Source organism: Hevea brasiliensis, chromosome 13 (assembly GCF_030052815.1).
Source record: "Hevea brasiliensis isolate MT/VB/25A 57/8 chromosome 13, ASM3005281v1, whole genome shotgun sequence".
NCBI lineage: Eukaryota > Viridiplantae > Streptophyta > Magnoliopsida > Malpighiales > Euphorbiaceae > Hevea > Hevea brasiliensis.
Genome location: NC_079505.1, coordinates 12,261,829 through 12,322,776, shown reverse-complemented (window position 1 = coordinate 12,322,776; position 60,948 = coordinate 12,261,829). Strand labels below are relative to the sequence as shown.

At 32.4% G+C, this 60,948-nt stretch overlaps 1 non-coding gene and 2 pseudogenes across 1 annotated transcript; all 3 read right to left on the bottom strand.

The window, feature by feature from the left end:
• Positions 1 to 4,616: 4,616 nt before the first annotated feature.
• Positions 4,617 to 26,512, bottom strand: LOC110652964 (protein TIFY 6B-like; annotated as a pseudogene).
• On the bottom strand, positions 10,853 to 10,959 carry LOC131172319 (small nucleolar RNA R71). Its single transcript, XR_009142801.1, has one exon. It is a non-coding gene; the product is annotated as a small nucleolar RNA R71 (small nucleolar RNA).
• A 32,742-nt stretch (positions 26,513 to 59,254) lies between the features above and the next one.
• The window catches only part of LOC131171827 (putative receptor protein kinase ZmPK1), a 2,572-nt pseudogene continuing 878 nt past the window's right edge, over positions 59,255 to 60,948 (bottom strand).

Here is a 60,948-nt window from a genome sequence, read left to right as displayed (position 1 = left end):
TCGGATTACATTAAAGGTCAGAATTACATCATTTGGGCGATCTCTAGAGATCGGCGGTACATCCTACCTAGTAAAGACCTATGTCAAAGCCTAGTCTCGTGGCTGAATCAAAAGATGTGTTTGATCAGGAAACCAGCCATCGATATCGGACAGATGTACAGCTCAGATGGGGTGATTATGACTCTCATAGTGATAGGAGAGGTCATCGTCAATGTTATCGCTCAGAACTGAGCCGCTGTCGGGACACCCGATGTGGTGAGGAGCCAAGTGAACTTCGAAGGGCAGTCACCAATGATAAGAGGGAAATTAGCAGTCTTCTCGCCCGAAATCGGTTCGCCAATTATATCGGTCGACCAACTCGAGATCGACATGATCGATATTCTCGATCTGGATCGGTAAATTAGTCCGGTTCTCTCACTGTCATCAGAGGTGGTCATCATGATTTTCTGATCACCGGGGTCGTAAATTTTCAGTCGATGAACAAAGTGAACAGTCGGAAAAAGATTAAAAGCAGCTACCACGGCCGGGATTGTTGCCGGAGCAGCTAGAACAGGAGAAGCGGAAAGAGGAGAAAATGAAATGCGGAAGGAGGCCCCGTTGAAAGGCATATATATAGAGAGGGTCTGAGCATTTATTACTAGCGGAAATCGAAGCGGATGCCTCGGTAACCGAAGGAATAAATGCTTTGACTGAATCAGCCCGGATAGAGGAGAAGATTCTGGAATGGGAGAGATCGGGAGAGGGGCCCGGCATGAGAGATCGGAAAAGGATCGTATTAGAAAGATCGGAAGGAATGGGAGATCGGAAAGCAAAGAGAGGATAAGACAACTTCCAATAACTATCATCATAATCAGAGCCGAGGTAGTTAAAGCGTTGCAGGAGAGATCAAATCTCCACCGCACGCCTCATTTGCAGAACCGCCCACATTGCTGACAGGTGCCAGGATATGTCATGACAGTCCTGTACATCTCGATCTCCACCGTTGATCTTACTTGTAAGGACAAGCCCAGAGCCCTTGGATCAAAGAGAAGACGACAAGACCGGCGCCTTTTATTCCCGGCCCTCAGATCTCCCTTGATAAGAAGATTTTGAGCCGTTGGATTAGAAAAGAGAAAAGACAAATATTCTGAATAGGATCTCAGCCATTCATTTTGATTCTCTTCAATTCTCAAGTATCAGATCATGTCCTTTAAAATCCAAACCTTCCATTTCCCTCAAAGAAAATCCTGACCCTTCATTGGGAACACCCGTTCCCTATAAATACCTGCATGAAAACTGTTGAAGGGGACGAACAAAAAAAAGGGTGGTGATTATAGTGGAAAGGCTCTGAAACTTGATTCAGTTTTGCTACTCTGCTATTTTTAAGCTTTCAAAATAGAAAAACTTCAGAAATCAGTTTTCTAAAGTATTTCCATTGAAGGAGTGTTGGATACTGAAACTCTTCATTTTCAGTTTGTTCATTACTCTGTGATACCATCCCTCAGTTTCAGTTTTGTCTTCATCATCTCTATATCCACTTTTTATTTTTCAAGCTCAGTCTCATTCCAATCCGGTTACTGTTACTTCAGTCCGACTGCATTCTAACTTGGTATTCGTTATTCCAAGGCAAGCATTAGTCCCCAGGCTATTAGCATGCAGCTTTATAATATTCGTGACCCCATAGTTAGCTCAACAGGTTCAATCCCCTACAGGTATGTGTTTAGACCGTTGCTTCATCAAGTGCTCGCTTTTTATTTTCCTTGTTTTCGTGCTCGTAATTCTCGTTAAATTTATGTTATGTTAAAGAGCCCCGCGTAGATAGTTATTCTCTTGAGTTTACCTTCATTTCATCAGTTCATGTTATTTATTTGTTCTTAGCCTTATTATCTTTCAAATATATGTGTTCTGGTTACTTGTAACGTATAGGTAGTTTAATAAAGGTTGATAGTCGTATCTTAATACGAGAGTTTCTTTAAAATAATAAAAGTTTGGATAATAAATCGGAGGAAAAGTCATGGAGTCGAACCATTAAACAAGCTCAGGAGTTAGCCTGGCATGGTGGGGGATCGAGGTAAGATCGGATCCCAGACCAGTAGGCGAAAGAGATCGGACATCGCCTGCCAAAAGTACTGGTAAGGCGATCACAAAAGAGATCGAAAAAGATTCAGTCTAGCATCCCTTCCTTAGTTATAAGGTACCAATGGGCTAAGAGAAAGCCTCGTTCGGGTCCCGGTGTCTTCGGATGCCAGAACCCTTAGTCTAAGGTTCTTATGATATGTAATTGTAATTAAATTTTAAGAGGTCGGGGGAGAGTCCTTACCTGATCCTCATTCAAACAAAAACAGGAGATCGGAGGAGAGTTCTTATCTGATTCTCAATCAAAAAAATCTTAATAAATGCTTAAAGAGATCGGAGGAGAGTTCTTATCCGATTCTCAATCAAAAATCTTAATAAATGCTTAAAGAGATCGGAGGAGAGTTCTTATCCGATTCTCAATCAAAATTTCAATAAATATGCGGAGATCGGAGGAGAGTTCTTATCCGAAATCCTTCATTAAAACTCTGAAATTAAATTTAAAGAGATCGGAGGAGAGTTCTTATCCGATTCTCAATCAAAATTTTAATAAATACGTGGAGATCGGAGGAGAGTTAGGAGAGTTCTTATCTGAGATCTTTCATTAAAACTCTAGAATTACAAACTCAAAGAGATCGGAGGAGAGTTCTTATCTAATTCTCAATCAAAATTTTAATAAATATGTGGAGATCGGAGGAGAGTTCTTATCCGAGATTCCTTACTCAAACTTTAAACAGATCACCCCTAGAGATCGGGAGAGATTTCCACCCGGACTCTCTCAAATTCAAACAACACGATACGCAAAGTAATCCCTTAAACCAAAACGCTGCGCAACACCCACTCACTAAGGGTCGTCTCATGTACTTGTGTATTTGGGTAACCCGAAACAGTAAAAAATTAAATATTCCCTTTTATCAAAAGGAGTAACATCTTCATTCTAACCCCCCCTAACTTTCGATTTTAATTTATGAAGAGCATAATTTTAAATCTGTTTACTCTCATAGAGGGATGAGGCGGGGTGCCTAACACCTTCCCCGCTCGTATATGGACCCCGAACTTAGAATCTTTGTTTTCGAAGTGGTTTCTATTAATTTATCCTTTTTTACAAATTGTTTCCTTTAATTTCCCTCAAAATTAAAGTGGCGACTCTTCACTCTTTCCCACTTTGGTGAGTGTTCGTCCAGGGGACCGCAAAATACCTTGCGACAATAAGTAGTACAACCCTGTTACTGTAAACATCATAAACAAGAATCTCATTGCCTCTAGTCAACCAATGCAACAATCCATTGTAGACTATAGCATTGGTTAGCGGAGTGGACCAATAAATGGGTTTTGGAGATGACAATACGGAATCTGTCCATTGTCCAATCTCAGATGAAAATACCTCCACTCCAAACTCACACTTGGCTGCCATGCGGACAGGAATACGAACCCCCTTGTACTTGAGGTTCGAATCAATAGTGGGCACATCCCTTATTATCTATTTGGTAGTAAGGATTGCATACAAAGCCAACGGGAACCAAATAATAGCGGCGAGGGTCTGGAGGGAGTGTAGACCACTGCTTGGTGATAGGATTGCAGATGTAGTATATGACCTGATCAAATATACCTGTGGTGCACAAGAGTAAGCGGTTGCACTAACCCACAACCATGTGATCTTTAGGGAGGAAACTGAGAGAGAATTCGAAACCAGGATATTGAGGGGGAATCAAGAGCATCTGCTGCTTATAGAGTTTGAGAATAATCTCGCTTGGGTGGAGATCATGTTGGTTGTGGCCATGGAAGCGACAAAGGAAATAAGGGATTGGAAGTAGAGAGCACCAACGCTTGCATATTACGCTGCACGGCAGATTTGCAAGGAATCCGATGCAGGATTTCTAGCAATATCTCATCGCTCAGAATGTCATTGATACTGGTTCTTTCGCCACCCATGATTACGGACAAACGATCCTGGAGATTATGATATATCCTAGTGAGTATATATATATACGGTGAAGTCCAAATTCAAGTAGGATTAGAATCCATAATTGAATTAGGATTAGGAAAAAAAATAAATTTAAAAAAAGGGAAGCAACTGAATTGAAATAGGAATATAATTGGCCGAATTTATCTTGCACATTAGATTGCTACAAGTAGAGATTATTATTATTATTATTATGGGTAATTTATAATTAAGTTCTTGAGATACAGTAAAGCCCAAAAATTAATCTTTAATATGTTTTTGCATAACAAGTTGGTCCTTAATGTTTAAATAAGTTTATGCAATTATTTAAATATAAAATAAATAATTACTTGAATATAAAATTTAGATGTAAAGATTGTTTTGCTAATGAACTATTTTATTAATAAAATAAAATTTTAGGGACTAAATTATTTTGAATTGAAAAGCAATTAAAGGTAACTTAGACGTCAAGGACTAATTTATTAACTAAATTAAACTTTGAGGATCAAATTCTTACTAAAAAACATATCAAAGACTAATATGTGGATTTCAAGAAATTACTAAGCTCAAAACATAACATCAGCCAGAAAGATGAAGGGATTCCCCTGCACAGCACAGTAAATTCTTCCATGAAAACAGTTCCATTATGAATGTGGTAGTCTATGAATAGAAATAAAGGGAAAAATGCATCATGTGAAAAATTATATTTTTTACAACATATTTTAAGTTAAAATTCAAAAAATTGGTACTGATAGTAAGAACAATATATCTAAGACATTGAGGAAACCTAACAGTTTTAAGTAAAAAGAATTGAGCTTACAATTAAAGAACAAAAATACACGTTGATGAAGATCTCTCTTCCTTTATAATTGTAGAGTGCATGGTATTGGGTTTGAATCTTCTGTGTCCTTGACTGCTCATTGATGGCCGGGAGAAGATAGAGAATTGATGGATAAACTCACAACATCACATTCAGTGGCACTGCAATCTAGGGATTTCTTGCTTACGTTGTGTGGCTATGTATTCAACACTCTGAATGCGTACAGAAAAATTTAAGATCATTAACTTGAGTTGGAACCAATTGAAGAACAAACAAATAAACAAGTTCATCATTTAACTATAATCAACTCCTCAAGCGCCAAAATATCTGTGGCATCTGCCTCTTTTCTTGTTCCCTTTTTTTCTTTATCTTTTCCCCCTTATAGTTCTCCTAACAAGCTCAAGATAGGCACTCTCCAAACGCCACACCTACAGTGAACTCAGGCCTTTCCTTTATTCAAGGAGAGATAGTCTTTTGACAAAATTATCTGATCTTGGTAGATGGAGATCAGGAATAGACATTTCCAACATTTACCAGAACAAAAAGATTCTTCAACAATTTATGTAAAACTGAATCCACCACTAAGCATTTGGTAACATTTATTAAGATTTTTTTTTTTTCCAGCTTTTAGGATTCAATGAAGGATTCCAGCATGTATAATCACTATTCAATGCAACAGTGTTATCTTTTTGATGTGTACAAAGGACTATGAAGCACATATCCATCGGAATGTCACCATGCTAGTTAAGAAGAAACTCAGTTCACACACAATTGAAACTACATATTATGCCATGACAGCAGAATTTCATGTCCTAAAGCAATCGAAATCCTAAAAGCATAAACTTAACTTTCAATGTCATACATACACATATTGCAAATAAATTAAAAAGCCCAATCCATAAAAGTCAAGGATGGTTCTATATAAAATTCAAATTATTTCCACCAAATTAAAAGACTACAACATACCTTTCCTTGCGCTTCTCCAGAAACAGAGCCAATGATACTTTACGAGCCTGAGGTACGGCCCCTGCGAACCAACCATCATTTTGCTACAATGACATTATATATGCATACTAGATCAACTCAATAATTATTCAGAAAAAGAAAACTTTATAATTTTAGAAGTCACATATAAGCTTAGACTTAGAGACATACCTGCTGAAATCAGAATTGCAGAACCTGGTGCTACTGAACTAACTGTCTTTGAGGTTGCAATTTGGTTATTTGCGGATGCTAAAGCTCCTACTGATTTCACTGTTGTCAATTCATTGGTGCTACTGGGTTACTGAAGGCCATGTCTAGCCAACAGCATAATGGCCTGAGCCTATGCAGAAGAGTAAACAATTAATAAAAAGAGCACATCACTTCTAAATAAGAGCTCATGGCACATCACTTTGAGTTTGAGGGGGGTGGGCTTGGTTAGCATGATTTTAGGAAAATCTGTCTTTGCATAATTATAGGAGATTTGTGTAGCATAATTACAGTAATTAGTATAATTATAGAAAAATTTGTATTATAGGAGATTTGTGTAGCATAATTACAGTAATTAGTATAATTATAGAAAAATTTGTCTTTGCATAATTATAGGAGATTTGTGTAGCATAATTACAGTAATTATTATTCTTGTCAGAATTAGCTCATATTCTCGTATATAAATAGATGTAGTATCTCTGTAAATAAGACATATACAAATACACAATCCTTTCCATCATTACTTGTATTTTTTCTGCTAACAATTATTATTATTATTATTATTATTACTACTGGTAATTTAAATCCCTGAAATATAGTAAAAATTAGTCTTTGGTCCTTGATGTTTAAATAAGTTTATTTAATTATTTAAATACGAAATAAGTAATTCCTTATATATAAAATTTAGATGTAAGGATTATTTTGCTAATAAACAAAATTTTAGGGACTATTTTGTTAATAAAATAAAATTTTAGAGATTATTTTATTTTGAATTGAAAAGCAATCGAGGGTAACTTAGACGTCAAGGACTAATTTATATAACTAAATTAAACTTTGAGGATCAAGTTCTTACTAAAAAAAACATATCAAAGACTAATATGTGGATTTCTAGAAATTACTAAGTTCAAAACATAACATCAGCCAGAAAGATGAAAGAACTCCCCTGCACAGCATAGTAAATTCTACCATGAAAACAGTTCCATTATGAATGTGGTAGTCTATGAAGAGAAATAAAGGGAAAAATGCATCATGTGAAAAATTATACTTTTAACAACATATTTTAAGTTAAAATTCAAAAAATTGGTACTGATAGTAAGAACAATATATCTAAGACATTGATGAAACCTAACAGTTTTAAGTAAAAAGAGTTAAGCTTACAATTAAAGAACGAAAAATAGACGCTGATGAAGATCTCTCTTCCATTATAATTTGAGAGTGCATAGTGTTAGATTTGAATCTTCTCAGTCCTTGACTGCTCACTGATGGCCGGGAGAAGATAGAGAATTGATGGATAAACTCACACCATCACATTCAGAGTCATGCATGTTAGCATAATTATAGCAATTAACATAATTATAGCAATTAGCATAATTACAGTAATTAATATGATTATAGGAGATTTATAGCATAATTATAGCAATTATTATTCTTGTCTAAATTAGCTCATATTTCTAAATTAGTTCATATTCTCATGTATAAATAGATGTAATATCTCTGTAAATGAGACAGACAAAGACACAGACAAATACATAGACAAATACACAATCCTTTTCTTCATTACTTGTATTCTTTCTTCTAACATGGTATCAGAGCCGTAAAGCTTTATTTATAATTTCTGGGGTCTCTCTTCTCTCTCTACAACATGTTCTGGTTCATTCTTTTATTTCTGTTATTATACCAAAGTACCGTTTCCAAATCCTGATCCAGGTGATTGTGATGTGCTCAATATTAGTCCAACTACTCTTCGTCGTTCTACCCGTCGGTTAATCGCCTCGTTGAATCGCACGATTGTTGATCCAAAGACTGCTGCATCCGCTCCTAGCACTATTCTTCGTAGTTCTACCCGCCCGCTTTAATCGCTCGTTGAATCTGCACGATTGTTGATCCAAGAATCGCGCTGCATCTACTCCTAGCACTACTCTTTGTAGTTCTACCCGCCCGCTTTAATCGCCTCGTTGAATCGCACGATTGTTGATCCAGATGCTGCCGCATCCGCTCCTAGCACTACTCTTCGTAGTTCTACCCGCCCGTTTACTGTCTCTGTTGAATCGCACCGCTTGTTGATCCAGCACTGCGCCATATCTGTTCCTAGCACTACTCTTTGTCGTTCTACCCGTTCAGTTTGATTCCTGTCTCCTCTATCAGCCAAACCGCTGATATATTCACCAAAACGCATCATCCCACTCGCTTTCAGGATCTCTTAAGCAAACTCAAGTTGGCACATGCGCTACCACCTTGAGTTTGAGGGGGGGTGTTAGCATAATTATAGCAATTAACATAATTATAGCAATTAGCATAATTACAGTAATTAATATGATTATAGGAGATTTATAGCATAATTATAGCAATTATTATTCTTGTCTAAATTAGCTCATATTTCTAAATTAGTTCATATTCTCATGTATAAATAGATGTAATATCTCTGTAAATGAGACAGACAAAGACACAGACAAATACATAGACAAATACACAATCCTTTCCTTCATTACTTGTATTCTTTCTTCTAACAATGCAATCTAGGGATTTCTTGCTTACGTTGTATGGCATATTCATCACTCTGAATTCACACAGAAAAATTTAAGCTTAGTAACTTGTTACACTCATTTCATATAGGCATTTTAGGATAGTTTTGCATCTATTTTGCCCTTATATTTTAGTAGATTTTATGTTTTTAGCTTTATTTTAGCTTATTTGTTAACTTTAGATACTTTATATTTGATTTTAGTAATTTTGTTGTTTTTGATAGGATTTTGTGGCAAATCGAAGATCAATGAGTGCAATAGGAAATAATTTGAAGAGATTTGAAGTTCTTTAAGCATAGAGGAAAGTTGAAGAAATCAAGCCTTGAAAGAGCAAACTAGCCGAAATTTGCTTGAGACTTTGCTTAAGGTCATGCTTAGGGTAAAGCGGCAGTGCTTAAGGTGCAGCACAAGTCAAGCATGAGTAGAAAAGTCTATTTTACTCTAAGTCTGCCGAGATTTGCTGAAGGTCTGCTTAACCTGCGGCAAGGCGACTGTGTGAAAATTGCTAAAAAGTCGCTCAGGTTAGCCGAACCCTAAGCGTAATGCCCAACGTGAATAGTGTCACGACTTGGATAATTTTACACCTCATTTCCTATCCACTCCTTGTCTTTTATTTTACTTTTAGGGCAACTTTGAGGGACCATATAAATTCATCATTTTCCTTATTTTTGCCATAAGAGGAAGGGGAGGAAAAACAAAAAGGAAGGAAAAATTGAATAGAAAGAGAGAGAGAAGACGCCATTCTCTCTAGGAAGAGGAGCTGCTGCACGAGTTTGGAGCTCCAGAAACCAGAGACCTTGGTTCTTCCGCCTGGGTTTTCCCATTTCAGTCCTTTTATCATGTTTTTCTATATTCTTCCATCAATATTTCTTGTAAATACCATTATGAGTGAGTAATTTCTTTAGATTTCAGAGTTGGGAAGTATGTCTTAGATTAATTTGTGGATTTGGATTGGGTATTTCCTTATTTTACATAAATATGAGTTTTGATTCTTTCCTTGTGTGCTTGATTTACTTGCCTAATGTTGGTACCCATTGGGTATTGTGTTAATCTTTGATTGAAGGACCGAAAGGTGAAAGTCATTAATAGTTAATCAAGGATTGGAACTTAAAATCACCTAGATTTAGAAATAAACTAGGACTTTAAGAGGAATTAATTATTGGTTATAAAACTTAATGGGTTTTAAAATAATCAAATACATACGAAAGTAGGTTTGGTTATTTTAGAATACGCTTTGATTTGCTTGAAAAAGATATCAAAGGGATTTAGAATCAATTTCCTTCAAACTCTATTTTCTTTTAAAAATTGGAATGCCCAAGACAAATCCCAATTAATTTATGCATAAACCCCAACTCGAATCACTTTTACCATAATTAGACTTTTGCTTAAATTACCCATTGTTAATTTTAGTTTAATTGCGAGCTAGAATTAGAATTTATTTGTTTGCTCTTTACCCATTTCAATTGGATTAATCAATTTACCTTGCTCATTTACATTTACCATTTATTCATTAATCATTAGCCCAAATAATCGCTTCATTCATAGTTTAGTAATCAAACAGCAAATCCTCGTGGGAACGATACTTGATTCATCACTTTATTACTTGAGACGACCCGTATACTTGCGGATTCGCCCCATCAAGTTTTTGGAGCCATTTTTGTTTAATATTGAACAATTGTTTGTTTGGTTAATTTGGGCATTTTATTTTATTTCTTTTTACCATTTTACTTTGAGAATTTGTTTATTTTTGTTTTTCAGGTGCTTTATTTTATGAGAAGGATAAAAAGTGAAGAAATCAATCTATTCTTTGACCCAGAAATAGAGAAGACAGCAAAAGCTTTAAGAGCAGAATCTAAGAGGAGAAAAGCTGAAATTAAAGCTCAGCAACAACAAGAAAGAGCACAAGAGCAAGAGCAATTACAAGAAGAAATGGCTGACAACAACAATAACAACAATAACAATCGCTCTGTGAAGGATCATGCCTATCCTAACATTGGAGATTTCATGCCAAGTATCACAAGACCAAGGGTAGAAGCTAATAATTTTGAACTGAAGCCTGCACTCTGTCAAATGGTACAACAAGCACAATTTGGAGGAAATCCAAGTGAAAGTCCACATGTGCATCTGGCACACTTTCTTGAGATCAGTGATATGTTGAAGATAAATGGAGTTTCTGATGATGCAATTCGACTCAGATTATTTCCTTTTTCTCTGAAGGACCGAGTTAGAGAGTGGTTACATTCTTTGCCACCGGGTTCTATCACAACATGGGATGAACTTTCTCAAGCATTTTTGGCTCAATATTTTCCACCAAGCAAGACAGCTAAGCTAAGAAATGAGCTGACTTCTTTTAAACCTAGAGATGATGAGAGCTTGTATGAAGCATGGGAGAGGTACAAGGATTTGCAAAGGAGATGTCCACATCATGGGATTCCTAAGTGGATGCTTGTTCAACACTTTTACAATGGAGTTTCACCAGCTATTAGGAGTACAATTGATGCATCTTCTGGAGGTGACCTTATGGAGAAATCTGAAGATGAAGCTTTTTCCGCTCTTGATAAAATTGCTTATAACAACTACCAATGGAGTTGTGAGAGGAATGAGATCAAGAAACCAGCTGGTATGTTTGAGCTTGATGCCATGAATATGATTAATGCTAAGTTTGATGCTTTGACAAGGAAGATGGACAAGTTAAGTATGAAAGTAGATTCTTCAAGGAGGTTCTAGTAATTCACTAGAAATTGAGTGCAAATGTCAATTGTGCAAAGAGATTTTTCTGCACTTAATCAAGATTTTTCAAGTGAGCAAGTGGATTATGTGGGGAACTACAATCAAAGATCAGGTGGTAACCCATTTTCTGCAACTTATGATCCAGCATGGAGAAACCACCCAAATTTCTCTTGGGGAGGTAGACAAGGGCAAAATCAGAATTTTCAGCAACCTTCTGGATATCAACAAAATCAGAACTTTCAGCAGAATAGAGGTCCTCCTCCTGGAATTTCTAAACCTCAAAATGCACCTGCTCCACCTCTACCACAACAAGCACAACTAGACAAGACAGCTAGATTGGAATCTATGATTGAAACTCTACTTGTGAGCCATCAAAGTCAACAAGAAATGATTTCTCAATTATCATCTAAAGTGGATCAAATGGCAACACACAACAAGATGTTAGAGAATCAAATAGCTCAACAAGCTAGCTCTTCAAGTAACAAAGCATTTGGGAAGCTTCCTAGCCAACCAGAAAATTCAAGGGAGCATTGCAAGGCTATTACATTGAGAAGTGGAAAAATATTGAAGAATGGAGATAAAAAGATTGAAGAGGAAGTTGAAGAAAAGAAAAGCAGAGAAGGAGATGAACAAACTGAAGTTGAAGTTAGAATTGAAACTGAGAAAGAAAATTCAATTGAAGAAAAAGGAAGTAAGGAGAGGGAGAGCAAAGAGGAAGAACCTAAATATGTTGCACCTAAAGCCTACATGCCACCTTTACCATTCCCACAAAGGTTTCAGAAAGCAAAATTGGATAAACAATTTGGGAAGTTTTTGGAGGTATTGAAGTCTTTGCATGTGACTATTCCTTTCACTGATGCTTTAGCACAAATGCCTTCTTATGCCAAATTTTTGAAGGAGATTTTATCTAACAAGAAGAAATTGGAGGAATTTGAGACTGTAGCTCTCACGGAAGAAAGCAGTGCTATTTTGCAAAATAAGCTTCCACCCAAACTGAAAGATCCTGGGAGTTTCTCCATACCATGTCACATTGGGGATATCAGTATAGATAAGGCTTTATGCGATCTTGGAGCCAGTGTTAGTCTGATGCCATTGTCTATCTATGAGAAAGTGAAGATTGGAGAAATGAAGCCTACTACCATATCACTACAGTTAGCAGATAGATCTATTAAATTTCCAATTGGAATAGTTGAGAATGTTCCTCTGAAAGTTGGGAAATTTTTCATACCAGTGGATTTTGTGGTATTGGAGATGGAGGAGGATGTACACATTCCTATTATTCTTGGTAGACCTTTCCTTGCTACTCTTTGGAGCGTGATTGATGTAAAAAATGGGAGGCTTACATTAGAAGTTGGGGAAGAGAAAGTTGAATTTAATTTGTTTCAAGCAATGAAAAAGAAAGATGATTCAAACTCATGCTTGAGAGTTGATGTGATAGATGAAGAGGTTAGAGAAGTGCTTAAAAAGCAACATCCTAAAGATCCCTTAGAAGCTTGTTTGGTTCATAACATCAAAAAAGGGGATGAAATTGAAGAAGCTGCAGAATATGCTACAATTTTGGAAGGAAATCCACCATTGCCTATGGTTGATATTGAAAAAATTGGGGACTTGAAGCAAGAAACAACTTCATCATCAAAGCTTGAGAAAAGTGAAGCACCTAAGGTAGAGTTGAAACCTCTTCCAACAAATCTCAGGTATGCTTTTCTAGGGCAAAATTCTACATATCCTGTGATTGTTAATGCTAAATTGACTGATTGTGAGGTTGAAAAATTATTGAGAGTTCTTAGGAAGCATAGAAGGATAATTGGTTATACCATTGATGATATTAAAGGAATACATCCTTCTGTGTGCATGCATAGAATTTTGTTGGAAAATGACCATAAAGCCTCTCGAGAATCACAAAGGAGATTGAATCCAAACATGAAAGAGGTTGTGAAAAAGGAGATCTTGAAATTGCTTGATGCAGGTATCATTTACCCTGTTTCTGACAGTAATTGGGTAAGTCCAGTTCATGTTGTACCTAAGAAAGGGGGCATCACAGTGGTGAAAAATGAAAATGATGAACTAATACCTATAAGAATCAGAATCGGATGGAGAATGTGTATAGACTATAGGAAATTGAATAAGGCAACTAGAAAGGACCATTTTCCATTACCATTTATAGATCAAATGCTTGAGAGACTAGCTCATCATTCTTATTTTTGCTATTTGGATGGCTATTCGTGGTTCTTTCGATCCCTATTCACCCAGATGATCAGGATAAAACTACCTTCACATGTCCTTATGGTACCTTTGCATATCGAAGGATGCCATTTGGACTATGTAATGCCCCTGCTACATTTCAACGATGTATGATGTCCATATTTTCTGACATGATTGAGGAAATTATGGAAGTGTTCATGGATGATTTTTCTGTGTATGGTAAATCTTTTGATGAATGCTTATCTAACTTGTCTAAGGTTTTGCAGAGATGTGAAGAGTTCAATTTAGTTTTGAATTGGGAAAAGTGCCACTTTATGGTACAAGAAGGAATTGTTTTGGGACATCTTGTGTCAAACAGGGGTATTGAGGTGGATAAATCAAAGATAGAAATTATTGAGGAGTTTCTTGGGGCATGCTGGATTTTATAGGAGATTCATCAAGGATTTCTCTAAGATTTCTAAACCTCTTACCAATTTATTGAGTAAAGATGTGGAATTTAATTTTGATACTAATTGTATGAATGCTTTTTGCAGGATAAAGGAAGCTTTGATATCTGCTCCTATTATGCAGCCACCCGATTGGTCATTACCTTTTGAGTTAATGTGCGATGCTAGTGATTATGCTATTGGGGCTGTTTTGGGACAAAGGAGAGATAAGAAGGTGTATGCAATATATTATGCAAGTAGGACCTTAGATGATGCTCAAATAAATTACTCTACTACAGAGAAAGAGTTTTTGGCAGTAGTATTTGCAGTAGATAAATTCAGGTCCTATCTTGTGGGATCTAAGGTCATAGTATACACAGATCATGCAGCTATCAAGTATCTCCTTCAGAAAAAAGAGGCTAAACCTAGATTGATAAGGTGGGTGCTACTCCTTCAAGAGTTTGACTTGGAAATTAAAGATAAGAAAGGAGTAGAAAATGTGGTAGCAGATCATCTATCTAGATTGAGGCAAGAACAAGGAGACAATCTGGGAAAAGAACCCCCAATAGATGATTATTTTCCTGATGAGCAACTGTTAGTAATCATGAATGCAAAAACACCTTGGTATGCAGATTTTGTGAACTATCTAGTGTGTGGAATCCTTCCACCTGATTTAACATGGCAGCAAAAGAAGAAATTTCTTTTTGATGTGAAGGATTATGATTGGGAGGAACCATTTTTGTTCAAGAGATGTGGAGATGGGCTGATTAGAAGATGTTTAGCTGATGAGGAGATAGGGAATGTTATCAAAGATTGCCATTCTTCACTTTATGGGGGTCATATGAGTGTGACAAAGACTGAGAAAAGTTCTTCAAGCAGGGTTCTTTTGGCCACACATGTTTAAGGATGTGAGGAAGTTTGTAAATGCATGTGATAGGTGTCAAAGGATGGGTAATATCTCAAAGAGAGATGAAATGCCCCTCCAAAATATATTGGAAGTGGAACTATTTGATGTGCGGGGCATTGATTTCATGGGACCTTTTCCATCGTCCTTGGGACACAAATACATTTTAGTTGGAGTAGATTATGTAAGCAAATGGGTTGAAGCTATACCATCTCCAACTAATGAAGTTAGAGTTGTGATTAAATTCCTTAAAAAGTTCATTTTTACAAGATTTGGAACTCCACGTGCCATTATAAGTGATGGAGGTTCTCATTTTTGCAACCATCAATTTGAAAGATTATTGCAAAAATATGGTGTGAAGCATAAGGTTGCAACACCCTACCATCAACAAACTAGTGGTCAAGTGGAGATCTCCAATAGAGAGCTGAAAAGAATTCTTGAGAAAACAGTGAATTGTTCGAGGAAAAATTGGTCACTAAAGTTAGATGATGCTCTTTGGGCCTATAGAACAGCTTTTAAAACTCCTATCGGAACTACCCCATTTAGATTGGTTTATGGGAAGGCTTGTCATTTACCTTTGGAGTTGGAGCATAGAGCATATTGGGCCATAAGGACACTGAACTTTGACTTAAAAACTGCAGGAGAAAAAAGAATGCTGCAACTAAATGAACTTGAGGAGCTTAGATTGGATGCTTATGAAAATGCCAAGCTTTACAAGGAAAGAACTAAGAGATGGCATGATAAGCATATTAGGAGGAAAGAATTTCAAGAAGGTGATGTTGTTCTCCTATATAACTCTAGGTTAAGGTTATTTCCAGGAAAATTGAAGTCAAGATGGTCAGGGCCCTACACTGTTATAAAAGTATACCCCTATGGAGTCATGAGATAGGCAATGAGACCTCATGGACTTTCAAAGTTAATGGGCAGAGATTAAAACATTATATTGTTGGAGAACCCACGCAAAAGTTTGTAGAGGTTTCATGGCTTGGTTCTCCAGTCAGGGATACTTAGGAGAATTGGAGTGGAAGGTCAAGCTTAAGACCTTAAACAAGCACTTCTTGGGAGGCAACCCAAGCGTATCCTTTTATAGTTAATTAATTTCCATTTAATTTCATTTTAGTTTTCACCCCCATTAATCTCAAAAGTGACATTTGTTTATCTTTTGTAGGTCATTCATGAAGATGGGGCAAGTTTACACTTGTGGCAAAAACAAAGAATTGAAGAGAAGCAAGTATAAGCAAAATTCTGCACTTTATGCAGTGCCTGTGAACAGTAACACCTTTAAACTTGTGCTAAATTGCTGATATTGCAATCTACTTGATAGCACATGTTTGATTTTGTGTTTTGTGTAAATTCTGTGAAATGCAACTTGAATGAGGATCAATTTTGATATTTAGGACTGATGAGAGCTTTATTGAAGTGCAAAAATAATGTTTGTTAAGTTTCACCTTTTAGTGTATATATAATTTTGTAGTCTGATAGGAATTTGCATGCTTTTGTTTGGAATTGCTGCTAATTTTTGAATTCTGCAGATTTTGGTTACTGTATATGCTACTGTTCATGCTGTTAAAAAGGTCAATTTCTACATCTTTTCTGCAATTCTTGGTTGATTGGAACTTGTCCAAAATGCTGCTGAAAATGTGCTTTTGGTATAAGTAAAGAAAGGAGACCATTTCATTAAATGTGTACAAAGGTAGTCAAAATAGATGCCTAAATTGAAAAAAAAAAAAAATGCTTGCATGAGGTAAATGAAAATATATGGTGTTTGATGAGTGCTAAGAGATGATGAACTTAAATCCCTCAATTTTATGGTGTTTGTGTGTATTTGGTAATTGCTGAGGGTCATGATAGCATTCCATAGCTTTTGGACTGTTTTTGGTAAGCAAAACCACAATTTTTCTCAAAACCTGCCGAAACTTGCTGATGACATTGCTTGTCAAGCAGAGTCTTAAGCAAATTCTGCTGAACCTTATGCCTAACCCTAAGCATGGCCCAGAATACCACATGTCTACCCCACATTTTAAAAGGCCCAGCACTTCCGCCAATTTTCCAAAAGCTTCGCCCACACTCCCGATAAACCTCATCGACTCCTTTCTCACGCCATTTCTTCCGGCAATTTTTACAGGAAGCCGAAAGGTTTCTTCCTTTCCATTAAAATGGTAAGAACTAAAATGTGGTCTTCCCACAAACCCAAACTCAGTGGACTTCGACATTCTGTCAAACCAAAAATGGGTATTCCATCCTCATTACCCACAAACCCTAACCCCAGCCCCAGTCCGCCATTACCTCAGTCACCGCCACCACAAACGCCGCCATTACCTCAATCGCCACCACCTCAGTCACCGCCACCACTCCCAAGCCAAATACCACCTCTCATTCCGCCAACTCCCCTCTCGCCGCAATCCGAGCCACAAAATGAAACACCAATTCCCGACTCCCATTCCCCAGAACCAGCGCCTGAATCTGTGCCTACTCAAACGAAAACCCAAGGCAAAACAAAAAAGGCTGCAAGTAAACCTAAGAAAACCCCTGTCGGAAAACGGAAACGAGCACCCTCTATTCCTTTCGACCTGAATTCTCCACCTCAGCCGTCCTCTGAACCAGTTAGCAAAAGAACCAGGTCTTCCTCACAAACTCCAGCACCAGTGACCCAAACATCAATAACTCAGTCTCCCTTACACTCTCCAGCACCTGCGTCATCTGCAGATATTATAGAGGAGGTAATTTCTCCATTACCTTGGGCTTTTAGGGATATGGATATGAAAAAGGTCTATGAGAAATTAGTTTCTAAAACTATTTTGGCAAACAAGTATATGGATGAGCAGATTTTGAAAGAATTAGGCATTTATGACTCTGTATTTGCCTATTTGAATGCTGTTAGCTGGACTGACTTTGCTAAAATTAGGGAACCAGTGTACAAGGATCTAACCCTCGAATTTTTGAGTTCCCTAAGGTTGAGTTTCAAACCAACAGTGCCTGAACATAAAGATATGATATATTTTCGATGTGCTGGAATTGATAGGGAATTAGACATGGCTGCTATGAATGCAATTTTTGGTTTTCAGGATTCAGGATATAAAAACATGGAGTGGCAGCAAACTGTTTATGACCCTGTTCAATTCTGGAAGGATATTGCACCTTTTGGAGGTTATTATAGACAGAGGACTGCAAAAGCCTCTAGGATAGTTGACCATGTATTGAAATACCTCCATAGGTTCATTACTTACACTGTTTTAGGAAGGGGACACAGTAACAGTATTGTGGGTGCTGGGGATTTGTTTCTCTTGTGGTGCATGAAGGAGAGAAAACAAGTAAGCACAGCCCATTTCATAGCTACTCATTGGCACCAAATTGTCACAAAGCATACTAAAGGTAGTATTGTTTTTGGGGGGTATATAACTGCTATAGCAAACTCATTTAGCTTTGATGCTAGTCTATATAAATTGCTGCCAGTTTCTGGGGAATCATATATAGACAGCACAATGTTGCTGCATATGGATGTTTGTGAGAAAGTAGGCCATACCTATACTCTGTTACAGCAGCATCCTGATACCACTGGTACTGCAGACCCCACCACTTTTGCACCAGCAGAACCACAACCAACCTCTACCCCACAGTTTTCAGCAGACATTTTATCCATCTTAAGATCCTTGGAATCCAGAATAACAAATTTCACTGTCCAACCATCTGTTCCCTCACCTGACACCACAGAAATTCTTGCTACCTTGAAGAGCTTAGAAATCAAAATTGAAACCATGGGTCAGGAGCAGGTTAACCAAAAGAAGAAGCTAGAAAAGAAACTTAAAAAGAGACTTTTATCTCTTAAAAAGAAACAGAAGCAACATCAACTTCAAATGCTGGAGCTTTACAACAAACTGGCCCAATCCTACAACAATTTATATCATTGGGGCCAAGCCATGTTTCAAGAAATGAAAGACTTAACAGAAAACTTGGAAACTGCTTCTGAAGCTTCGGATCACAATGAACCTACTGCAGAACATGAAGCACACCCTGGTTTAGCAGCAAAGCCTTGACAGCAAAGCTTGATCAGTAGCAATAGTTCTAATTTCTGTTTTAGGTTTATTTTTGTAATATGTTTATTTTAATTTTCAAACTTTGGTCATGGTTGTAATACTTTGGTAATTAGTTTTTATGCTTATACCTGCACTTCCTTATTTTAGTTTACTCTATTTTATTTTCTGCTATGAACATAGTTACTCTGTGAATTTTTTTTTTGGTTTAATTTTTGATTTAACTGTTACATTTTATTTCTTTACACTTTTTCATATTCTTGCACATTATTTTTGCACTTTATCTTTTCTTCAATCCTAATTTTGTTGACATTGATGAGTTGCACAAATTTTCTTTGAGCCACACCTGTTCCACATCAGTTGGAGGTAACAGCTTACCCTTACACCATTTAAGCTTATGGTATGTTGCCAATGCTTATGCTTTCGCTTTACCCTACGCAGCAGGTTAAGCAACATCTTAAGCAGTGTAAATTCATACATTTGGGATACTTTTTCACATTTTTCTCTCTAAAGCTTCATTGTTAATATCAGTTTGAGCTAATTTTGAAATACTTGAGCTTATATTGATTTAATCCCCAATTGTATATATTTCATTAATTGATTAGTTCACACAATTTTGCCCATCTTTGCATTCATTTTAGACATTGAGGACAATGTTTCATTTGAGTTTGGGGGTGAGGGCAAAATTTCTGCAAAATTTTTAAAATTTTCATTCATTCATTTATTGCATTTCATTCATCCATATATAGATAATTCATACACTTATACATATACCACACACATGTCTATACCCATACACATACATTTGCATATAGTTTTCATATAGATTACACTTAATTTTAATTTGATTTATGCATTCATTTTAGGATCATGCATATCATAAAAATAAATTTTTACCTTATCCTTAGAGGATTGAGAGTTGCTTTGAAGAGCAATTAAGCTTACTTTTAGAAGGGTTTGATGGATTGAAAGTTCTAAATAGGTGCAAAGTTATTAGATTCTTGCTTTAGTTTATATCTTCTTAGCCAAGGGCCACCCAATCAATTGCGTTGACTTTGAGTGCCTAGAGAAAAACTCTAGGGTGAGAAGTAGCTAATTGATGTCTCACCAATCCTAGAACAATCTTTCTAAACCTTTCAAGGCGAAATCATAGCATGCACTTGAAAAAGAAATGATCTAGGCATTCTTTGAATTTTAAACCCATATTTTAGCCTTAGCCAACCTCACTTCAAAATTTCCCTTTGAAACCAATTTGAGCCTACATTTATCTCTCTTACTCCTTTCACTACAAGAAATTAAAAAAATAGCAACAAAAATTACCGACCAAATATACTGAAATTTCGTAGGTAATCAGTGATTACCGACGAATTACCGACGAAATTTTTTCGTCCACAAATACTAGCGTAGGTAATTTTTGCCGACGAAAAAAATGTTGTCGCTAAATTTACCGACAAATTATTTAGTAGGTAAATTTAAATTTTGATGTAGGTAATTTCGTAGGAGATTTTGCTCTTATAAATTACCGACAATTTACCGACAAAATTTTTTGTTGGTAATTACCGACGAAAACAAATTTTCGTAGCTAATTTTTATTTAATATTTTTTAATTTAATCATTAATTTTTAATTTAATTTAATTTTTATTTTTTTTTAATTTAAATTAACTTTTAAATTTAATTTAATTTAAAATGTAATTTAAATTTTAATTTAATTTAATTTAATTTAAAATTTTCAAATTAATTTTTTAATTTTTAAATTAAATATTAATTATTAATTATTTTAATTTATAATTTTTTAAGATTTAATTGACTTAAAAAAAATTACTAGTGGAGCCCAACATAGACCCCATATATGTGACTATGCCACAATTGCTCTATGTTGGAGGGTAGTTCTCCTTTTATAGACAAACTCACTACCCTCAAATCTATTCTCAAACGATGTGGGAATTTCACATTTTTTGTGATTTACCGACGAATTACCGACTAAATATATTTCGTAGGTATTTTTTTAAAATTTTATTTTCAATTTCTCCTTAATATTACCTACGAAAATCGTTTCGTTGGTAATTACCGACGAAAACAATTCGTAGCTAAAATTTTTTAAGTTTTTTAGAATTTTTTCCCTATTTTCTCCTTAATATTACCTACGAAAAGTATTTCGTTGGTAATTACCGACTAAATACTTTTCGTAGGTAAAATTTTTTTAGTTTTTTAGAATTTTTTTTCTCTATTTTCTCCTAAATATTACCTACGAAAAGCTTTTCGTTGGTAATTACCGATTAAAATTTTTTCGTAGGTAAAATTTTTTTAGTTTTTTAGAATTTTTTCCCTATTTTCTCCTTAATATTACCAACGAAAAGTATTTCGTTGTTAATTACCGACTAAATACTTTTCGTAGGTAAAATTTTTTTAGTTTTTTAGAATTTTTTTTCTCTATTTTCTCCTAAATATTACCTACGAAAAGCTTTTCGTTGGTAATTACCGACTAAAATTTTTTCGTAGGTAAATTTTTTTTAGTTTTTTAGATTTTTTTTTTCCTATTTTCTCCTTAATATTACCTATGAAAAGCTTTTCGTTGGTAATTACCGACGAAAAATTTTTCGTAGGTATTTTTTTTAGTTTTTAAGAAATTTTCTTCTCTATTTTGTCTTACTATTACCTACGAAAAATTTTTCGTTGGTAATTACCGATGACAAATTTTTCGTAGGTATTTTTTTAAAAAAATTTATTTTCTATTTTCTCCTTAATATTACCTACGAAAAGCGTTTCGTTGGTAATTACCGACGAAAAAAATTCGTAGCTAAAATTTTTTCAAGCTTTTTAGATTTTTTCTTCTCTATTTTCTCCTTAATATTACCTACGAAAAGCATTTCGTTGGTAATTACCGACGAAAAATTTTTTGTAAGTATTTTTTTTAGAAATTTTTTTCTCTATTTTTTTCTTAATATTACCTACGAAAAACTTTTCGTTGGTAATTACCGACGAAAAATTTTTCGTAGGTATTTTTTTTAAAATTTTATTTTCTTTTTTTTTCTTACTATTACCTACGAAAAGCATTTCGTTGGTAATTACCAACGAAACATTTGGTCGTTATTTTTATTATTTGGTCGCTACTTTTGCCGCTAATGTTAGGCACCACTTTTACCTACGAAATTACATCGTCGATAAAGTTTTAGTCGGTAATTAGTCGGTAATTTCGTCGGTAAAAATTAATTTAAATTTTATTTCTCTTTTCATCGGTAAAGCGTCGGTAATTCGTCGGTAAATTACCCACGAAATTTTGTAGTCGGTAATTTTCATAGTTATTTTTAACTTTTCTTGTAGTGTTTGGAGCCCATATCAATGCCTAGCCACAAACCCAAACACTTACCTACCCTCTATGAGATAATCCTTTGAGTGATAGATACAATTAAAAAAAATAATAATAATAATTAGTTGGGAGAAGTGACTAAAAAAAAGGGGCTAGCAAATTCAATTATGGTATGTAAAGTAATTCACCACCCAAGTACACAAAGAAATGAGTTTGGGGGTGAATTGAAAGGGACAATTGTAATTCAAAGTCAATATTATTTATATAGTCCCTCTAAAAGCTTCAAAATTATATGCTAGCATTGGTGAATAGTTGTAAAGTTCCTTCTCCCAAATGATTCAAAAAAAAAAAAAAAAATTTGTGTGTCTTAATCTTTTAATAATCTGATTATTCTCATATTTTGTTACCCTTATCCCTTTCTTGTTAGCCACATTATCACCCCCTTAGCCCCATTACGACCCTTGAAAGTCCTTTTGATCTTTTGATGGTGTTTTGCTACATTAGTGGAGATTGGAATAGGAGAATTGCCTATGGGATTGGGATATCATTAAATCCATCCATTTACTTTCATCATTATTTGAGACACTTTAGTTTATGGATTACCCTATAGTCTATTTAGGCATGATTATTCTTTGTGATTGATTGGTTTGGGCTTGATGATATGGATAATTGACCCAAGGCTAAGCGGTGATAACTTTGGTAAGGATTGAATTCTTTGCACCTTGAAAGTGGGTATATGGTTTGTTGGTGGCTAAAAGTAAGCTTGAGAGTTTGGATAAGTAATTTTCATAAATTTAAGATAAGGTACCCCAAATTGCATTAATTGTTTTTAATTTGCTTGAGGACAAGCAAAGATTTGAGTTTGGGGGAATTTGTTACACTCATTTCATATAGGCATTTTAGGATAGTTTTGCATCCATTTTGCCCTTATATTTTAGTAGATTTTATGTTTTTAGCTTTATTTTAGCTTATTTGTTAACTTTAGATACTTTATATTTGATTTTAGTAATTTTGTTGTTTTTGATAGGATTTTGTGGCAAATCGAAGATCAATGAGTGCAATAGGAAATAATTTGAAGAGATTTGAAGTTCTTTAAGCATGGAGGAAAGTTGAAGAAATCAAGCCTTGAAAGAGCAAACTAGCCGAAATTTGCTTGAGACTTTGCTTAAGGTCATGCTTAGGGTAAAGCGGCAGTGCTTAAGGTGCAGCACAAGTCAAGCATGAGCAGAAAAGTCTATTTTACTCTAAGTCTGCCGAGATTTGCTGAAGGTCTGCTTGACCTTAAGCAGGCAGTGCGACCAGAAGCTGAAAATTGCTAAAAAGCTGCTCAGGGTTAGGCCGAACCCTAAGCAGAATGCCCAGAACGTGAATAGTGCTGCTGACTTGGATAATTTTACACCTCATTTCCTATCCACTCCTTGTCTTTTATTTTACTTTTAGGGCAACTTTGAGGGACCATATAAATTCATCATTTTCCTTATTTTTGCCATAAGAGGAAGGGGAGGAAAAACAAAAAGGAAGGAAAAATTGAATAGAAAGAGAGAGAGAAGACGCCATTCTCTCTAGGAAGAGGAGTCACGACGAGTTTGGAGCTCCAGAAACCAGAGACCTTGGTTCTTCTGCCTGGGTTTTCCCATTTCAGTCCTTTTATCATGTTTTTCTATATTCTTCCATCAATATTTCTTGTAAATACCATTATGAGTGAGTAATTTCTTTAGATTTCAGAGTTGGGAAGTATGTCTTAGATTAATTTGTGGATTTGGATTGGGTATTTCCTTATTTTACATAAATATGAGTTTTGATTCATTCCTTGTGTGCTTGATTTACTTGCCTAATGTTGGTACCCATTGGGTATTGTGTTAATCTTTGATTGAAGGACCGAAAGGTGAAAGTCATTGATAGTTAATCAAGGATTGGAACTTAAAATCACCTAGATTTAGAAATAAACTAGGACTTTAAGAGGAATTAATTATTGGTTACAAAACTTAATGGGTTTTAAAATAATCAAATACATACGAAAGTAGGTTTGGTTATTTTAGAATACGCTTTGATTTGCTTGAAAAAGATATCAAAGGGATTTAGAATCAATTTCCTTCAAACTCTATTTTCTTTTAAAAATTGGAATGCCCAAGACAAATCCCAATTAATTTATGCATAAACCCCCAACTCTGGAATCACTTTTACCATAATTAGACTTTTGCTTAAATTACCCATTGTTAATTTTAGTTTAATTGCGAGCTAGAATTAGAATTTATTTGTTTGCTCTTTACCCATTTCAATTGGATTAATCAATTTACCTTGCTCATTTACATTTACCATTTATTCATTAATCATTAGCCCAAATAATCGCTTCATTCATAGTTTAGTAATCAAACAGCAAATCCTCGTGGGAACGATACTTGATTCATCACTTTATTACTTGAGACGACCCGTATACTTGCGGATTCGCCACATCATAACTTGAGTTGGAACCAATTGAAGAACAAACAAATAAAAAAGTTCATCATTTAACTATAATCAGCTCCTCAAACGCCAAAATAATCAATTTACCACCATATCTCCCAACCCCACAACTACAGTGAACTCAGGCCTTTCCTTTATACAGGGAGAGATAGTCTTTTGACAAAAGTATCTGATCTCAGTAGATGGAGATCAGGAATAGACATTTTCAACACTTACCAGAACAAAAAGATTCTTTAACAATTTGTGTAAAACTGAATCCACCACCAGGCATTTGGCAACATTCATTAAGTTTTTTATCTAGCTTTTAGGACTCAATGAAGGATAACGAACTTGATCGGTCAACCTTCAAGCCCAGCATGCATATTCACTATTCAGTGCAAGCATGTTATCTTTTTGATGTGTACAAAGGACTATGAAGCGCATATCCATCAAAGAAGATGGAATGTCAGCATGCTAGTTAAGAAGAAACTCAGTTCACAGACAATTGAAACTACATATTATGCCATGGCAGCCGAATTTCATTGTCCTACAGCAATCGAAATCCTAAAGGCATAAACTTAACTTTCAATGTCATGCATCCACATATTGCAAATAAGTTAAAAGCACAATCCATAACAGTCAAGGTTGGTTCTATATAGAATTCAAATTATTTCCATCAAATTAAAAGACTACAACGTACCTTTCCTTGCGCTTCTCCAGAAACCAAGCCAATGATGCTTTACGAGCCTGAGGTACAGCACCTGCAAGCCAACCATCATTTTGTTACAATGACAATATATATGCACACTAGATCAACTCAATAATTATTCAAAAAAGCAAACTTTATAATTTTAGACACACCTGCTGGAATCAGAATTTCAGAACCAGGTGCTACTGAACTAACTGTGTTTGATGTTTCAATTTGGTTATTTGCGGATGCTGAAGCTCCTGCTGATTTCACTGTTGTCAATTCATTGGTGCTGCTAGAGGTCACATAAATGGGGCTTGGAAGGCCTGAGCATGGAGATGCAGTATGGATTTTGTTCCCAACAAAACCATCACTAGCAGAAGGCCTGGATTTTGTTCCCAACAAAACCATCACCAGCAGAAGGCCTAGATATTGGTGTCTGCACTTGAATTGGGGAGACTGCCTTATTCTGGGTTACCGAAGACCCATGTCTAGCCAACAGCATAATGGCCTGAGCCTATGCAGAAGAGTAAACAATTAATAAAAAGAGCACATCACTTCTAAACAAAAGGTTCAGAAAGCAAAGCACAGAGAAATGATACCTTATCAGGAGAAATTTTTGAAGACTGATTCAAAATTGCAGCTAAGTATTGGATTTGATCTTTGTTAGTTAGTTAGCAAGTATCTGGTTTTTTTCTACCAGATTTTTCTCTGTTAGTGGCTTGATTTTGTCTGTTTTTTCTAGCTTTTCGGTTATCATTTAAGCCTATTTATAGGCACCTTCAATTTCAGATTAATAACAACTCTTTCTCTACATATGTCTTCCATTTTTCCTTTGTTGATATCTGTTAGTGGGCTCTATTAATCATTTTATCCAATAGAAATATCATCATAAACACAAACAGAACCAGCATAGAATATGGTCAATTAAGCAGGAGCCCCAGATGATATTGAGAATGTTATATTAGCAATTCTAGCCATTTTATCATATTGTTATATAAAAAGAAAATTAAAAATGCATGTTAAAGTATTAGATAAGAAGGTACCTAAGATGGGTGGTACCAACAATGGAACTTGGAGTGGGATGAACAGAGACAGGGCTTATGATTGCAACTCCTGCAAGAGATTGTAAGTTGATAGAATTACCACCCACATTGTTCACAATGGAAGCAAAATGGGACTACAAAGCAGGATTGCTCAGGGAATAATTTAATAGGATGAATTCCTTATTCGAGTAAAAAAATCTAATCGTCATATTTTTATTTGTAGATTAGATACACAAGAAAATATGCTTTATGTAACATGATACTTTGTAATTGCGTTTAAAATACAAAATAAATACATTTTATCTTTATTATTTTAAAATGTATTTAAAATAAATAAACTCAATTATAGGTATCTTTATTATAAATACAAAAACTCAAGCAAATGTTGTATTTTAAAATTTCTCATCAACAGATCCATCATAGAAAATGGAGTCGTCACCATGCTAGTTAAGAACAAACTCAGTTCAAATACAATTGAAGCTACATATTATGCCATGAAATAAACATAAAGCAGTATTTCATGTCCTACTCCTACAGCAATCAAAATCCTAAAAGCATAAACTCAATTTTCAGTGTCATACACACATCCAGATATTGCATATAAATTAAAAGCCAATCCATAACGGTGAAGGATGGATCCAAGTTTTGTCTAAATTTAATTCTCTATTCTTGGGCTTGGGCCTATGGGGAACAAGCATCGATAATATATGTTATATGATTTTGCTCTTATTTGTTTTTATGCATTGAAAATATTAAAAATAAACATAATTATTAAACTCAAAACCTCTAAGCTTAAACCATTTTGCTTCAATTATTTTATTTAAATGATTTGGCTCTATTTAACAATTTTCAAAAATTATGATTATGATTGTGATTCGATTCGATTATTTACTATAATAAAAAACAGAAAAACAAGCCAACTAAATTTTTGGGCTGCAAAACAAAAGGTTCTCGTCTTTCCACTTGCAAAGGCTACAGACCAACCAGGCTCAGCTTAATTGTCCAACCCAAATTGTTACTCTTTAACGCCACCAAATAGGAGTGGTCATGGTTGGTTCAGAGTCGTTGGTTTATGTTGAATGAAATTATAGACTTGAACCAAACTGCTATGGAATTGTTTGAGAGGCGCCACCAGATAAGAACGGCTTAGACAAAAATAAAAAATTAGAGAAAAATTTTTATTGATTTGAAATTAGGTTATGTTTGTAAAAATATTTTAATTTTTCTTAAACATCTTTTAATTAAAATAAAATAAAAGAATGAAATTAATTTATCTTGAAGAAAAATTTAATAAGAAAAGACTTGGGCTTAATTAATAAAAAATTAAAGATGAAATTAATTTTCTGTTAAAGAAATTTTAAAAAAAATGGGTGTATGAACTTAATTTTACCTATTCATCCTTTGTGAATTTAGATGAATTAAAGTTTTTAATTTTATTGCATGCCTTTTTTTATAAAATTGTATGATAAAAGTCAATAATTAAAAAAAAAACACAAAAAAGGAAAAAAATTAAAATAGGGTGTATTAGAAATTTTATTGAGGAAATAATAATATAGTAATTGAGATCACATTGAAAATTTCAATAATTGTATAAAATAATAAAGTAGGAAAATTTAGTATTAAAAATTTCAGTGAGTATATAAAATGTCACACCTTACTCCTCCGTAAGGCATAACATGCTCTCATAGTACACCTAATGAATTACCGTACTTCGCCTACTGGTAACCCATTAAATATACTATAAGCGATTTTAAAACAAATTTTGATCATTTTTATAGTAGTGGAAACATTGAATATTTATTAAAAAGCTTTTAATTGAAATTTTGGTCATGCATCAAATCCTCGATTAAAATCTGGTGTTATGAAATTTTTTCAAAATTTTGACAGAGTACCGGCTGTATTTTGAGAAAACAATTCTTCAAAACCTGAAAAGAAAAATACTTCCAATATGTTTACTCAACCACAACTCCAATACAAATCATTTTCATCTCCCAATTCAACACAATCAACTCAATTCCATGTTCAAGCCGTACTTTTCATAAGGAAAACCATACATAGATTTCAAAACTCAGGAAGAAATTTGAATATCATACTCATTAGGGTAATAAAATTAATATTACAATAATATACAGGTAAATAAAATCTCAAATTAATATTACAATAATTTACATTTTAATTACATACCCAAAATAATATTATAAAAGTTCTTGTATAACTACTCAAATAAATTACATACATATAATTATATGTATACATCAAAATCTAACGTACAAGGGTATACTTATGATATACCAGAGCTAATCCCAATTAGTCTTCAAGGAATCTTACTTAGCTGCTTTATAGTCCTTTCACCTGCGACGGCATACAAAGCTATCGCTGATTGGTGAACTCAGTAGTGCACAACAATAATTTAAAGTATATATAAAAAATATATATACGGTGACAATTCAAAACAAAAGTTGGAAATGTTGATTTCTTCAAAAATCATAAAATCAAGTCAATATTTTCAATGGTATAAATCAAATAATTAAGTGACCTTGGTTAATAATTAAAATTTTTCCAATTGTAATTGGTCATTTGAAACAATTCCATCAACTATGAAAATAGTTATTACAAAACAAATAGTCTCTTTCAAATCAATTTTACTCAAATAACAGTTTAAAATCATCATTTCTCATTTTCCAAAACTATTCTTTATCTCACTAACTATGCCGAACTAATCCGTAAAGGCCATCTTCAAAGCAATTCTAACTCCCTATGGTCAGGGAGGTCGAATCGTGATTCTAACTTCCTATGGTCGGGGAGATCGAATTATCGTGTACATTACAACACCGCAACAATGCAACTTTCGAAAGGGCCATGAGAAACTTAGATCTAACCTCTAATAAGAGGAGAATCTAAGCATGTGCACGTACCATGGTAATCAAAACAAAGCTAACTTCAGTGTCTCTTCAACAAATGAGGGACAGGTAATAACCTAGTCGAGCATCTATAGTGAGATATAAAACACATCATGAATCTCTTTGTTCCTTTTTATGAGCATAAATCACAATACAATTTAATTCAAAGTCAATTCCAATATCCAATAATCTTTTTATGCCCATCACAATTCAAAACATATTTAATCTATTTCCCATGTTAAGTATAAACCATTTTTCAAATCAAATTTTCCAAAACTAAACTCATTCATACCATAACACATTTTAATAATCATTGAAATAAATTCAATAATTGGTAAACATAATACATAAAGAAACTAAAATCATTTAATCAAATAAAATATACAAAACATGAACAATTTAAAACTAGTTGTGCACAAACCTCTTTTGTTAACTCAATTTACTCAAATTTTCGTTTCTCCTTCGAAGATCCCCTTCTAACTGAAACGCATAAATTTAGAGTGCTTCAGTATCCATTTCTAATAATTAAATTCTAACAATTTCTTTTCAAACTTATCCTACCCATTATGATTTATAATTTCGGGTCCTTTACATTTTTGTGTATAGTGGCACTATTCATGATACTATTCAAGTCAAAATATTGACTTTTTCATGCTTAATAGGTTTATTAATTCTAATTGCACTAATATACCATATTTTGGGTGTCAATTTTGTTAGCATTGATTGCCAATTCAATTTTTAATTTCTCTAGGTGCAAATCCAAAAATTCAGTGTTGGGTTACTATTTTCTACTGTTCCATTGGTCTGGTTACTATGGAAATTTGGTTAAATGTCCTTCATCAAAGTTGTTCCTTAATGTCTTAGCTTTAATTCCCTTTTTGAATCATTCCATTTAGAGTTTTGTAGCTCAAATTATGCCTATTTTTCTATGACTGGCCGGATTGGTTACAACCCAGAATTCTGGGCACAATTCTGGTTCTGGCAGTTTTGGTGACTCAATTTTGGTTAATAATTTGACTTGGTTATGGGCAGAATTTAGGTTTGTATTCTTCATGAAAGTTGTAGTACTATCTCATAGCTTTTTAATGGTTCAAAAATCAGGTCATTTGGATCTGTCTAGACCAAGTTATGGCCAAATGAATAAATATTGTTCATTTGATCATTTCTGTACAGTGGCAGTGTGCCTTACCCGGATTTAACCTAATTTTACTCTACTTTGTGTTTAGTTTTAGGGTAAGGTTTCTTCACCAAAATTGTTGCATTATGTTTAATTTTCATCTCCAATTGGCCTCACACCAATTGGAGCAACCAATTTCCAGTTATACCTATTTGAATGGGTAAGGGTCAAGCTGTCCAGAATTGAACATCACACATTCACAATCCCATTTCAATTTTAACCATTCAAACACATTCTAAATTACACCAATTAACCATTTTAAACCTCACTTAGGTCAAAGTACATCAATTTACCAAATTCTCAAAATTTTCCCCCAAAACCCTAAGGGTCAAGAACCCTAATTCTCAATTTCCTCAATTTATGAAATTAACACTAATCTAAGCTTAAATATACTTTTAACTTCATCAAGATCAATCAAACCCTAGGGGATCTAATGGTGGCCGAATTTTCCCATGATTTCGATTTATAGAATTTTTCAAAATTCTTCATGTAATTCTATCAAAAATAACTTAAATTCAATCAATTTTTACTAAAGAAGAGAATTAAATTACTTACCTCACTTGATGACTTTGAACTTCCAATTCTCCAATTTTTCTTTAATTTCACTTCTCCCAATCTCTTTCTTGAAGCTTAATTTGAAGACTTCTATAAGTTTAATAAGAAATTTATGGGGAAATTTAGAGTTCTAAAAGCTCAAAATGAGCTTTAATGGAGGAAGGAAAAGAAAAAAAAAATGAGAGAGAGAGTGGAGAGAGAAGGTGGCGGCAAGAATGAAGGAGAAGACCAAAATTATTTTTGTTTTATTTTGATTTTATGCATATTTATCCAAAATTTGACTTAGTCAAATTAAGTCATTAAATTAAAATGAATTTTGAAGTCATGCATGATGTCATCCATGGTGATGACATTATTCTAATTTTCTTTTCTTTTCTTTTTCCTTTCTTTTTTTCCTCACTTCTTAAATTTAATTATATATTTCATAATTTTAATTTCTCACATTTTATTGGACAGTTAGGTCATGAGTCACCTCTAAGAGTGAATTGACCAATTTGCCCATGCCGAACTAATTCGGTTTACCAATAATTCTGTATTTCTTTCGGAACCCTGATCTAATTATTTGATCTACTTATCAATTCTTTTCTGTGATTTCCTCTTTTCCACTAGCTTCGCAATTTTTCTTAAGACTGCGGTGTCACAATGTCCTGTACGAAATTAGGGTTATAATTGATCTCGCAATCACTTTCCGGTGCAGTCACCCATCGCTGTGACCTCCGGCTCATTTAACTTTTTATGTTCTATTTTTCTGATCTGTATTTAACCTTCGGATAATCACTATTAATTTTTGTTCAGAGCTTTTCTAGGTGACTTAAATATGATTCTAATCATCTTAATTATCCGGACCGACACCGGTTACCGGAACAGTAATTTGCACATGACTATGCATGGAGAGGTGTTACATAAAATAATAAATTAGGAAAATAGAGAGAGCATCGAAAATTAAAGAGAGTGTAAAAAATAATAGTCCAAAGAATTTGAGAGAAATTGAGAGAGTATTTGAAAATTAAAAAGAGTGTAAAGAATATAAGATTTATACAAATGAATTAGGAGTAGGATACGGTAATTATTGAATTCTTTTTATTTAAATTGCTAATTTGGTCTAGTTTGAAACCGATGGTTCAATCCGATTGAAAACCGCTAATTTATAATTTCTAAAAAATATTAATTTGAACCAAACCGTGAATGGACAGTTTCAATCTGGTTTAAAGTCGGTTCAAATATGATTTTGACCCAATCAATTCCGATTTAGTTCTAGTTATGCCATCACTACCACCAAATGTTTAAACCTAAGTAAAACCATTAAAAGCCCAAATGACTAACCCAAATCACTAAAGGCCCAACACTAGAGGCCCTAGTTCTTCTTCAGTTCAGTGTTCTCCACTTAGGGTTCTTGTGTTGATTTTGGCTCACACTAAAATCAAAGTTATAATCTGTTTGTTGAACGTTGATTGCATTGATTTATTGCATTGATTTTTCACCAATGTAAAATCAAAGATTCTTTGATTTCATAATCTCTTATTTTCGTTGAGGTTTTATTTTTTGGTATTATGTTTGTTAAGGGATTATTCAATGCCTCCCAAGCACATGCTTCTTCCTTATGAATGGGTCTCACTTCTTTATAAATAAAGAAATATTGAAAATTTATATACGAAGGAATACTATTTTTTAGTGCTTTCAATATAAAATATTATTTTTCTTGTTTTTGAGAAAGAATATGTATGAAATATGAGGCTTTTTACTTTGACCTGTTATTAGTTAGTTTGAGAGAATATCTTTGCAAATGAGTGAAAATGTAGGGAAGTAAAACGAGAAGGTCAAAATCGAAAAACTAATCTGAAATAATGGAATTGGTTCGGTTTGATTCCTTTCATAACCTTGGCTTGTTTCAATTTTTAACTTTTTTTTGTCTTTCAATTAATTGCTTATTTTGGTTTGAAATTGAATTAAACCACCTGATTTCAGAGTAACAAGCAAGTGCTCATCCATCGAGCTATCAGCCTAATGGTTCAATCCTATTATCTTAGATTCATAATCAAAATGGCATCATTTTTCATGAACAATAAAGTCATTTATTATGCCTTACAAAGAAGGCAAGAAAAAGTGTTGCTAGGCAGTACATATTAGATTCACACTTCCACTCAAGACTTGACATAGATAAAGCAAACTCCTTTATATTGCTGTATAAAAAAGGCAAGAAAAATTGTTTATGGTCAGGCCAGACAAGACTTGACTCTATTAAAGCAAGTAGTTCAGGACACAAGTGGTGGAACATTTCCCAAGTGGTTGATCAAGCTAATTCAAGAGAAATAGCTGATTATATTTTGCATAAAAATACTGAAATGAGGCTAATTAACCAGCTATTTCAATAATACTGCAGGCATATCACTCATTTCTGGGGGATTAGATACTGATGACTGTCGTAAGTGGGAAGACATTCGCTGCACCTCCACCACAGTACCAGTTTCCTGACTCAGTATTTGGTACATCAGAGATTGCCAACTGAAATATATATTTAAAATCATATAGTTTTGGTTACATATCTTAATATTCATTACGCAAAATTAAAGATTAACTATTATAGTTTCATGCCAATCAGAGGTAGTTTTTTTTTTATTATTTTTACTTTTTAGATAGAAGGAGTAGTGAGGTCTCAAGTTCGAATCTCCCCATTTATTTATTCTAAGATAATTTGCCTTCGTGATGAGAAAGGGAGATGACTACGTTCCATTGTGCAGATCCATAGAATATATATACAGAGAGATTAAAATTTAAGTTTTAGTATATGTAATGAACTAAAAAAAATTCATAATAAATTCAACCTCTAGAATATATATATAGTAATGACAAAATATCAGAAAAAAGAATATCTCGTAATATCTTACTTATTTTTGTAGTGAATTTGTAATATATTTTCTTTTTACGCAATGAAAATATTTAGAATAAATATAGAATTGTCAAAGATTAAATTCAAAACCTCTTATATAAGAGGCCAGTGCTCAGTGATTGAGCTATTAGTCCAATGATTCAGTACCCATTATCTTGGATTCATATTGGCCAAGTGACTAGAAAAATTCAAATCTTCGTAATTTTTTTTTTAATTTTAACCAAATCTTCTAATTTTACTAATTTACTACTTAAATTTTCATATTAATTTCAATTTTAATAGTTAATTTAATGAGATGGTTCAATTGATAAAAATAATTCAATTTTTTTTTCTATTCAAATTGTTAGATATGTTGTTTAATTATTAAATATTTTTTCTATCAATAAAAAATTTTCTAAAATTAATGAGAATATTAAAAACTATTGAACAAAATAATAAAATTAAAAGGATTTGAATTATTTTTATCGATGAATTCTATTATTTTAATTAAATTTATCATTAAAATTAAAAATAGTATGGAAGATTTAAGATTAAAATCATAAAATTAAAATGTTTTTGTTAAAATGACATCATTTTCCATGAACAGCAAAGTCTTCTATTATGGCTTACAAAGAAAGGCAAGAAAAACGTCCTTAAAGCAACAAAACAAAAGGCACACTGTTAGAACAAAAATAAATGTAGAAAAATAAAGAATATTTTTATTGAATAGGAAGAAACAATCTGTATAACTCCATTAATTCGAAAACTATTAATTGTGCTATTTATATAGCAAAAGTCTAACTAAATACAATAAAATCTCATGTAAATCTTAACACTTAATTAAGATTAGATTATTATTTTAAAAATTGAAATGCAATAACCTTAAAACCTATTATCCCTAAAATCTTGAAGGATATTATGAAAACTAAATCAATCCTGTTTGAATTAAGTTCTAACATTCTCACCCTTAATTCAAAATGGACCTAAAACATTTTTTTTTTTTGAATGGAGCACTGCTCTCCATCTAGCAATTCGAGTCTTGGAGCACTTCTCTCCAGTCATAAATTTGTGTTTTAGAGCACTTCTCTCTAACTGACAATTTTGGTGCACTTCTCACCATTTGTTGATGCACTTCAAATTTTCTTGGAGCACTTATCTCCAATAACCCATGATAAATTTGTGCTTAAAGATTTCTCTTACCCATAAGATCATTGAGGCTTTGATACCACTGTTAGAACAAAAATAAATGCAGAAAAATAAATAACATTTTTATTGAATAGAAAGAAACTTTCCGGACAACTCCATTGATCCAAAGACTATTAATTGTGCTATTTATATAGCAAAAGTCCAACTAAATACAATAAAATCCCATGTAAATCTCAACACTTAGTCAAGATTAGATCATTATTTTAAAAATTAAAATGCAGCAACCTTAAAACCTATTATCCCTAAAATCTTGAAGGATATTATGAAGATTAAATCAACCTGTTTGAATTAGGTTCTAACACACATATCAAATTCATGCTGTCAAAATAAATAAATAATTTTAAAAAATTTTGACATACATGAAAATATGTTCATAAAATTTTATTTAATATTATTAAAAGCAATTCATCAAATATATTAATCACAGTGAATAATAAAAATTAATTTGAAATTAAATTTAATATATTTTAATTATAAAATTCTAAGGTAATTATTAAACCAACTTTTCAATAATATTTTTTTAAAAAACCTTTTCATCATAATCTCAAACCTCAAACAAACACGGAGATAACACTTTACTTTAAGTGTTTGTGATTCTACCCAAAAATTGTAGAGTTTAAAAATATATTATATTAAATTAAATTTGATTTATTATAATTGTGTTAACATTAGTGATAATCGCTTTTTACATTGGCCTTTTATTTTGCTGTATAAAAAAGGTTAGAAAAATGTGTTGTGGATTAAAGCCAACAAATTTCAAAGACTTGCCAATCTTCCTTTGCTATTTTACTCAAAAGCCCATATAAAGGGGAAGAAGGAAAGAGAGTGAGAAAGCGAAAGAGAGGAGGCTTGGCTATGTGAAACAAAATTATTTCAATATGGCCCTGTTTTCTACTTAATATTCTTTTATTTATCCTTCTAGACGATTGAAAATTACCAATCAAGTGCTGAAACGAAAGTACGAAGTTGCTTTCTTTCTCTTGCCAATTAGTAAGATACAATCAATAATAATTAATAGGATACACTTTTCTTCTCCTTCCATTTTATTAATTTAATTATTAGTAAATTATCTAAAATGTAGAAATAATAATAGATACATTACCCATAAAAATCACCCTGTCCATACCTAAATCCAATTGATAATTCTAATACCCAAATCTGAATAACATTCATTCTAAACTATTCATATCCATCTCAAATCCAATCATCTTACTTGATTATTATCTGAATTCTTATCAATGTATACATTTTAATCAATAATTTATAAAGTATCATTATTATATACTTATTTAATTAATTAATTATATAATAAATGGCTACCATCACATAAAACCCAAAATTATATACAAAAGTATTATTTTTAAATTTGAACTTGCCCCAAAGGTTATGGATGATTTAATCTATTTTCTATAGGAATCCAAGTATTAATTATGATATAATGCAAGTAATTCACCCATAATAATATTATCTAGTCCACCTCCATTGGATTTAGGTATGCGAATTTTAACCAATTCAATTCCAGGCAACCTATAACCAACAATTCGTGTGATAAAATTTAAATTCTCAAGTTAATATATAAACTCTTCTGGAAATTTTTTATGGGTATTTTCTCAGCCCCCTGTAGCATTTGTGACTCGAATGTTGCAGAAGTTTTAGCCATCAAAAGAGCTCTACAACTTTCAACATCCTCTTCTGTTACCCACCAAATGACTGTAGGCCTTGGAAGTCGCGGCAAGTTTTTAATGAGATTGACAATCTAAGATGAATGATTTCTATCTTAAGCTTCCAACATGTCATCGCAAGAGTAATTCCATGGCTGATGGTCTAGCAAAGCAAGGTGCTAATTACTAGAAATTTGGAGATGCTAGCAAGCATACCGTTAAACTCTTTTTTTTTTTTTTTTGGCTCTGTTGCTTATTTTATGCTCACAACAAAATTTGGGAGAATAAAGACCATATTGGAGGACAAATTAAAATTAATAGTCCATACAAATATATTTTTTTTAAATAATTGGAGACAATTATTTTAATCGTCTACTATTAATATATTAATATTATTTAGGGAAGGTAAAAAATATATGGTTAGGTTAAAGTTGGGACAACTGAAGAGTTGAGGTTGACATCCAGTCTTTTGCTTAGTTGAAGGTTTCCATTCCTATCCTGATTGTGTTGAAATTATACCAGCCATATCTGATGGAACAAGTATGTTAGCGTTCACATAGTTATGCAGGAGATAGAATGGTATTCCACTGTTATGCTTTAGCATATCTTCTGTATGGTGTGTTGTGGTCTCTTAAGGAATTCAATTTAACATATTTGTTTTTGTATCAGTTCCAGTTTTTTTCACTTAGCATATAAGCCGTAAGTTGAGTTGTATGGGTGGAATGATGATCAAGGTTTAGTTTGGCTTCTCTTATTAAGTGTTTCCTGGTTTATTAATTAATAAAATCTAATTTGTTTATTAAGTTTGGCCCCACGATCTTTCAAACACTTTTTCTTGGTTATGTGATATTGTTTATGGGCAGTAATTCTAGTTTCAAAATTTCTCACACAAGCATTTCATGTTCTGCACAGAGCACAATTAGAAAGCTAACTTAATGATCTCCCTTTTGAAAAAAGCAAGGTATATTATTAAGTCAAAAGCACATTTAGAAATTGGAAGCATTCTAGGAAAAAAAGATAAAGAGTAGAAGTTTCTAAAATGCATCAAGCCATAAATAGAGAAACATTTCATCAAACATGAAAACAAAGAAGCTGTCCATCAAATACGCTCTAGGCATTCTAGACTGCAGCCCGCAATTTCCATTGGCATTTCATGACCAATTTTTTACCATGAAAATAGAGAAACATTTCATCAAACATGTTACAGGGATGGAATTGAAGCAATAGACCAAACATGTTAGCAATGAGTCTGAAAATATTTGCAATATCAATGGGTTTTTGTTTGTAACATAAATATATTGGAATTGTAATGGGCTGAAAGATGATAGCGGTAGCCATAATAATTGAAAGCAAAGAACTTGTTAAAAGTTAGAAACCTTGTGGGGAAGAAGAGAAGAAGAAAGCATAGTAACAGAAACCAGAGAATTGGAGTTTAATATATCTTTCAAGAAGTTGAAATTACTGAAAGCTAGTATCACCTCACCTCAATATTATTTAAACCCCTGCAAAACAACAAATTTCAATACAACAAGCATATTTCAGCATAGAAGCACTGTGAATATACCATCACTTTCTGCATATCACCTGTATCTTTTACAGATTGGATATAAAACTATGGCATGTATCTCTTACAGATTAGAAGTTATAATTAGATTTCTTTTATTATATTATTTACACTTATTTTATATTAAAATTTTTGAGTTATTTATTTATTTATTTGACCTTAAATTCGATAAAAAAAAATAGCAAAAAAAATGTGATTTAGAAATATAAATAGAGAGTGAAATTTTAAAATTAAGATAACAATATTAAATATATTGTTTAATTATTAAATATTTTTATATAAATATGAAGTTTTCTAAAATCATTGAACAAATTAATAAAATTACAAAGATTTGCTAAAATTGATAATGAGCCAAAAAAAATTATTTTTTTGTCAATTGATAAATTCAATTATAGTATTTAAATTTATTGCTAAAATTGAAAATAATATGAAAAGCTTAGAATTAAATTAATAAAAATTAACAATTTTGACTAAAATTTTTTATTAAAAAAAAAAAAAACTTACAAAGTCTTTTATTATGCCTTAGAAGGTATTGTGTTGGTGGGCAGTACATACAAGACTGGACTCGATTAAAGAAAATAAAGTCCTTATTTTCCCATATAAAAAAGGCAAGACAATGTGTTGGTGGGCAGTCCACACAAGACTTGACTTGGGGTTAGCTTTTGTAGCTTGTCCCTGAATTTTACATTTTGTTTTACTTTCATCCTTTAATTTTAATTTATTATTAAAAAATTCTTGAACTTTAGTTTGTTTCAAAAAAATCTCTCAAGCAGGTTCTCAAGTTAAAAAACAATGAAAGTACATTTCTACATCCTTTCCTCTTACACTCAAAAAAATACCGGCCATTTCAATCACCATTCAAACCTATCACAAATATACCAATACCATTATAATGAGCTGCTTCTTAGAAAAGCCGAGAATTTACCCTTTACCAAAAAATATAGAAACTGCATTTGTAGACGTCATACTATAGTTTAGAGAGATTTTTTTGTAAGGGTAAATCACCAAAAAAATCCCAACCTTTGGCAATTTTCACAATTCTACCCTATCTTGTTTTTTTAAACAATTTCACCCCCAACCTTTGGCACTGGATTTAATTCTACCCTACTGTTAAAATCAGTTGTAATGCTTTTTTGACATGATGACATGGTGTCATTGGTAAGTTTAATAACTAACTTTGATGGTAGTGTAGAATTAAATCAGGTGCCAAAGGTTGAGGTGAAATTGTTAAAAAAAAAAAGGATGGGTAGAATTAGAAAAATGAGCAAAGGTTAGGATTTTTTTTTTTTAATATGAAAACCTGCTATTACAAGTTAGAAGAATTTTCTATGAAATTAAAGTTCAAGAATTTTTTAGTGATAAATTAAAGTTAAAGGATAAAAATAAAATATGGGGCAAAGTTCAAGAACGTGCTACAAAAATTACTCCACAATGTCTCTTATTTTGCTATATAAAAAAAGGTCAGAAAATGTGCTGATGGACACCCCACTCAAGACTTAGACTCGGTTAAAAGCAAAGTCTTTATTTTGTGTGATGATTGGGGTAGAATTAAATCACATTTCATATATTAAATATTAAAGTAATTAGAAAGGGATAGAATTTTATTCGATTTAATTAAATATATTGAAGGGATAGAATTTTAATAATTACTTTAGAATTTTGAATATATTCCATTTTGTACATAAATCCATATTGGTAAAGAGCATGGTTCTATATGATAGAGTTGAGCCTCACCAACTTCTACTTTTTTCTGGTGGACAATATTCCTTTTGTGTTTTGATGTTATTGAAGTCTGAGTCAGCTATGTACTTTAGAAGCGTTCAACCTTGATGAGTGAGCTGAGTTTATGTTGTAGTTTCAACAAGGTAGGATGGTTGCAGAATAATGAGCTGGAGCTGATTGCAAAGTATAATTCATTACTTGTTTTTGTCTGTTAGTTAGATGAGCTGTAAACAGACATTGTTAACTTTGTATACAATTGTATACTGTTCATGCTTACTGATGTCCCAAAATATGTCCAAGAGGGGGGTGAATTGGACTTTTAAAAACAATTTTCGGTTCTTGCTCAAAACCTTTGAAAATTGCAGCTAGGTTCAACTTAATTTACTAATGTGAAAAATGAACAATATAGCTCTATTGACAAGTTGACTCAAGGTTGAGCTGTATGCAATCAGTATACTGATATAACAGACTATATTAACATTCAGTAAATATATCAGTAATCTGAATACGTTTTTAACATACCAACCAGAGCAGTATACCAAATATTCTAACTGACAGCAGATCACACAACATGCAAATTAAATCAGATATCAGCAGATTTATCAGTAAAAGCAGATTTAGCAGTAAACTAATTTTCTCAGTCAGCAGCAAGATTGACAGTATATGATATCAACTTTCATATCAGCAAAAGCATATCAATCATAAAATTAAATTGCATAAATGTAAAGAGCAAGGGTTGAGAAAATGAACACTGGAATTTTTATAGTGGTTCGGCTTTAACTAGCCTACATCCACTCTCTCAAAGATCCCACTTTGAGTCTTCACTCCACTATTCTTCTCTTTTCAAGGCAAGAGACAAAGCCCTTTACAAATCTTCTCAACAAAGCTTTTACAAGTAGCTTCACACTTCTACCAAGTGTTATCCCAAACACTTATCACAACCAAGCTTCAATAGGTGCTTGAATGACCTCTCACAAATGATAATAATGTGTTTAAAACTCACTCTCACTCAAGACAACAGAATCTATAAAGAAGAGTTGAGTAAATAAGCCAATGATGAGCAATAAATCACTTTGAGCACTTTGAATGAAAGCTTTAAAGATTTTGAACAGTAGAGGGACTTTCATTAAGTGCAAAATGGCCAAAGGAAGGTGTATTTATAGCTTTGGAACGTTTTTTACCGTTGCAGAACCCATTTGAACGTTACAGATACGAATTTCAAGAAAATAGCCGTTATTTTGTCGTTTTCTGCGATGTTGTGCAGAGTTGAGACAGTTAGCATACTTGAGAAATTAGCAAACCAGTTAGCATACTAATATAAGTAGCAAACCAGTTAGCATACCAGGAAAAACTTTTTTGCATAACCTTCAAAACTATAAAACTTTACACCAAATCATAGTCAAACATTTTTTAGGCCAATAATGATATTTAAAAAGAAAATCTTTTGAGGGATTAAAGATAAGCATCATTGACTTTTACTCCTCAATTCTTTTCATAAGAAATCCTAAGAAATAAAATTAACTTCTATACTATGTGTACCTTCAATTCTGATTTTCAATATAGTCTTGGAAAGTAACCTTTTCTTCTTTTATCTCTTTTGCTTCGTCTTGTGTTATCCTTAGAATGTCATCCTTTCTTCAGAAGCACGAATCCATTATAGAATCCTTGTGTCCTTTTCTTTGAGATGCACAACACTTAAAACAATGTTAGTTTGATTCTAGTTGAGTTTTGGTATCATCAAAATCTATGCTCCTTTGAGCTTGTGGGGTCAACAATCTCCCCCTTTTTGATGATGACAAAACTCAATTGAATCACCATGTAAATGTCAATAAGTGTGAGTATGTGTATGAATGTGTATGTGAGAATAACTCCCCCTATGTATGTGCTTATATCAACAATTATTCACAAATAACTCCCCCTTAATAATTTCAATGAAATATTCATAAGCATTTTCTTAAGGAGTCAAGTGTGACTAAAGATACTAACTAAATATGCACAATATACATACTAATCACAGACTTCACAAACTGTATATCATTCACAAACTATATCAGCAATATGCACACAATATACATACTAATCACATATCAAGATTACCATTCATCACTTTTCTCCCCCTTTTTATCAGCATCAAAAGAATATGGGAGAATTCATGCATGTGTGAATAAGTCAAAATTCAGTTTAAGTGCAGTGAATAAACAGTCAAAATAGTAACTGATATAGCAAACTAATCAAAAGTAGCAAACTAAGTAGCAAACTATCATACAGACTGTTAGACAAAATTCAATCAGAACTCAGTCTATCCTTTCAACCTAGAACTTCTCCTGATTGGTTTTGGAGCAGCCAATTTCAACTTTTTGGGCTTGACAGGTTTGTCACTCAAAGTTTGAAGAATTGCAGCAGCCAATTCAGTTCCGGGTGTCAAAGGAACAATAGGCCCAGCTGCTAACTCAGTGGTACCAGACTCAGCTGCAGACTTTTTGCCAGTTTTAGTCTTTTTGCCAGTAGGTTTACCAGTTTCCTCTTTCTGTTTGCTTTTCTGTTCCTTTTGAGCAGTTTTTCCTTTTCCTTTTGCAGGAGCAGCAGGAGCAGGGGTTTGTGGTTCTGCCTCTGATTCTGAGTCACTCATATCTTTCCCACTACCTTCTTTGCTGCCTCCATTACCATTTTCATCAGAATCATCATCATCTTTTTCTGCTTCAGCTTCTTCCTCTTCTTCCTTTTCTTCCTCTTTCTCTTCTTCTTCTTCAGTTTCTTCTTCCTCTTCCTCTTCTGTTTCTTCTTCTTCCTCTGTTTCTTTCTCTTCCTCCTTTTCTTTTTCTTTCTCGGCTAGAGGAACAGAACGATGCGACCTTCTTGGTTTCTCCAAATTTCGATGGTTGAAATACCCAAATGGACTTTGATTTTAAACAACTCTTCAACAATCTTGTACATCAGCATCAAAGATCCATCAACTTTAGAGTCAAGAGCATTCATAAGAATAGTTTGAAAACTTTTAAATTTCTGCAGCTCTCCAGGTTCCATTTCAACAAATTCTCTCAAATTGTTCACTTCCTCCAATATACCTTCAACATGAACAGTACCACTTGCACTATCTTTGGAACTAGCACCGTGTTCAAATCTAAGCTTTCTACCATCATCATCTTTTTGCAAACTAGTGATTGGGATCATATTGGTCCTAAGTTTCTCAGTTTCCAAAGGTATCCCAAAGTCTCTAAATAGACCATTTAGAAGATGGGCATATGGTAGCTTATAGGGTGGCTTCCATTTCATGATTTGCTTTAGCATAAAATAGGCAAGATTAAACTCAATTTGGTTCACTATATGCCAAATTATGCAGAGATCAAGGGTACTCAAATAGTTGGGACTGCCAGTTCTAGGGTTCAACACATAAATGATAAAACTATGAAGAATTTTAATGTGTTGATGAGCATGGGTAATGCTAGTCTTATCCTTCACTTCTCCTTTAAACACTTCACCCTCAAAATCCCTTTTGTTAAATCCACCAACAGCAAAAACATCTTTGTGGGAGCAGATTTTATTCCCACTGTTTGGAATTCCTAGGGCTTTAGCTAATCTAGCTACTGTCACTTCATAAATTGTCCCTTTCATTTTCACCTTAAAAGACTCATCTTTGTCAGAATCATCAACCCTCAAATTTTTATAGAATTCTTGCACTAAGTCCACATACACTCCTTCAGTATCAGAACACAGTTTATCCCATTTTTGATACTCAAACAAAGATTGCAAAGGAACGGAAATTTCAACAAAAGCAGGCCAGTGAATATACCTTGGCTCATGAATAGCCCTCTCCATATGTACAACTGGAGCTTTTGAAGTCTTCTTCTTTTTGGTTCCTTTTTCTGGGACTGGCTCACTGGTTCTTTTCTTTGATGTTTCTTTTGGCTTACCAATTACAAGAGGAGCATCCTTTTGTGGAGGAGGTGACGCAGGAACACTTGCGTCAGTGGAGTCTGAGGATGAATATGTGGGGATTTTGGCTTTCCCTTTTCCTTTTTCTCGCGCCATAATCAATCTCAGAAGTAAATTAGGCCGAAATGATAGTGAAAACTGAGATTATAAAATCAGTGATGTGAGCAGCCAATATATATATATATATATATTTATATATATAATCAATTGACGCATATCAACATTTATGTAGCACAACAGAGCGCAATGACAGAGGAAAAATTAGAGCAGACAGCAAAAAAAAATTCGAGTTCTTATAAATCCATGGCAGTCGAGTTATTATTATATACCATATTTCACGAAGTGTTAATGCCAAAAAAAATAACAACAGAGCGCTAAAACAGAACAAACAACCGAGAGCAAATAAGAGAAATATCAGCACATTACGAAAGCAGAACAAACAGGCATAGAAGAATATGATACACGATTCCATTAAAGGTTTAGACTTTATACCTGAAATACACTGAAACAGAGTGTGCGAATCGACAAAGAAAAAATAACCAACAGGAAATGATTTCTTTCGGCAGATTCAGTGAAATAACGAAAAATTTCGGGGATTTTCTTTCCGTAAATAATCGATTTAATCGATTTACTGCCAAAGGGTTTCAGAAGTATTTGAGGACGATGAAGGGAGACGACGGCTTGGAATGGTGCAACCGAAACGGGTTAGCAGGTGGAAAAGAAAAACGAAGCCGTTCGGGTTTATGGGAAACGAAGCGACGGAAAGAAGAGTTTTGAATTTTAAAACTTGAAAAGACACAACTGTGTGTTTTTGCAGGGAATAGGTAGCGTGTAGCAGAGGAGAGACGGAGAGAAGACTGATGGTTCAGAAAAAAAAATTGAATCCCGCGCAAATTAATGTGTTAAAAGTCCATTTTGCCCTTAAATACATAAAGATGCTATATTGTAAGTAGAGGGGTATTTAAGTAAAATGGGCTTTAAACATGCAGAATAGGCGCTCGAAAATATTTTTAGAGTTTTAGTGCAATCAGACCTGATTCCCAGTTTGCCAACGAAAAAGTAGGAGCAGTAGTAAAGCATTTAGCAAACAAGAAAATTAGCAAACGGATTAGTATGCCACTGAGATCAAATTCTGCAGATTACTGTTCATATCTGATATAACCCAGAATTTTTCAAATTGCACCAAAAATATCAGAATGCATTTTTAACACTGCAAATCAACATATATCACTTCATTTTCATATAGAAACATGACAATGCACCAAAACTTAATCAAAAGCATCAATCATACCAAGTTCTCTTCTTATTTTGCAGAAAATTTCCTCACTAAGGGGCTTTGTAAAAATATCAGCAAGCTGTTTTTCAGAGGGGACAAATTCAATTTGAATATCACCATTTTGAACATGATCCCTAATAAAATGATGTCTAATTTCAATATGCTTGCTTCTAGAGTGTTGAACAGGATTCTTTGATAGGTTTATAGCACTAGTATTGTCACATCTTATGGGAATGTGATCAAATTTAATTTCAAAGTCTTCAAGTTGTTGTTTCATCCACAAAATCTGTGCAACACAACTTCCAGCTGCAATATATTCAACCTGCAGAGAAAGTGCATGTAAGTTTGCTTTTTACTGTGCCATGAAACTAATGCATGACCTAGAAATTGACAAGTTCCAGAAGTGCTTTTTCTATCTAGTCTACTACCAGCAAAATCTGAGTCACTATAACCAATAAGATCAAATGATTCACATTTTGGATACCATAAGCCAATATTGTGAGTGCCAATGAGGTACTTAAAAATTCTTTTAACAGCTATAAGATGAGATTCTCTTGGACATGACTGAAATCTTGCACATAAACATACACTGAAATGAATATCTGGTCTAGATGCTGTCAAGTAGAGTAAAGAACCAATCATACCTCTATAAAAATTTGTTATCAACCTCTTTACCTTTTTCATCTTTCTCCAATTTAATTGTTGAGCTCATGGGAGTTCCAACATTTTTCATATCCTCCATTTTGAACTTCTTTAGCATATCCTTTATGTACTTGGACTGATTTATAAAAATTCCATCTTTCATTTGCCTAATTTGCAATCCAAGAAAGAAGGTAAGTTCACCCATCATACTCATTTCAAATTCACTTTTCATCATGTTGGAAAATTTCTTACAAAGAGAATGGTTAGTAGCACCAAAAATAATATCATCTACATAAATTTGCACAATAAGCATGTCTTTTCCCATTTTCTTAATGAAAAGAGTAGTGTCCACTTTTCCTCTTTTAAATTCATTTTGAAGCAAAAATTTACTAAGTCTCTCGTACCATGCTCTAGGAGCTTGCTTTAATCCATAGAGAGCTTTAGTAAGCTTGTAAACATGATTTGGAAAGTGAGGGTCTTCAAAACCAGGAGGTTGAGCTACATAAACTTCTTCATCAATATATCCATTTAAAAATGCACTTTTAACATCCATTTGATAAAGCATGAAATTCTTAAAACATGCAAATACACACAACATTCTAATAGCTTCAATTCTAGCAACCGGAGCAAAGGTTTCATCAAAATCAATACCTTCCTCTTGGTTGTATCCTTGAGCTACTAGTCTAGCTTTATTTCTAACTACATGTCCTTTTTCATCCATCTTATTCCTAAATACCCATTTAGTTCCAATAACAGAATGCTTTTTAGGTTTAGGAACAAGTGTCCAAACTTTGTTTCTTTCAAATTGATTTAATTCCTCTTGCATAGCAAAAAGCCAATTTTCATCATTTTGAGCATCATCATATGTTTTGGGTTCAAATTGAGAAACAAAAGCAACATTACCAAAATATCTTCTAAGTTGAGCTCTTATCATTCTTTGTGATGGACTATCAAGAATATCATCTTTGGAATGATTTCTATGATACCTCCATTCTTGTGGAATATCTTGATGTTGAGGTTCCTCAATTTGTAGTTCTTCCACATTTGGTTGGGAGTCATCTTGAATTTCAATATTTGTGGAGCAAGGGAGTTCTTCTTCTTTATCATTTTGATCATCCTCCACTTGTTCTTTTGATTCAAGCTCATCATTATTCGAATTCTTTGAATTTAGAATCTGCTCAATTTCATCATCACAAGAATCTTTCCTTTGCAAGGAAGTGTTAGCATCATCAAAAAGTATATGCATTGATTCTTCCATGGTCAATGTTTTTCTATTAAAAATCCTATATGCTTTGCTATTTGTTGAATAGCCTAGAAATATTCCTTCACAAGATTTAGCATCAAATTTCTTGAGATTGCTGTCTTTGTTATTCAAAATGTAACATTTGCAACCAAAGACATGAAAATATGCAATATTGGGTTTTCTTCCTTTCCAAAGTTCATAAGGAGTTTTCTTTAAAATAGCTCTAATGGAAACTCTGTTCAAAATGTAGCATCTTTGTATTCTGACTTACGCTTGAAATATTTTGGTAAACTGTTTTCATTCAGCATTGTTCTTGCCATTTCTTGCAAAGATCTATTTTTCCTTTCAACAACTCCATTTTGTTGTGGAGTTCTAGGAGCTGAAAATGTATGATAAATACCATTTTGAGAGCAGAAATTTTCAAACAAATTATTCTCAAATTCTTTTCCATGATCACTCCTTAAAGATGTAATGCAATATCCTTTTTCATTTTGAGTTCTTTTGCAAAAAGCTTCAAATATATCAAAGGTTTCATCTTTATGAGCAAGAAAGAAAGTCCATGTGAATCTTGAAAAATCATCAACAATTACAAATGCATATGCCTTGCCTCCTAGACTTCTAGGTGTGATTGGACCAAAAAGATCAAGATGTAATAATTCCAATGGTCTAGACGTAGTTACAACATTTTTTGATTTAAAAGATGATTTTGTATGCTTACCAAGTGCACAAGCTTTACATTGAAATTCTTTTTCAAATCTTAGCTTTGGAAGTCCTCTAACAAGGTTCTTTCTAGAGAGTTTAGCAAGTGTACTCATGCTAGCATGTCCTAATTTTCTATGCCATAACTATGCACTATCATCTGAAGTCATAAAGCATGTTTCACAATTTTCTTCAAGACTTGTTAAATCAAGTAAGTAAATATTATCTATTCTGGCACCAGCAAACATAACATTATTTCCATGAATTTCACAATGTGTAGAAGCAAAAATCACTTTAAAACCATTATCACACAATTGACTAACACTTAAAAGATTATACTTTAATCCTTGAACTAATGCAACATTCTCAATGCATGGATTTTTACCAATAGTTCCACATCCAACAATTCTAGCTTTGCTTTTATCACCAAATTTCACATAACCTTCTTCTTTCAACGTAAGAGAGGAAAACTTGCCTTTATTTCCTGTCATGTGCCTAGAGCAGCCACTATCAATGTACCAATGTTCTGTTTCCAGCATACTCCTTAGCGGACACGAAATCGATTAACTGTTCTTAGGTACCCAAGCAACTTTGGGTCCTTGAATGTTAGTAACATTAGGTAGGGTTCCTTTAGGCACCCATACTTTCTTTGCCTTAAAGGTTCCTTTCCTAATAGGACAAGCATTAATCATATGACCTTTATGATTACAATAAAAGCATGTAATATTTGGTTGAGAAAAGGATGTAGCTTTAACAAAAGATTGTTTGTATTTTTCATACTTCATAAATCCATCATATCCAATTCCAGATTTTTCATTTGTGGATCTTTGATTCCCAAGAAGTATATCAAGTGTTTCTTTACCTTTTGTAAATTTAGATAAATCTCTTGTCAAAGATTCAACTTTTTCTTCAAGAATTCTATTTTTCTCAAGAAGTTGTTCACACACTTCTTTTGATCTTTGAAGCTCATCATTAACTTCCTTAAACAATTTCATTTGAGATTTATAAAATTCATTTTCCTTTGAAACCATACTCAATGAAATATTTTCTGATCTTAAAGCATAATTTTCATGAACTAAAATTTTGCATTTCTTTTTAAAAGTTCTATATTTATCATATGTCTTCACAAATGCAAGTTCTAATTCATCAACATTAGAAAGTTCAAGGTTTACCTAATTTTCACTATCTTCGATGTGTGAGCATTCACCTTTTTCTTCAATTGCCATCATACAAGTGTTTGCAGCCTCTTTGTCACTTGTTTCATCATTTGATGAAGAGTCACTATCACTCCAAGTTGCTGCCATTGCCTTTTTGCTTTTGTCCTTTCTAAACTTATTTTTCTTCTTCAATGTAGGACATTTTGGCTTAATGTGGCCTGGTTTGTTACACTCATAACAAACTATTTCACTTGAATGTTTTGGAGTCTTTGGAGCATATTTCTTTGTGAACTTCTTGTATTTGTTTCCACCTTTTCTAAATGCTCTTTTGAATCTTTTGACTATCATAGCCATATCTTCATCATCATCACTTGAAGCACTTGAATCATCACTTGAATTGGCTTTAAGAACAACATTTTTCTTTTTCTCATCTACTTTTTCGGACATGAAAGCTATGCCTTTCTTTTTCTTTTGATCACCTTCATTCTCATCTTTCTTATAAATCATCTCATGTGCAATGAGAGAACCAATCAGCTCATCATAGGTGTATTTTCTGAAATCCTTGGTGTCTTGAATAACAGTAGTCTTTGCTTCCCACGTCTTTGGAAGAGACCTCAGAATTTTCTTTACAAGTTCTTGTTCTTCAAATCTCTTTCCAAGAGCTTTAAGTAGATTTACAAGGTCTGTAAATCTGGTACTCATCTCAGCAATAGTTTCACCAGGTTTCATCTCAAATAATTCATAATCACGGATGAGGAGGTTTGCCTTTGACTCTTTCACTACATCAGTTCCTTCATATGTGACTTCTAGTTTGTCCCATATCTCTTTTGCAGTTTGACATCCTGAAACACGATTATACTCATTAATATCAAGAGCACAATGAAGAATGTTAATAGCCTTGGCATTTGTAGAAATTTTCTTCCAATCATTATCATCAAATTCAATTTCAGCTTTAGGAATTTGTACAGTTCCTTCACTGGTTTTATAAGGAATATAAGGACCATCTTTAACTATTCTCCAAGCATCAATGTCAACAGATTGTATAAAGTTTCTCATTCTAGTTTTCCAAAAGGAGTAATTTGTGCCATTAAAAAGTGGTGGTCTAGTGATGGAATAACCTTGACTAAGGCGGAGTATACAGTGAGAATTTCTAGATGAACTAGCCATGTGTGTGGATCCTCTAAGGGGTTTAATCCTCAAGCAAGAGAGACAAGCTCTGATACCAAATTGATGTCCCAAAATATGTCCAAGAGGGGGGTGAATTGGACTTTTAAAAACAATTTTCGGTTCTTGCTCAAAACCTTTGAAAATTGCAGCTAGGTTCAACTTAATTTACTAATGTGAAAAATGAACAATATAGCTCTATTGACAAGTTGACTCAAGGTTGAACTGTATGCAATCAAGATATCTTGATATAACGAGACTATATTATCATTCAAGAAATATATCGGCAATCGAATACGTTTTTAACATACCAACCAGAGCGAGATACCAAATATTCTAAGCGACTGAGATCACACAACTTGCAGATTAAATCAGATATCAGCAGATTTATCAGTAAAAGCAGATTTAGCAGTAAACTAATTTTCTCAGTCAGCAGCAAGATTGACAGTATATGATATCAACTTTCATATCAGCAAAAGCATATCAATCATAAAATTAAATTGCATAAATGTAAAGAGCAAGGGTTGAGAAAATGAACACTGGAATTTTTATAGTGGTTCGGCTTTAACTAGCCTACATCCACTCTCTCAAAGATCCCACTTTGAGTCTTCACTCCACTATTCTTCTCTTTTCAAGGCAAGAGACAAAGCCCTTTACAAATCTTCTCAACAAAGCTTTTACAAGTAGCTTCACACTTCTACCAAGTGTTATCCCAAACATTTATCACAACCAAGCTTCAATAGGTGCTTGAATGACCTCTCACAAATGATAATAATGTGTTTAAAACTCACTCTCACTCAAGACAACAGAATCTATAAAGAAGAGTTGAGTAAATAAGCCAATGATGAGCAATAAATCACTTTGAGCACTTTGAATGAAAGCTTTAAAGATTTTGAACAGTAGAGGGACTTTCATTAAGTGCAAAATGGCCAAAGGAAGGTGTATTTATAGCTTTGGAACGTTTTTACCGTTCTGCGAACCCATTTGAACGTTACAGATACGAATTTCAAGAAAATAGCCGTTATTTTGTCGTTTTCTGCGATGTTGTGCAGAGTTGAGACAGTTAGCATACTTGAGAAATTAGCAAACCAGTTAGCATACTAATATAAGTAGCAAACCAGTTAGCATACCAGGAAAAACTTTTCTGCATAACCTTCAAAACAATAAAACTTTACACCAAATCATAGTCAAACATTTTTTAGGCCAATAATGATATTTAAAAAGAAAATCTTTTGAGGGATTAAAGATAAGCATCATTGACTTTTACTCCTCAATTCTTTTCACAAGAAATCCTAAGAAATAAAATTAACTTCTATACTATGTGTACCTTCAATTCTGATTTTCAATATAGTCTTGGAAAGTAACCTTTTCTTCTTTTATCTCTTTTGCTTCGTCTTGTGTTATCCTTAGAATGTCATCCTTTCTTCAGAAGCACGAATCCATTATAGAATCCTTGTGTCCTTTTCTTTGAGATGCACAACACTTAAAACAATGTTAGTTTGATTCTAGTTGAGTTTTGGTATCATCAAAATCTATGCTCCTTTGAGCTTGTGGGGTCAACACTTACAAGTTAACATTGTATACAATTGTATAATGTCAAACCCCATCATGATCAAATAGTCAAAATAATCAGTGGTTCATTGCTAAATTCCATGAATAATGAGGGTTTAGTAAAAAGGAATGGTTTGGATGAGGTTATGATGGATTCAGTTGACAGTCTGCAGAAGAAGAGAAGCTCAATGCCTGTTGATGAAGGTGGATTTTTTGAAAATGTATTTCAAGCCATAGAGTTTCTTGCTAGCTAGCAAGGATGAGGGAGCCATGTTGAAGGCCACTGATTTTGGATTATCTGTGTTCAGTAGAGAAGGGAATGATCAATAATGAGAAGATTAAGTGCAAGATGAAACAAATATTCAGTGGAGATTCAATTGGGTATTTGAGCAGGATCAAAAGCAGGATGAAGTGACAATGTGTCCTGCAAGAGTTCAGTTCAATTAGCAGAGATTCCATTGAGAGCTTGTTTCAGATTTTCTTCCTTGGGGACAAGGAAGCTTGAGGGGGGAGGTCTTGATACATGTCTAATGTTGATTGGTGATTTTTTTTTTTTTTTTTTGGATAAATATTGATTAGTGTAGTTGTTAAGCTGTTAGAGCAGTTATAGAGCTATTAAACAGTTAGAGAGCAGAGCTGATTGTAATCTCTATGCAAGGGATTGAACCTTCTGCAATATGCTTGCTATGATTGAATAACAACTCTCTTCTTGCTCAAGGCTCTCTGGTTCTTCTAATCTTCTTCCTTCTTCATCTTTTTTTTTTTTTTTTAATTCTTTCTGCTGAATTTCTATATATATATATATATATATATATATATATATATATATATATATATATATATATTTCATAATAAACTCAATCTCTACAAAAAAAAATTCATATTTAATTGATATATAGGATATCTTGCAATATCATGCTTATTTCAATAGTAAATTCGTAATATATGTTATATTATTTTGCTCTTATAATTATTATTATTATTATTATTATTATTATTATTATTATTATTATATAAAACAGAGTGATATTTCCAAAGAAATGCCACGTGGCACTTTTCTTGAAAAGTTTGCTATGTATCATCTTCCATTAATAATTCTCTTTTATATTCTTTTATAATAATAATTATTTAATTCTTTTTTTATTTCTTTTTTAATTATCAATATTATTTATAATACTACTTTAACATTTATGATTTAAATTATTATTTTCTTTAAAAATTAATTAAAACCTTTTGTGATTAAATATAATATTTAAAAATTATTTATATTATTTTTTATAAATTATTTATGTGAAAATATTATTTACCACATGTCACCCTCTATAATAATAATAATAATAACAATAATAATAATAATTTAAAATAAAAAATAATTTAACAACAACAACAACAACAACAACAATAATAATAATAATAATAATAATAATAATAATAATAATAATAATAATAAATGTCAATAATGATTAGTAATTTGAGATCTTATAATCGACTGTTATATAATTTAATCAATATTAAATTATTTCATATTTTTAATAAATATTATTATTATATTGTTATATTTTCTATTGTGAAATCTTTGTTAAAAATTTTGAAAGACAAAAAGTCTAGTCTAAATAAAAAGTTACAAAAATAAAATATAAAAATTTGACTTATTTTTAATTAGTATGTATTAATTTTTATGTTAATAATTTAATATTTTTTATTTTATTTTTCTAAGATTAATTAATACTTATTATTATTATTATCATTATAACTAACTTATAACCATTGAATTGAAACGGCTAAATAAATGAGAAATATTTTACTATTATAAAAATTAAATTTAAGTAAAGATGATAAAAAAAATAAAGTTACAATATTAAAATTACAGAATCTATCTTTTGAAAAATAATATGTATTTTAACATTTATTAGTTTAATAAAAAATGATGATATTTTAAAATTTTAATTTTTATGAACTATATTTATCTTATATCATAAATTTATGTAAAACGATAATATTTTTTGAAAGAATTATTTTATGAAAAATATATAAAAGTAATAAAAAATTTTACTTTATAAAAATTTAAACATATAATATTTTTAAAAAATAATATAATAAAATGTTATTTTTAATTAATAATAATGTTATATATTTTTATTATTATTAAAATTAAATAATTCAATTCATTGTTAGTAATTTAATATATTTTTTATCATATTAATAATAAAAATTTATATTTATATATTTTTTTAAATAACAATATTTTTTCACTAATCTAATATATTTTCTGTAATCTCAAAAAATTAATTTATATAAATTATAAGATAAAATATAAAAATTTCATGAAATTTAGATTATTGTTTGAATAAAGTAATTTTATTATATTTTAATGAAGTAATTATAGAAACTATTATTAATATATGTATAAAAAGAATTAAATAGGTATTTTAATTATTTACACCATAAATTAACTAAAATTTTATTATTATAATAGATAAAAATTAATTCAAATTAAATTAAATAAGAGAGAAATTTTAATTAAAAATTAATTTAATAATAATAATAATAATAATAATAATAATAATAATAATAATTTATCTTATTTAGAATGTGATTAAAAATTAAATAAAAAAATAAAAATTATAAATTATAAATTATTCATACATAGGCATTATGCTAATTTTAATATATGATGAGTGGTGCAACAATTGATGAAAAGTTGGTGGTCATTGCACCTTCGGATTTCTTTTATCATTATAATAATATTTTTAGCTAATAAAAAGAAAAAAAATTAAAAAAAAAAAAAGTGGTTGATGAAGGTAGGTAGCTCAACTAAAGGAAATAGAATGGTATTCTACTGTTATGCTGAAATTTTCCCCATATATATATATATATATATATATATATATATATATATATATATATATATATATATATATATATATATATATATATATTATTTTAGAAACGCATATTGGATAAAAAAAAATCTAAAATTTTTAGAGTATTCATGATTATGGTCAAAATTTTATTTTGTATGTATAATAGTGATGTGGACCAACCGCAAGTGCACGGGTCGTTCAAGTAGTATAGAAAAAGATATCGTTCCCACGAGGAGTTGTGTTAATGATTGAATTTTTGATGTAAAATAAAATATGTTAAAATTGTATTTTAATCAGATTAATAAAAGAAATTTGGGAATTTAAAGCATAAGGTATGAAAATGCAAAACTAAATTCAAACAATGACTAATTTAATAATTCGCAAAATAAAGAAATTGATAATATTAATAATGAAAATTAATAAAATGAGATTAAACTAAACGCTCAAAAGTAAAATTCCAAGCAATAATTGATAAAAGACGATTCTGGAGTTAAGGGTTTATATTTAAGTCATTTTTGGATTTTCCCTAGCTAGCCCAATCCATGAAATTTATGGGTTTAAAGGAGATTAATTCTAAAATCCTTTGAAAACTCTTTCGAGTGAGACAAAGAGTGCCTTAATTAACTTAATCCTAATTTCTTTGAGTTAAAATTAACCAAGACCTATTAGGTTCTTTAATCAATCTATTAAAACCCTCTTAACCCTTAGTCTATTTCTAGATCTAAGTTAATTAAGTCGAATTTCTTGATTAACTATCACTTGGTTTTCTCCTTTCGGTGCTTCAACCAAGGATTAAGAACATAACTTAATGGGGCCCTTCATTAAGCATGTGAATAAGCACACAAGAAATGGATTAAACCTCATAAATTCATTAAATTGGGACTAACCCAGTTCAAATCCACAAAAATAACTAAAATATTACATCCCTTACTCCAGAATCAAAGAAAACTACTCACAATCCATGTTTAACACAATAAATTCTAAGTAAAAGAGGAAATAAATCATGAAAATAAACTAAAACTAAAGAAACCCAATACAAGAAAGGTAGGAAATGTGCAATAAAGGAAAGAAAACTCCAAATCTGTTTGGAAATGGTGGGAGAGATGTTTTTGACTCTTCAGCTGCTGCCCCTTTCCTTTCCTTTACTTCCTCCCTTTTCATCTACTTCCCCCCTTTCTAAAATGGGATAAGGGCCTATTTATATTTTTTTCTGACAAGGAGCACTAAAATGGTGTGTTTGAGGTGTGATTTTCTGAGGAAATCTTCTGCCAGCTCATTATGAAGTCTTTGTGGGACTGCATAAGTGGACTGCATAAGTTATGCAGACCCTTATGCGATTTCTACGGCACTCTAATGCTAAATCAGATGAGCAAAGTGCAAGACTGCATAAGTTATGCACAATTCTGTGAGGTTGCATAAGGGAGGCACGAATCTGCATAAGTTATGCGGCAACTTATGCAGATTTCGGCAAGAAGTGGGGACAGTTTCTTCTCCTTATGCAGAACTGCATAACTTATGCGGCAAGTTATGCGCAATTTGGCCAATGCATATTTCAACTTTGAAACTTGTTTTTGACATCTTTGGCTGTAGAAATCACTCCTCAATGGCAAAATTTCTTTTTAGTCCTTCAAAAACACCATTTTTCCTACAAAACAAAGTAAAATTACAAATTAATCCAAAAATTGGCAATTATGAAAAACTATCTAAATAACTAATGAAATTAGCTAAAAGTGACTAATAATCAAATAAAATGGCCATGAAATTAAATCTAAATGATTATGCAAAATGTATGCATCAAATAGCTGAATCATAATTAGTTGTCACAATTGTAATTAAAGGACTAAATTAGATTTGAGAAAGTTAACGATAAATTATAATATAGTCCCTAAAGTTTTATTTAATTAATAAAATAGTCCTTAAAATTTTATTTGATTAACAAAATTGTCTATTTATTTAAATTCTATATTTAAATATTTTTTTATTATATAAAATATATTTGTAATATAAAATATATTTTATATTTATTTTTAGTGAAACTTTATAGTAAAAATTTATTTTTATTAATTAAAATATATTTTAATATAATAAACTATTCAAAAACTACATATTAATAAAGTAATCACAAAATAATCATATTTGGAATAAAAAGAAATAATCACTACGTTTGGATGAGAGGAAAGAAAATAATTGAAGAAAAATAAAAGAGTACAACGATTAAAAGGAATATATATATATATATTTAGATATAGGAAAGAAATATTGAAAGGAAAGTTATTTTTTGAAATAATAAAATTATAATTTATCCTTAAATATTAAAAAATAATTTATAAAATATAGAGATAATTTTGTGATTTTAAAATGTTGAGGGCATTTGCATAATTATAAAATGCTGGTTCCATTTCAAATCAAGACTTGCGAGTCAGCGACCATTCACCAACTTATGGACCATTGTAGAAGTTGTCTTTGATTTATAAGATATGAAATAATTTAGCACGGATCACGAGGTCCAATGCTTTGCACTGATTATCAGAGTTGTAAATAATTCAACCTAACCTTGTGCTAATCAGACCCTACTCATAAAATATTAGAATTTGAATTAGTTTTAATTAATCGAATTTGAAAATGCGTAGTTAAAATAATTCTATTTTTTAGTGCTCTTAATATATACTATAATTTTTTCTATCGGTGAGAAAGAATATGTGTTGAATGAAAGGTTTTCTACTTTGGTATGTAATTATTTGGTTTGAGAGAAAGTGAGGCAAATGTAGAAAAGTGAAAAGAGAATGCCAAAATCGAAAAACTAAGCTGAAATAATAGAATTGGTTCAGTTCGATTCCTTTCATTACCTCAGCATGTTTCTGTTTTTATATTTTTTCAGTTCAATTAATTGATTATTTTTGCTTGTTTCGAATTGAACCAACCGATTTCAAGCTAACAAGTAAATGCTCAACCACCGAGCTATTAGCCCAATGGTTCAATCCTATTATCTTAGATTCATAACCAAAATGGTATCATTTTCGATGAACAAGAAGTCATTTATTCTGCCTTATAAAGAAGGCAAGAAAAAGTGTAGCTAGAAAGTATGTATTAGATTCACACTTCCACTTAAGCTTGACTCAGACAAAGCAAACTAATTCCTCTATGTTGCCGTATAAAAAAGGCAAGAAAAATTGTTTCTGGGCAGGCCACACAAGACTTGACTCTATTAAAGCAAGCAGTTCAAGACATGATGAGTGGTGCAACATTTGCCAAGTAGTTATCAAGCTAGGAAGCTCAACTCAAATTATTATACAACTTGGGTCTATAAAATACTGAAAAATGAGATTGTCAACTGAAATATACATTTAAAATCATATAGATTTGGTGACACATCTCAATATTCATTACACAATTAAAAATTAACTATTATAGTTTCACCCCAATCAGGAGCATTCTGATTGATTTTTCTTCATCTTTAAGATAGGGGGAATGATGATGGTGAGATTTTAAGTTTGAGTCTCTTCATCTACCTATCCGTTTTTACTCGGTTCATTAATTACGCCTCCACAAAATAAAAAGAAAATATTATAGTTTCATACATTATTGCAATTGGAAATTCAAAATCATTTAAAAAAATTATTATTTTAATGTTAATAAAAATAAATTTTAAAAATTAATCATTTCAAAAATATTTATAATTAATATATTTAATTTTTTAATTATTACAAATTTTTGTGATTAAAACTTTAATTTTTGAGATCAACTGTAGCATAGTTGCAATGACTGAAGGATTAACTTTGACCAACTCGACAGGATGTTAAAGGTGAAATTTTGTATTGGAATCATATAATAAATTCAACCTGTAGAATTTATAGTGACGACAAAATATCTCTCAATATCATGCTTATTTCTATAGTAAATTCATAATATATTTTATATGATTTGGCTCATTATCTTTTTATGCTTTGAAAATATTTAGAATAAATATAGATTTGTGAAAGATTAGACTCAAAATCTCTTACATAAGAGGCTAGTGCTCAACCAACGAGCTATTACCTTAGATTCATAATGGCCAAATGACTAGAAAAGTTATAACCTTTTGTAAACTTTTTCAATTTTAATTAAGCCTTTTAATTTTATCAATTTAATACTCAAATTTTCATATTAATTTCAATTTTAGTGGTTAGTTTAATGGGATGATTCAATTGATAAAAATAATTCAAATATTTATCTACATTGTCAATATTGGTCAATCCTTTTAATTTTTTACTAGTTTTAGCAATCATTTTCAAAGGATAAAAAATATCATTTTACCAAATCAAAATTTTATTTTAATTAATTTCTCTCCGTCTTATACACACACTTATTTTATGAACACATATTATTTTGAATATTGTAATTAGATTCTTTGATTATATTATTTACACTCATTTTATATTTAATTTTTTAGCTTTTTCATTTATATTGCTTAATTATTAAATACTTCTCTATCAATACGAAATTTTCTGAATTAAAAATCATTGAACAAATTAATAAAATCAAAAGGATTAGAATTATTTTTATTAATCGATGAATTTAATTGTTTTAATTAAATTTATTACTAAAATTAAAAATATATAAAAATTTTAAGATTAAAATTATATATGAAATTAAAAGATTTTAATTAAAACAAAATTTTTTATTATTATTATTTAGCCATTCATAATCAAAATGGTATCATTTTTCATGAACAGCAAAGTCTTCCATTATGCCTTTACAAAGAAACGCAAGAAAAAGTGTTTGAAGTTATATATATACATACATATATGTATAATATTAGTTGATTAGCTAGGGAAAAACATACTTATGGATCAATGTCTCGCCGATATTACCGATTTTGAATATCAATTTCTATCATATATCTTGAATTCAAAGTAGATACAATGTAGAAGAAAATTCTCAGTTTGCCTAATGATGATTTTCAATCTCTAGAAGCATCTCAACTACTTGGTTCATGGTGGGTCTAGCGTCTTTGCTTTCCGCCACGCACTTCAATGCCACTCCAATTAGACCTTCCAATTTCTTCCTATCATAGTCCGTTCCAATGGCAGGATTTGTGATCTCTTCAACCCAGTAACTACTCTTTGCAGAAGCTCCATGTTTCTTCTCTTTCACCCATTCGACCAACCTCTTGTGCTCCACCTCTCCCCCATTATCAGCCATCGACGGGCTCCTTCCGGTCACCATCTCTAACACCACCACCCCATAGCTGTAGACGTCCACTTTGGAAGTGATGGGCAGATTAAATATCCACTCTGGAGCCATGTAACCTCTTGTTCCTCTTATCATTGAGAAGCTTGATTTGTGAAGCTCATGACCTCTGCTTAGTAGCCTAGATAGACCAAAATCTGATAGCTTAGGCTCATAGTTAGCATCCAAAAGTATATTCTGTGGCTTTACATCACAATGTAGAACCCATTCCAAGCATTCTTCATGCAAATAAGCTAGGCCTTTAGCAGTGCCCAATGCAATTTTAAACCTCTTTTTCCAATCAAGTTCCATTGAAGAGAGGTTTTAGCTAAGGATCCCTTCTCCATATTCTCGTAGACCAAAAGCCTATGCTTTTCGTCTGCACAGTATCCCCACATCTCTATCAAGTTCATGTGATTAAGCTTCCCAACAGTGCTTACTTCAGCTAGAAATTCAGCTTTTCCTTCGCTAGCATCGTGTAGTCGTTTGATTGCTGCAACTCGCTGATCATCTAATATCCCTTTATAGACAATTCCGGTAGCTCCTCTGCCAATTTCTTCACTGAAATTTCTTGTTGCTTCCTTAAGCTCTGAGTAGGTAAATCTTCTGAAACCAGTAGCAACAAGAAAGTAGTCTTCAGAAGTTGCATCTATCTTTTGCCGGCTTCCAATGAAGTACAGCCACACCAAAACCATGGCAAGAATCTCAACTATCCCAACTGCAGTAACAAAACCAAGCAAGAATTTTTCTGACCTGTTTCCATCAGTTTTAACATACCTTCTCTCAAGCTGCTTAGTAGCTTCAGCAGGACAATCTAGAGTGAGTTCTTTAGCTGACCAGTCTTTGTAAGGACTTGTTTTTGGCACTTTCAAGTAAAAATCTCCTCTGAAATTTGGCGTAGTATATCCATTTAGCAATTGTAACTTTGGGAAACAATAAGGAACGTTGTCGGGGTGGTTCTGGAAGACGTATTTTAATGCGAAACCTTTGCAATCATATCTTCGTAGGCATACTTCCTTGCACATCTCCAGAGTATAATTCTCAAAGTAACCAAAATCATAACCATACATTTCAACGTGAGGTAATCGAATGAATATAACCTCGGTTTCAACACTAGAAACCAAAATTTCTGGTTCGCATCCTAAAGACCAATCAGCAGGATTTTTAATTTTATATCCTGGGAGGCAAGAACATTTCCTACCAAAGCTAGGAACATATTTACAAACACTATTAGGTCCGCAAGCTGCATGAATCTTG